This window comes from Chiloscyllium punctatum, chromosome 11, assembly GCF_047496795.1.
Source record: "Chiloscyllium punctatum isolate Juve2018m chromosome 11, sChiPun1.3, whole genome shotgun sequence".
NCBI lineage: Eukaryota > Metazoa > Chordata > Chondrichthyes > Orectolobiformes > Hemiscylliidae > Chiloscyllium > Chiloscyllium punctatum.
The window spans coordinates 8,603,623-8,675,711 of NC_092749.1; the positions used below are offsets into that span (position 1 = coordinate 8,603,623).

Here is a 72,089-nt window from a genome sequence, read left to right on the forward strand (position 1 = left end):
AGCTTGTGGATCTGTTACATTCTGTATCAATGAGGAAAAGTGTGGGAAAGTCTCACTGAAATGAACAGCAATTTTTTTTTATTTCAAAAATATACTTTATTCATAAAATATTTTGATGATCTGTACAATTGGTGGTGCCATACATACTCACTCCTGAAGAAGGGCTCATGCCCGAAATGTCGATTCTCCTGCTCCTTGGATGCTGCCTGACCTGCTGCGCTTTTCCAGCAACACATTTTCAGCTCTGATCTCCAGCATCTGCAGTCCTCACTTTCTCCTCGGTGCCATACATACGTAAACATTCCATTTCTTTGCATACAGAGATCAGAGTTTATCATTTGTATATACAGGTCTGTACATTTACTATCTATATGTTCAGCTGAGGCGTCAGTGGATCCCACTTACTGCGTGGGCCCTCTGTTCTTTGGCAGGCAGATGTTACACGGTGGTCTTTCCCCACCACGCCTTGGCAGCCGCTGCCCCAAGCTTCAGCGCGTCCCTCAACACGTAGTCCTGGACCTTGGAATGTGCCAGTCCACAACACTCATTTGGGGTCAGCTCCTTCAGCTGGAAGATCATCAGGTTTCGGACAGACCAAAGAGCATCTTTGACCGAGTTGATGATCCTCCAGGCACAGTTGATGTTCGTCTCGGTGTGTGTCCCAAGGAACAGACCGTAGAGCACAGAGTCCTGCGTCATGGAGCTCTCGGAATGAACCTCAACAAACAGCATCTCCAAACTTCCTTTGTGTAGGCAAAATCCAGAAGGAGGTGTGTGACAGTCTTGTCCCCTCCACAGCCGCAGCAGAGTCCAGGTGTGCAGGAAGGATCTCACAGAGCCATTCTCACCACTAGCCAAGCCATGTCTTGGTGCTTGTTGGAAAGTTCTGGCGATGAGGCGTTCTGCCAAATGACTTTGACAGTCTGTTCAGGGAACCGCTGGATGGGATCCACCCTCTCCTTTTCCCGAAGGGTCTCAAGGACACTACGTGCTGACCACTTCCTGATGGACTTGTGGTCAAAGGTGTTTTTCTTCATAAACTTCTCCACAAAGGACAGGTGATACGGAATGGTCCAACTACTTGGAGCGTTCCGTGGCAGCGAGGCCAGGCCCATCCTGTGCAACACCGGGGACAGGTAGAACCTCAGTATGTAGTGACACTTGGTGTTTGTGTACCAGGGATCCACACACAGCTTGATGCAGCCACACACAAAGGTGGCTATCAGGGTGAGGGTGGCATTTGGTGTGTTTTTCCACCGTTGCCCAGAGCTTTGTACATCGAGTCACTTCAGACCGTGGCCATCTTTGACCTCCATACAAAATGGAAGATGGCCCGAGTGACTGCAGCGGCACAGGTTCTGGGAATAGGCCAGACCTGTGCCACGTATAATAGCAATGACAGTGCCTCACACCTGATGACCAGGTTTTTTCCCGTGATGGAGAGCGACCGTAGCTTCCATTTGCCCAGTTTCTGCCTCACTTTCTTGATACACTCCTCCCAAGAACCGGCGCATGCCCCAGCCCCCCCGAACCAAATACCCAGCACCTTCAGGTGGTTGGTCCTGACAGTGAAGGGGATCAGGATTGGTCAGCCCAGTTCCCGAAGAGCATGGCCTCGCTCTTGCCTCAGTTGTCCTTGGCCCCCGAGGCCTGTTCGAACTGGTCACAGATGCACATGATTCTGTGCATGGACAGCGGATCTGAGCAGAAAACAGCAACATCATCCATGTACAGGGAGAACTTAACCTGCAGGCCCCGCTGCCAGGAATAGTCACCCCTCTCAGGCTCGCATCCTTCCTGATGGACTCAGCAAATGGTTCTATGCAGCACACAAACAAGGCAGGAGAGAGAGGGCAGCCCTGTCTGACTTCGGATCTGACTGGGAAGCTGTCTGATTCCCACCCATTGATGGAGACTGCTCTGACAATGTTGGTGTAGAGCAGTTTGATCCAATTGCAGATTCCCTTCCCACAGCCCATTTTGGAGAGAACATCTCTCATATACCTGTGTGATATCCTGTCAAAGGTTTTCTCCTGGTCCAGGCTGATGAGGCAGGTGTCCAGCCCCCTGTCCTACACGTAGGCGATTGTATCCCTGAGGAGTGCGAGACTCTCAGCAATCTTCCTGCACAGGTTTGGTCAGGATGAATCACCGACCCCAGAGCAGACCTGACCCGGGTGGCGATGACCTTTGTCAAGATTTTGTCATCCGCATTTAATAGTGAGATTGGTCGCCAATTTCTGATATCCTCCCTCTCCCCCTTCCGCTTGTAAATGAGGGTGATGATGCCTTTCCTCATGGATTCACTCATGGTACTTGCCCGAAGCATACTGACATACACCTCCAGCAGGTCCTGGCCAATCAACTCCCACAGAGTGGAATAGAGCTCGACCGGTAAGCCGTCGCTTCTGGGAGTTTTATTCTTTTTGAAGGACTCGAGGGCCTTGGTCAGCTCGCCCAGAGATCGTGACTGATCTAGCCTCTCGCGTGTTAAAGCAGCAGAGAGCAGTCTTTGATCTCCATGTGGTGGAAGGGCATCATTCAAGCTGTGTGTCACTGTGTAGGAATGCACCTTTAAGATATCATTAACACACTCATCAACATAAGCATCAAACATTTGCACCCTCTGTGGGTGCAGCAATCACACATAGAAATCCTGGTGACTGTCCTACAGGTTGAGGTATATTCTCAATCGCGGTGTAAAACTGTCAGAGCTCCAATCTGTGTGAGCTGTGTGACTGGGCAACAGGAACCATTCAGTGGGACCTCCCCTTGACTATTTGCCCCTGGGGCAGCTTGGAGTCAGTCTCATCTCTCACCCTCATCTCTCAACGTTTACAAGAATATGTCGAGGAGTTCCAGTGCGTAGGTCAGCCCAATAGAGAGAAACTGTTTTCTCCTGGCACAGTGGTTAGCACTGCTGCCTCACAGCGCCAGAGACCCGGGTTCAATTCCAGCCTCAGGCGACTGACTGTGTGGAGTTTGCACGTTCTCCCCGTGTCTGCGTGGGTTTCCTCCGGGTGCTCCGGTTTCCTCCCACAGTCCAAAGATGTGCAGGTCAGGTGAATTGGCCATGCTAAATTGCCCGTAGTGTTAGGTAAGGGGTAGATGTAGGGGTATGGGTGGGTTGCGCTTCGGCGGGGCGGTGTGGACTTGTTGGGCCGAAGGGCCTGTTTCCACACTGTAAGTAATCTAATCTAATCTAAAAAAAGAAGCAAGAATGATGTGAATCACTTTCAAATGAGAGTGAGACCATTCTGGATTGATGGCTCCAAGACCAGTCCCTGTGATCAGGAGTGACCACACTAACCAGTCCCTGTGACTGGGAGTGACCGTACTGACCAATCCATGTGACTGGGAGTGACCACACTGACAAATCCCTGTGACTGGGAATAACCACACTGACCAGTCCCTATGACTGGGGAGTGACTGTACTGACCAATCCGTGTGACCGGGAGTGACCACAGTGACCAGTCCCTGAGATTGGAAGTGACTGCACTGACCTGTCTCTGCAACTAGGGGTGACCATAATGACCAGCCCCTGTAACTAGGAGTGGCCGCACTGACCAGTCCCTATGACCAGGAGTGACTGTACTGACCAGTCCCTGAGATTGGAAGTGACTGCACTGACCTGTCTCTGCAACTAGGGGTGACCATAATGACCAGACCCTGTGACCAGGAGTGGCCGCACTGACCAGTCCCTATGACCAGGAGTGACTGTACTGACCAGTCCCTGAGATTGGGAGTGACTGCACTGACCAATCCCTGTGACTGGAAGTGACCACAATGACCAGTCTCAGCAACTGGGAATGACCGTACTGACCAGCCTCTGTGACCGGGAGTATCTGCACTGACCATCCCTGTGACTGGGATTGACCACACTGACCAATCCCTGTGACTGGCAGTGACCATACTGACCAGTCCCTGCGACCAGGAGTGGCCACACTGACCAGTCCCTGTGACTAGGAATGACCGTACTGACCAGTCCCTGCGACCAGGAGTGGCCACACTGACCATCCCTGTGACCTAGGACTGACCACACTGACCAATCCCTGTGACTGGCAGTGACTGTACTGACCAGTCCCTGCGACCAGGAGTGGCCACACTGACCATCCCTGTGACCAGGACTGACCACACTGACCAATCCCTGTGACTGGCAGTGACCGTACTGACCATCCCTGTGACCAGGACTGACCACACTGACCAATCCCTGTGACTGGCAGTGACCGTACTGACCATCCCTGTGACCAGGACTGACCACAGTGACCAATCCCTGTGACTGGCAGTGACTGTACTGACCATCCCTGTGACCAGGACTGACCACACTGACCAATCCCTGTGACTGGCAGTGACTGTACTGACCAGTCCCTGCAACCAGGAGTGACCGCACTGACCAATCCCTGTGACTGGGAGTGACCGTACTGACCATCCCTGTGTCCAGGACTGACCACACTGACCAATCCCTGTGACTGGCAGTGACCGTACTGACCAGTCCCTGCAACCAGGAGTGGCCGCACTGACCAATCCCTGTGACTGGGAATGACCGTACTGAACAGTCCCTGCGACCAGGAGTGGCCGCACTGACCAGTCCCGGTGACCAGGAGTGACCACACTGACCAGTTTCTGTGACCGGAATTATCCGCACTGACCATCCCTGTGACCAGGACTGACCACACTGACCAATCCCTGTGACTGGCAGTGATCGTACTGACCAGTCCCTGCGACCAGGAGTGGCCGCACTGACCAGTCTCTGTGACCGGGAGTATCTGCACTGGCCATCCCTGTGACCGGGATTGACCCTCTGACCAGTTTCAGTGACCAGGACTGACCACACTGACCAATCCCTGTGACTGGCAATGACCATACTGACCAGAACCTGTGACCAGGATTGGCTGCACTGATCAGTCCCAGCGACCAGGAGTGACCGTACTGACCAGTCTCTGACCGGGAGTATCCGCACTGACCATCCCTGTGACCAGGAGTGTCCGCACTGACCAATCCCTGTGACTGGGAATAACCACACTGACCAATCCCTGTGACTGGGAGTGATTGCACTGACCAGTCCCTGTGAGCGGGAGTGACCAAAATGACTAGTCCCTGCACCTGTGAGTGACCGTACTGACCAGTCCCTATGACCAGATGTGACCACACTAACCAGTCCCTGTGACCAAGAGTGACCGTATTGACCAGTCTCTATGACTGGGTGTGGCCACACTAACCAATCCCTGTAACTGGGAGTGACCACACTGACCAATCCCTGTGACTGGGAGTAACCTCACTGACCATCCCTGTGACCGGGAGTATCCGCACTGACCAGTCCCTGTGACCTGGAGTGATTGCACTGACCAGTCCCTGTGACCTGGAGTGACCAAAATGACTAGTCCCTGTGACAGGGTGTGACCACATTAACCAGTCCCTATGACCAGGAGTGATCGTACTGACCAGTCTCTGTGGTTGGGAGTGACTGCACTGACCAATCCCTGCAACGGGAGTGACTGTACCGTCTAGTCCATGTGATCAGAAGTGACTCTATTAATTAGTCCCTGCAACCAGGAGTTTCCATACTGACAGGTCTCTGCGATTGGGAGTGAGCAAACTGACCAGCCCCTGTGACCAGGAATGACTGCACTGACCACTCCCTGTGATCGGGAGTGACTGCACTGACCACTCCCTGTGATCGGGTGTGACTGCACTGACCACTCCCTGTGAGTGGGAGTGACCATACTCACCAGTCCTTGTGACTGGGAGTGACCATACTGACCACTCCCTGTGATTGGGAGTGACTACACTGACCACCCCCAGTGACCGTAGGAACACATTAAAGCTCACGACAACTAATGATGCTGAACTCTCGGCGCAGCTCACTCAATCCTGAGACCTCAGACATTCACTGAAAATGTTATTTATTGTCACATTTCACAACCTTAATGTTTAATTTTACAGAAACAGACAAGAAATAAACAGCTGACAGACGAACCGCTGAACAAATCCTTCCTGAGGGATGAAGACACCAAATGGATATTTTGATCAAGAAAGATCATTGGACCAAACAAGTCTGTTCTCCATCTTCTTTCCCAATCCCCTCTCCTGTTCCAAAAGCTGATCTGATTCGCTGCTGCCCACAGTTTCTCTGTTCACATCAGCATCTCTCAGTGGTTACACGTTCCACAACTGGATCCACCTTTGAGTCGTTGTCATTGATTCTTTCCTGAAATGTGGGTCTCATCGGCAAGGCCAGCATTTCTTTCCAATCCCTAACTGCCCTTGAGCTGATTGCTACTTCGGGCCATTTGGGGGGGAAGTTAAGAGTCAGGTATATTACTGTGGGTCTGGAGTCACATGTAGGCCAGGTTAAGGATGGCACATTTCCATCCCAAAACGGTGTTATGGACCGAGGTGGGATTTTACAATCCTCAGTGATAGTTTCATGGTCACCATCACTGAGACCAGCTTTCTACTTAACTTAATGAACTGAATTTGATTGCCATCAGCTGCTGGAACAGTTTCCACATAATGTTATGGATTATTCATCCAGTGACAATTCTGCCTGACCAAAATCTCAGAATGAACATTACCCAGTGGGGTTCAGGCTGACTTTAATCGTTCCCACCTTCACCATCTTCTGTTCCTCTTCGTTTTTCATCAGTTTCCTGTGAGACCCACCTTCCTCATCGTAAGAAGTTTAATTTGATCAAACTGAATTCTTGTGCCTTCCTTCCTTCCTGCCCCTCCTCTGATTCCCTGCCTCCTCCCTCATTCACTAACCCTACCCCAATTACTGACCCCTCCCTCACTCACCTACCTTCCCTCACTCACAGCCCCTTCACACTCACTGCCCCCTCTCTCACTTGCCCACACCTCTCAACTCACTGCCCCCTCCCTCCCTCACCTACCCTCTCTCTCTCATAGCCCCTTCCCACTCACTGCCCCCTCCCTCATTCACTGCACCCTCTCTCACTTGCCCACACCTCTCCACTCACTGACCCCTCCCTCATTCATCTACGCTCCCTTACTCACAGCCCCTTCCCGCTCACTGCCCCCCTCTCACTCACAGACCCTTCCATCACTCACTGCCCCCTCCCTCACTCACAGCCCCTTCCCGCTCACTGCTCCCTCCCTCACTCACAGTCTCTTCCCGCTCACTGCTCCCTCCCTCACTCACAGCCCCTTCCCACTCACTGCCCCCTCCCTCACTCACAGTCCCTTCCCACTCACTGCCCCCTCCCTCACTCACAGCCCCTTCCCGCTCACTGCTCCCTCCCTCACTCGCAGCCCCTTCCCGCTCACTGCTCCCTCCCTCACTCGCAGTCCCTTCCCACTCACTGCTCCCTCCCTTCCTCACAGCCCCTTCCTGCTCACTGCCCCCTCTCTCACTCACAGCCCCTTCCCTCACTCACTGCCCCCTCCCTCACTCACAGCCCCTTCCCCCTCACTGACCCCTCCCTCACTCACAGCCCCTTCCCGCTCACTACCCTCTCTCATTCACACCCCCTCCCTCACTTGCCCACACATCTCCACTCAGTGCCCCCTCCCTCACTCACCTACCCTCCCTCGCTCACAGCCCCTTCCTGCTCACTGCCCCTCCCTCACTTGCCCACACATCTCCACTCAGTGCCCCCTTCCTCACTCACCTACCCTCCCTCATTCACAGTCCCTTCCTGCTCAGTGCCCCCCTCTCACTCACAGCCCCTTCCCGCTCACTGCCCTCTCTCTCATTCACACCCCCTCCCTCACTTGCCCACACCTCTCCACTCAGTGCCCCTTCCCTCACTCACTTACCCTCTCTCACTCACACCCCCTTCCCGCTCACTGCCCCTCCCTCACTCACCTACCTTCCCTCACTCACAGCCCCTTCCCACTCACTGCCCCCTCCCTCACTCACCTACCCTCACTCACACCCCCTTCCCGCTCACTGCCCCTCCCTCACTCACCTACCTTCCCTCACTCACACCCCCTTCCCACTCACTGCCCCTCCCTCACTCACCTACCTTCCCTCACTCACAGCCCCTTCCCGCTCACTGCCCCCTCCCTCACTCACCTACCCTCACTCACAGCCGATTCCCGCTCACATCCCCTCCCTCACTTACCTCCCCTCCCTCACTCACAGTCCCTACCTGCTCAGTGTCTTCTCCTTCATTCATGTGCCCCTCACTTGCACACACCTCTCCACTCACTGCCCCCTCCGTCACTCACTCCCACAGTTCCCTCATTCACTGCCCTCTCGCTCACTCGGTCCCTGCCCTCATTCACTGTCTTACACCTCCTTCCTTACTCACTCATATCCCTCCCCACTCAGTGCACCTTCACCCATTCTCTGACCCCTCTCTCACTCCCTCACCGACTTCCTGATGCCCACTCACTGCACCTCCTCCTCCCTCATTAACTCTTCTCCTCTTCCCTCGATGATCTGAGGGATACCTCACTCTCAGGCAATGAAGTTGCTTCAATGCCGTCTGTTATTTTCTCACAGACCAGGGCCATCAGTCAGCTCCTTGTCTCTTTGACTTGAAGCTTGGTTTCTAATGCAGAGTGACACCAACAGCATGGGCTCAATCCCCACCCTGGCTGATGTTATCATATAGGACTCTCCTTCTCAACCTCACTGTCACCTGAGGCGCGATGACCCTCACTAGTCGTCTCTCTCTCTCTCTGTGATGAAAGAGCTGCCCTCTGGAACTTTGATGATGTTACCTTTTACCCTGACTGTATAAAGCACAGCTTTCCCCAGTGTAAACTCACAAATTGCAGTTTTGGATTGCGCTGTATTGGGCTGAAGGACACTAACTGTAATATTGAAACCAATTTTCTGTTGTGTTATTTGATGAGTCAGCACAAGGTTGGATGTATAGCGGGGAAAACACTGTGACTACATCACACTCACTGGGATTGAGTTATTTGCTGATGAACTATTTTCACTGTGACTTATTGTAAGTAGTTTGGCCACAGTTACATGATATCTTAGGTCAATTGGCCATGCTAAATTGCCTGGAGTGTTAGGTGCAGGGGTAAATGTAGGGGAATGGGTCTGGGTGGGTGCGTTTCGGCAGGTCGGTGTGGACTTGTTGGACCGAAGGGTCTGTTTCCACACTGTAAGTAATCTAATCTAATCTAATTTAATCAAGATACAGTTGGAGGCGCTGGATGCTGCAATAGCTATGGGCCCTGACACCATAGTGTCCAGCTATAGTACTGAACCCTTGTGCACCAGAACTTGCCGCACCTATAGCCAAGCTGTTCCAGTACAGTAACCCTGGCGTTGACAGTGATCCCATCTCGATTCCACCAGTTTCCTCAAATCCCCTCCCCCAACCTTATCCCAGATCCAACCCCCCAACTCGGCACCGTCCTCTTGAACTGTCCTACCTGTTCATCTTCCTTCCCATCTTTCCGCTCCAACCTACCATCATCACCCCCGACCTGCATCCAACCTTCACCTTCCCAGCTACCTTCCCCCAGCCTCATACTCCTCCCATTTATCTCTCAACCCCCCTTGGGCTCCCCATCACCATCCCCCACACCACCCCCATTCCTGATGAAGAGCTTATACTCGACATGTTAACTCTCCTGCTCCTCAGATGCTGCCTGACTAGCTGTGCTTTTCGAGCACCACACTTTTTGACCCAGACCTCCAGCATCTGCAGTCCTCACTTTCTCCTAAAACTTGTCCACTATCTCCAAGCCACACAACAGGAAAGCGATAGAATACTTCCCACTTGCTTGAATGGGTACAACAATACTCTAGATGTTTGATACCATCCAGGAGAAAGCAGCCGACTTACAGTCATAGAGTTATACAGAATGGAAACAGACACTTCAGTCCAACCAGTCCATCCCGACGATAATTCCAATCTAAATTAGTCTCATCCCTCAGCACTTCAGCCATATCCCTCAAAACATTTCTTATCCATGTACTTATCCAAATGTCTTTTAAACATTGCAATTGTACCTGCATCTACCACTTCCACTGGAAGTTCATTCCACACATGAACCACTCTCTGTGTAAAAAACAAGTTGGCCCTCATGTTGTTTTTAAGTCTTTCACTCCTCACCTTAATGATAAGCCTGATAGTCTTGAAACACCCCACTCTACAGAAAAGAGACCTCTCATTCACCTTACCTATAACTCTTACTGTTTATAAATCTCTACAAGGTCACCCATCAATCTCTCTCAATTATCACCACATCCAGAAGCATCCACTCCCTCAGCCACCGACACTCAGTAGCAGCAGTGTGTATTATCTACAAGATGCACTGCAGAACCTCAACAAAGGTCCTCAAACAGCACCTTCCAACCTCACGGCCACTTCCACCTAGAAGGTCAAGGACAGCAGATACATGGGAGCACCAACCCATGCGACAAATCACCATCCTGAATTGGAAGTGCATTATGTACGCTCAGTGTGACTGAGTCAAAATCCTGGAAATTCCCTCCCTAAGGGTATTATGGGTCCAACTTCACCACATGGACTGCGGTAGTTCAAGAAGGCAGCTCACCCCCAATTTCTCAATGGGGCAAGGGACAAACAATAAATGTTAGCTCAGCCAGTGACACCCACGTCCCAGAAAAGAATGAACAGATGATAGGATAATTATTTGAATATTCATTTCATCTGTGGTTGGTTTTGAAGATTCTGGGAAGCTTAAAGGAGAATTATCTACAACTACCTTCAGGTAGAGCTGTGGAGTGGAGATTTCTTGTTCAATGGGGATTTTATTGATTAATTACTGCAAAGTAGATTCGATATTACCAAAGGGATTTAGCTGTCCCCAAATACCCTCTTGCTTTAAATGATTGTAATGCTGAATTCATTGTTTGAATAAAGATGTTTAAGCAATTATTAGGAAGTTGTAGTCTCACATTTTGATCCTCAGACACCCAACAATGAAATCAGAATGTGTGTAGCAACACTTCCACCAATCAGAATCCACGTTCAACCCAATTAGCAGTCTCCTCTCATACAGCATTAATGTTGCTTTCCCCTGCTATTTCTGTGAAGGGTCCTGATGGGAGAATCTGTGACAAAACTCAGTCTTCATGGTTCCTGTTGGAGGCAAGGTTAACTTGCAGGATGGTTCCTATCAGAGAGACAGCTCATGTCAGGGATATGAATGGACACAATGTGGACACCACTTTGCTGCCAATACTTGTGCTTGGAATACTGAAACTATTCACTGTGGAGCTCAACATCACACCTCAGCAGCTCACTTGCATTGAGAAAGATGGAGAGAAACAGGAAGCATGGCCTCACTGCTGATCTGGAATATGTTAAGACATTTGCAGTAAGTTCTTTCATTGTTGTCCAGCCCACTTCCTCCTTCCTCTTTCTGTGCTGTACTTTCAGCAAAAACCTCAAGACATTCCACGTTACGGAGACCCTGAAACAGCAACGTTACAACACAGTCTGGGATAGGACAGCAATTGAAAAAATACATTTATTTGAAATGTTTTTACAGAAATTCTTTGTCTTATCTCTAATGCTCTCTGTCGCAGTGGGTAAGTAAGTGCTTGGAATTGTTTCCATAGAGTTCTATGTTGAGTTTCAATTTTGGATTGTGTGCTGGTATTTGAGCCGGTATTTTGTAATTCATGATTTCCTATTTAAGGTGAAATTGGGCTTTCTCACAGTGCAATGGGAACATACAGTGTGAGATGTGACACTGAACAATGCTGTCCAGTTGTCCCACTCCTGGACTCCAGTGTCTGTCATTTGAGAATCCCATGCCAGTTCTGGAGCACTGAACTTTTAAAAATCACCAAATTATGGCAAGGTAAATGAACCTTCAGTATCTGTCCATCAAATAGATTCCTCAATACGCGATGTGACTCTGTGATACTTTTCTGTGTTTCCTACTTTCACTGATACAGTGGGGTAATGCCTTGGGGGAATGGATAAGAACTGGGAAAATGCCTTAATAATCCAAAAAGATGATTGAGAAGGAACGAGGATGTTCAACCAGTCAGTGTGCCCCTCTGAGAGTCGACAAACCAATAGGATGCAAACTTAATTGCTCTAACCAACAGTGCCCAGAAATCTGACATTATCCTGCCTGGCTCATGATCCAGTGAGTTTACTGCAAGTCCCTCAAATGACAACATATCTTTCCTGAGATAGAGGTCTGAAACTGTTCATAATGTTCCAAATGCAGTCTGACCAGAGCCTTATACAGCCTCAACACTACACCCCTGCTCTTGAAATGAACGCCAACACTGCATTTGCCTTCCTAACCATAAACTGAACTTGCATGTTAACCTTGAGAGAATCCTGAACTAGGATTATAAATTCCCTTTCAGCTTTAGATTTCTGAAGCCTTTCCCTGCTTAAAACATAGTCTATGCATCTATTCTTCCTACCAAAGTGCAGAACCTCACACTTTCCAACACTGTATTCGAAGCACCACTTCTTTGCTCATCCCTTTAGCCTGTCCACATCAATCTGCAGCCTCCTCACTTCTTCAACACTACCTGTCCCACCATATAGCTTTGTGTCATCTGCAACCTTAGCAGCAATGCCCTCAGTTGCAATGACCATATCAATAATGTATAACACAAACAACTCTAGACCCCACACTGACACTAATGGGACTCCATTAGTCACTGGTTAACATCCTTTCACCTTACTCTCTGCCTTCTGCCAGCCAGCCAATCCCTCTCCATGCCAGTACCTTGCTCCTAACACTATGGGCTATCACATTATTTGGCAGCCTCTGGTGTTGCACCTTCTCAAAGACCTTGTCGAAATTAAAGCAGATCATGCGGAGGTATGTGGGTGTCTGGTCGAGTATGGTGGGAGAGGGATAGATCTCATTGGTGGGTCTGTACATTCCACTGTGTGGTCATTGGGTTAGACTGAGGGTACTGGATACTGGATATTTGTGATAGGAGGTAGTGAAATGTGGATGAATTCAATTTTAGGGCTGTGGTAGCAAATGGTTTCAAGGGGTGGGGAGTTACTGAATGTTCCAGAAACAGGAGCTTGGACACTGGGTGGAGGGGGCTATGTGGATCAGGGCCAGGATGGTATGGGGATGGGAACGAGTGTAGGCTCAAGGGGAAAGAGCAGAATCAGAGAATTGTTACAGCACAGAAGGAGGACATCCTGCCCATTGTGTCTGTACCAGCTCTTTAAATGATCATCGTTACCTCGTGCCAATCTCCTCTGTTTTCCCTGTATCCCTGCAGACCGTTTCAGTCCAAATCAGCAACAAATCTCCTCTTGAAAGGCTCAGGTGAATCATTCTTGTAAATCACTTCCTGCACACTCCGAGGACCTGCCTGCTTTATTAACCTCACTCTCTGTCCGTCTGTACAAGAGCAGGGAGCTGCTGTGGAAAATATACAAGACCCTTGTTCATTCCCAGCTGAGGTATTGTGTGCAATTATAGGTCCCACACCACAGGAAGGTTGTGACTGCTTTGGAGAGTGAGTGTAAAAGTGATTTATGAAAATGGTTTGAGGGATGAGGAAATTCAGCGATGAGGACAGATTGAAGACGTTGGGGCTGTTCTCTCTGGAGAGAAGGTGGATGAGAGGAAATCTGATAAAAACCAAAGTTACTGTGGATGCTGGAAATCAGGAACAGAATTTGCTGGAAAAGCTCCACAGGTCTGGCAGCATCAGTAGAGGTGAATCAAAGTTAATGTTTCAGCTCCAGTGACCTTTCCCCAGAAATTCTCATTTACAACTTTGAGCTCAATACTGAGTTCAACTCCTACAGATTGTGAACCCACTGCTTCCCTTCCCTTTGCTTGTCACATTCTCAGTCAGCATGTCCTCTCCCCCCTCCCCCATCTCCATGGAGTTATGTTCTTCCTAAATGTCCCCTTCCAGAAGAAAGTGTATCTGTCACTGTGTTCCTGGAGCTGACCTTCTCCTGCCCAGTGTCTCTCTCAGGGCAGGGACCTCGGTGTCAGAGTGTACACACTGTTGTGTTTGTGCGTCGGTAATGGAGTGGACATTTGTGAATGTGTTACGAATCAAAGGCTGCTTCATTCTGTATGGTGTCAAGCTTCTTGGGTGTTGTTGGAACTGCACCCATCCAGGCAAGTCATCCACCACACTCATGACATGGGGCCTGCAGTTGGTGATCAGTCTTTGAGGAGTCAGGTCAGTTACTTACTGCAGGATACCTAGGCTCTGACCTGCTCTCGTAGCCCCTGTGTTTATATGATGAGTGCAGATATGTTTCTGGTCATCGATAACTTCTCGATATTGATAGTGGGGGATTGTGTAATGGTGATACCACTGAATGTTAAGGAACAACAATGAGATTGCCTCCTATTCGAGATGGGGCTCACTGCCTGGCAGTTTTACTTATTACACGTCAGCCCAAACCTGGATATTGTCCAGACCTTCCTGCATTTCAACATGGACTGCTTCAGTGTCTGAGGAGTCGCAAATGGTGCTGAACATTGTACAATCATTGGTGAACCTTCCCATTTCTGACCTATTGATGGAGGAAAGGTCATTGATGTTTGCACCTTAGGGCTAGAGAGAGCTGCAGTGCTCCCGACAGAGCTCACCCTTCTCTTTGTTTGGAGATTCAGCCCATCCTCAACAGGAAACCATTTATTATACCCCATCCTCAACTCCACCCTGGCCCCGAAGTGGATCCTCCTAATTGTTGCAGCCCTTAAGCCCTCATCCCTGTGTCTCTCAGACGGTGCAGTACAAATATAATGAGGCAGACTTGATTCAGGAGTTCAAGGTCAAGGAATCCCGAGGAACCAGTGACCATGATACGACAGAATTCACGTGGCAGTTCGAGAAGGAGATGATTGAATCATGTGTAACAGGATTACAACTGAGCAAAGGTTAATACAAAGATGTGAGGGAGGAGCTGGCCAGAGTTGATTGGAAGGGAGTTCAGAAGGGAAGATGGTGGAGTAGCAATGGCAGGAGTTTCTGGGGGAATTTGGGAGACGCAGCAGGAATTCATCCCAAGGAAGAAGAAACATACTCAGCAGAGGATGAGGCAACCATAACTGACAGTAGCCACATTATGCCGTGGTCAAATGACCTTTGTTGTCTCGCTCTTACCTTTCAAATCTCTAAAAAATCTATTGCAATCCTCTCTTTACTGCTAGATAGAGTGCTCTCATCTTTCATCTTCTCCGCCTCGTCGCTTTTTCTTCGTTATCCTCTGCTGATGTTTAAAGCTTTCCCAGCCCTCTCGTTTCCCACTCAGCTTCACCACATCATCTGCTTTTTACTTTGCTTTTGTTCATCCCTGACTCCAGCCAGAACTTCAAGAAGATCCAGGGGCAGAGGTGAGTGTAGGAAATCGGGCTGGGGAAACTGAACGGTCTGAAAGTGAATAAATCACCCAGACCAGATGGAGTGCAAAGTTCTGAAAGAGATTTCAAAAAGATTTTACAAAGACATGGGGGCAAAGCTTTAACACAGAGAGTGGTTCTGGCATGGAATGCACTTCCAGAGGAAGTGGTGCATTTGGGGACCGTTACAACATTTACAAGATATTTATATAGGTGCATGAATGAGAAAGGTTTGGAGGAATCTGAGTCAGGCACAGGCAGGTGGAACTGGTTCATTTTGGGATTTTGATTGGAGCTGAAAATGTGTTGCTGGAAAAGCGCAGCAGGTCAGGCAGCATCCAAGGAGCAGGAGAATCGATGTTTCGGGCATGAGCCCTTCTTCAGGAATTGGTTGGACTTCATGGATTGGTTGGACCAAAGGGTGTGTTTCCTGCCTGTTTCACTCCATGAGATAGCTGAGGAGATTGTAGAGGAGATGGTGGTGATCTTTCAGGAATCACCTGAGTCAGGGAAGGTCCCAGAGAACTGGAAAATGGCTAATGGAACACCCTGCAATAAAGATGGACAGGGTCCTGATTAGGAAAGGGAGCAAGGGTTAGAGGGAAAAGGCAGAAGAATGGGATTGAGAAAAATGTCAGTTGTGATCAAATAGTGGTGCAGATACGATGGACAGAATGGCCTAATTCTGCTCCTGTATTTTATGGTCTCATTGTCCGAGTCCCACTGCACATTCTTGATAACAAAATACTCTGTGAAGCTGTTGGTCAGTACAATGTAACACGAAAGAGCAAAGCTCAGGTGTTGTCCAAAACAATTTGGTTTCTAATTAGTGGCTGGAATCCACAACAACTGTTGATTATATCCAGGAGATTTTATCATGGCTTCATTTCCAGGTGATTATTTTAAGGTTTCTCATCTGTTCTGATCTCAGTTATTTTCTATTCACAGGTCAGGATACACGGACAGTTCTTATCCAATCCCCTGAAGCAGTGACAGTGCCCGAGGGTGGGACAGTAACATTTCGCTGTGATTTGCGGAGCAGTAATGTCGATTACACTGTGGACAAATACACTGTAAACTGGCACCATTCCCGACACGGGCCGATCATACTGAGTCATTTTAACGACGGCGGTGTTTACCGATCGGATCGGCGGTACTCTGAGCGGTTTCAACTTTCCAGAAATGTGTCCAGTAACAGCTTCATTCTGACCATCAGAGAGCTGCAGCTCAGAGACACCAATACCTACATCTGTGAGATTTGGGGGACAGTCTTTGGGAAAGGGACCCGGCTGAATGTGACCAGTAAGTATTCTCTAATACAATATTGATTTGATTGCCAGTGATTTCACCATGGAAGCATCCTGTTTAATGTATTTTTTTATAAACTATGTAACAGGCCCCGAACTCTCAAACCCCCTCCACAACCTCTTGGCCCCTCCCCCGGGTTCTCAGCCCATTCCCACCGAAACCCTGACCCCAGCAGAAGCAGCACAGTCAGCTCACTGCCCTGGATCACAGACCATTCCCCTGGCTTCTGCCAGTCAGTCAGGGAGTAACAGGGAGGGAGTGACAGAGAGGGAGTGAGAAAGAGGGAGAGACAGGGAGGGTGCAAGTGATAGAGAAGGAGCAAGTGAGAGAGAGGGAGTGAGTGACAGAGAGTGAGTGACAGAGAGTGAGTGACAGGGAGTGAGTGACAGAGAGTGAGCAAGTGATATAGAGGGAGTGACAGAGAGGGAGCGACTGAGAGAGATGGAGTGAGTGACAGAGAGGGAGTGACGGAGTGGGAGTGATCGAGAGGGAGTGACAGAGAGTGAGTGACAGGGAGTGAGTGACAGAGAGTGAGCAAGTGATATAGAGGGAGTGACAGAGAGGGAGCGACTGAGAGAGATGGAGTGAGTGACAGAGAGGGAGTGACGGAGTGGGAGTGATCGAGAGGGAGTGACAGAAAGGGAGTGACGGAGTGGGAGTGATCGAGAGGGAGTGACAGAGAGGGGAGACAGAGAGGGAGAGACAGGGAGGGAGCAAGTGATAGAGAGTGAGTGACAGAGAGGGAACGAGTGACAAAGAGGGAGTGACAAGGAGAGAGCGAGTGTCAGAGAAGGAGCAAGTGACAGAGAGGGAGTGAGTGAGAGGGAGTGACAGAGAGGGAGTGAGTGAGAGGGAGTGACAGAGAGGGACTGACAGAGATGGAGTGATAGAGAGGGAGTGACAGAGAGGGAGCGAGTGGCAGAGAGGGAGTGACAGAGATGGAGGGAGTGATAGAGAGGGAGTGATAGAGAGGGAGTGATAGAGAAGGAGTGACAGGGAGGGAGGGAGTGATAGAGAGGGAGTGATAGAGAGGGAGTGCCAGGGAGGTCGTGAATGACAGAAAGGGAGTGACAGGGAGGGAGCAAGTGAGGCTGAGTGACAGTGAAAGAGTAAGGGTGGGTGTACAGTGAGTGTGTGTGAGTGAGTGAGGATGAGTGTGTAAGGGTGAGTAATCATAACTGAGGAGTGATGTGAGTGTGGAGTGAGAGTGAGTAAGTATGAGTGAGTGAGGGTGGGTGATGAGCAAGTGATGGCGAATGAGGGTCAGGAAGAAACAATGAGAGTGAATGAGGAGAGTAAGTGATTCTGGGAAATGAGTGACTCAGCTGTGAGTGAGGCACGAGTGATGTATGAGTCAGGGAGACTGAGGGTTCGGTGAGGAGTGTCAGAGGAATGAGTGAGGGTCACTGAGAGTGTGATGGTGAGTGAGGGTTAGAGATTAGAATACTCGTAGATTGATTTCAATGAGAAAAAAAACATTAATTATAGGATTTTAAACCAGTTTTGGAGGAGAACTGACTGGGGTCTGAAGTCAATACGATTTCTGTCCTTGATGGAAGAATGGGGCAGTTCAGAGAAAACTTTGTTATCCCCATGTAAAAGCTTAGTTAGTGACATTTCCACAGGAGGGTCTGCTTCAGAAGCTGAGTTTATTAAAAAACTGAGAAATTCCAATCTCACCTGGTTGGATTTTCCAGTGAGGGGCAATCTCTCTCCAATTATCATTACAACACTTCATTTTTCTACAATAGAAGGGAACTGCACATAACTGAGAGGAGATTTCACTCAGGACTCCTTCAGAAATGCAGAACCGTATTTCTCTTGTGGATAAGACAATGTCACAGGAAGGCAAACAGCAGTCCCCAATGTTACAGCTTCAGCTGCCACCTTCTGCAATTCTAAAGGAAACCTTCAACGTAATTTGAGGTTGAAATGTAAAGAATCACAGGCAGCCACTTTAGCATCTGCTGTTAAAATGTAAGGATGTCAGCTAAGGGTGAGGGTTCAGTGCTAGGAGGGTGAGGGAGCCAGACTGGTAAAGGGATGGAGTAAATAGGATGCCAGGGTGAGATTGCCAGCTTAGTAGGATACCAACTAGGACGGGGTTAGAGTGACAGGTGCAAGTGTGCCAGGTGGGAAAGGGTTCAGATGTGGAGTGGGGGGAAGAGGGGAGCAAATCAGGGAGTGGGGAGGGGACTTTTATTTAATTCATTCATTGGATGAGAGCACTGGGCTGGCTCAGCGAGCATTAAAACCCCGCCAAACGAGGACAGATGGTAGATGGGAGTCATTGACATTGATGTGTGTCTGGAGTCACATGTATGCCAGAGCAGGTAAAGGTGGCAGTTTCTTTCCCAAAAGGATATTAAAGAATCAAAATTGGCTTTGCTCTGGGTTTTAGATCTTTTGTGAAGTCTTTTAACTTTAGATAAAAATTGGATTGATTTATTTTAATTTTTCTTTTGTATCGCGAAATAAATTCCTGTTTTATTGTTGAAAAGAAAATTAATTGGCTTGTGTGTCTTGATTCAGTGGATTACCAACAGTTCAGCTAAAAGAAACACAACCTATTGGGCCCAATTTCATTTTGAGTTCTGTATTATCCAGAGTTCTCACCTGCTGGGATCATAATGGCATGGTGATGTGAGAATTCCCTGAACTTCTTCTTCTTTCTCTGTTACAAGTAACGTCATGGATCTGTTTTCATGCTGGCAAGAGCTATTTTGCATCATCTTCAATGGGTCTCTGTCCTTTTTATAACATGATGGTTGCAACTGCCACAGAACTCTGATTGGATGGGAACAAAGGGCTGATACAAGTTCAGCCTAAATACATACAGAGTCCTTACCTCTGAATCAGACACCCTAGGATCAAGTCCCACTCCAGGACCAATGGCCAAGGAAGATAAATTCATAATGAGGCCAAATGAGTTTAGATTTTAGATTCCCTACAGTGTGGAAACAGGCCCTTCGGCCCAACAAGTCCACACCGAGCCTCCAAAGAGCAACCAACCGAGACTCATTCCCCTATATTTACCCCTTCACCTAACACTACAGGCAATTTAGCATGGCCAATTCACCTAACCTGCACATTTTTGGACACATTTTTGTCACTCGCTCCCTCTCTCTCACTCCCTCTCTGTCACTCCCTCGCTGTCACTCTCTCTGTGGAAGTTGATGATCACTAAGCTGTAAATGGGAAATGTTAACTCGCTTTCTCTAAAAACAGATGCTGCCAGTCCTGTAGAGTTTCTCCAGTACCATACGCTTTCATTTCACATCTCTCCTTAGACTCAAGCTGGTATAAAATGAACTCAATATTACTGGATTCCAATGTTTCTCTCCCCAGATCACTTCCTTTCCAGTTTATTTCCTCTAAAACCAAGTGCCATGACAGTTCCTCAAATGCCTGCACCTTCTCAGCTCTGTCAGGTAAAGCGACCTTCGGTTTATTCACCAACTCAATCAACGTGGGTTTGGAAAGTTCCTTGAAGACCATCAATAAAAACACTGTCAGCTGTAGGAAAGCTTTTGCCAGTTCCAGAGCCAAGTCTTCAATGCAGAAGCAAACCTTATGCTTTCCTTCACTTACTTTGTTCACTAATAACACATCCAAATCCTCATTGCTTCTCTTTCAAATCAATCCTGGCCATGCCTCCTAACCTTATTCCTCTTCCTCGGTAGAGCTCTAGAAATCATGACCCACTAATCCAGGAGGCATCACAAATGGTCACGATTTTAAGAAGCACGTAAATCCCACTTTTAACTTTTTTTTGGTACCAGGTTCACAGAGAGCACTAACCAGGTGCCAGAACATCACAAGAATCACTACTCATTGCAGATGAATGGACTGCACCAACTCATTAACACCTACAAACCTTCACCATATCCCTCTACAGTTTAATATTCTAACTCTGTTATAAACTCCTCTTGCATACATCTACAGACAGATAAAGACAAAAAAAACATGGGAGGGAAAGACTGGGAAAGCGGTTGACTGGTCCCATTTCCCAGAGTTCTCTGAAATAGTCCCAGTGGCTGGTTGGGGACTTGCTGTTCCCTGATGCTCCCTCTCTAATGACTTTCACTGGTTTGAAACAGATTCAGGGAGTCTGGCTCACATTCTGGATCCACTCACTGTGGGATCAGTGTGATGGATCTCCACTTGAGAGTCACCATAAAGACTCAATGATTTCTCTTCAATTCAATCGCCTGAAACACATCACAGGTGGAGGCAACAACAACCTACATTGAAATAGTTCCACTGTTCCGACAGAGATCTCCCAAATTCCACGATTTAAAGAAAATAATATCAATTTATTCTTTAACTCTAAAGATCAATATTATACAACAATTATTCACAACGCTAAGCCCCCTCCTTTCTCTTAAGTGCTTATTATTTGCCCCCATCTCTAAAACAATACACTGTTCCAATAAGACATGCATTAAAATTACATCAGCTTTATTTCAAAACCCCACACTGGCTGTTGTCTTCAGCGTCTGTCTTCTGTACCGTGGGCGGCATGGTGGCACAGTGGTTAGCACTGTTGCCTCACGGCGCCAGAGACCTGGGTTCAATTCCTGCCTCAGGTGACTTTCTGTGTGGAGTTTGCACATTCTCCCCGTGTCTGTGTGGGTTTCCTCCCACAATCCAAAAATGTGCAGGTTGAGTGAATTGGCCATGCTAAATTGTCCATAGTGAAATGTAAAGGAGTAAATGTACGGGAATGGGTCTCAGTGGGTTGCGCTTCAGCGGGTTGGTGTGGACTTGTTGGTCCAAAGGACCTGTTTCCATGCTGTAAGTAATCTTCCGACTGAAGGTCTCCCTGGGCCGTCTTCTTCCTTTTTCTCTGAATATTTCATATAAAAAGGCATCTTCAATAGAGAGGTTTTCCTAATTTCTTGGATCTGTGTTGATGACAGATGCTCTGTCCAATTTTCAAAATGCCTGCCTTTTTATATTCCCAATAGTGGATTGAATCATTGGTTTGATGTTGGCAAGCCAAGAAATTCAAGCGCAATTGGTTTTTAGTATCCTGGGGCATAATTTAAACCGATTGGTTAAATTCGAATTTTTTTTTAGATTACTTACAGTGTGGAAACAGGCCCTTCGGCCCAACAAGTCCACACCAAACCGCCGAAGGCAACCCACCCAGACCCACTCCCCTACATTTACCCCTTCACCTAACACTACTGGCAATTTAACATGGCCAATTCACCTAACCTGCACATTTTTTGGACTGTGGGAGGAAACCGGAGCTCTCGGAGGAAACCCACGCAGGCACGGGGAGAATGTGCAAACTCCACACAGTCAGTCGCCTGAGGCAGGAATTGTTGTCAAAAGAGCAACCAACTCAGGAATCTATTTCACAGCCAAATGTTCCATATTTTCAATTTTCCAGTACACCCTGAGACTGCCATATGACAGGTGCTTTTAGGTCTCAGTGCAGAACAGCATTCACTCTCTCTTAAAGGTACAGTACTCACCTTCAACTTCACAACATCTCACCACTTAAGAAGAAAAAACCATCACAATGAAAATGATTGCCTTTTTAAAAACATTTTTAATCCCTTGACACTGAAATACATGGGTCATTAATCTAAGTTCATATTAATGTCTGCACACATACATATAACATTGGAATCTGTCCAATTTTATCAATACTTTGTCCTTTAAATCCGTGATAAGGCATCTGCTAATGCATTTTTCCATCCTGCAACATGTACAATTTGTAAATCAAACGTCTGTAACAAACAACTCCAAAGAAACAGTCTCAATTTTTTTGTCTTTACATCATTCCAAGAGGATTGTGATCCATGCACACAACTGGCTCCGACACATTGTTCATCACATAAACATTAAAATGTTGTAAGGCCAGTACCAAACTCAATAATTCTGTTTCAATGGCAGAATTTTTTCTCTGGTAAGTGTTCAGTTTCTTTGAAAAGGATCCAACTGGCCATTCAATTCCATCATCATCTTCCTGTAGCAGTACAGCTCCAACTGTTATATCGTTAGCATCAATTGCAACCTTGAATGGTTTCACAACATTTGGTGTAGCTGAAACTGGTGCAGTGGTTCATATTGCTTTCAAATTGTCAACTGCCTCCTGGCATTGCTCTGTCCACTGAAATTTTGTGTTCATTCGTAAATCTGTTAGCGGTGCTACCACGCTGCTGTAGATCGGAACACACATCTGGTAGAATCCACCTTGCCCCAAAAATTGAAGCACCTCTTTCTTTGAGGATGGTCGTGGATATTCCTCGATGGCTTTCATCTTCACATTCCTTGGGGTCAGCTTTCCATGACCCATGTTATGCCCAAGAATGTTGCCTCTGCCTTTGTGAATTCTGATTTCTTTAAGTTTATTACCAGTTTTGCTTCTTGCAATCGTTCAAAGAGCTCTGCTAACTTTACCAGGTGATCTTTTCATGACTCACGAAAGATCACTACATCATCCAGATAAACTGCACAGTTTGCTTTAATCTAGCCACAACTCTGTTCATGAGTCTTTGGAAAGCAGTCGGTGCGTTCTTCATTCCAAAAGGAATCACTTTGCATTGATATAGCCCATCTGGGATTACAAATGCAGTAACTTCTTTTGCTGTGTCTGATAAAGGTACTTATGTAGTAAGTCCAACTTTGTGATGTAACTGGCTTGTCCAACTTTCTCTATAAAATCCTCCAATCTTGATATTGGGTATGAATCCAATTTTGTTATGGCATTGACCTTCCGGTGGTTCACACAAAATTGTTCAGTCCTGTCAGATTTGGGAACTAGCACGATCGGTGAACTTCACTACCTCCGATTGGATTCAATGATAACTTTATTGAGCATCACATCCACTTCCTTCTGGACCTGTGTGGCTTTGAAAGGATTAAGTCTGTAGGGGTGTTGTTTTATTAGATCCCCATTCCCTACTTCCACGTCATGCACAACAGTTTGAGTCCTCCCTATCTAATTTCTGCGTGTGTCCTCATACTGCTGCAACAAACGTTTCAATTGAGCTCTTTGCTCCTGAGACAGATAGTTCACTAATCTATCCCACTTCTCAACGGCTTGCTCATTATTTAATGTGTTTTGAGGCACATCAAACTCCAAGATATCCGGATTTGATTCCTCACTCTGCGGGACAGTAACTAACATCTGTTTCTCCAGTTTCCTGTCTCCATTATAATAAGGTTTCAACAAATACACATGACATACCTGATACAGATTTTTTTTCCATCCGGCATCTTTACCAGATAGATTACCTGAGTTATTTTTTCCTCAGTTTGATAGGGATCACTAGACCTGGTTGTGAAGGGATCTCCTACCACTGTCAACAATATTAATGGATCATCCCCACGGGAAAATGTCCAATTGTTAGAGATTTTATCTGCCACCTGCTTCAAGGAACAAAGAACAAAAAAACTTACAGGCCAGGAACAGGCCCTTCGGCCCTCCAAGCCTGAGCCGATCCAAATCCACTGTCTAAACCCATCGCCCAATTTCTAAGCATCAGTATCCCTCTGCTCCCCACCTGCTCATTCATCTGTCCAGACACACTTTAAATGAATCTACCGTGCCTGTCTCTGCTACCTCTGCTGGCAACGCGTTCTGGGCACCTACCACCCTCGATGTAAAGTACTAGCCACATATATCCCCCTCAAACCTTTCACCTCTCACCTTGAATGTGTGATCTCTCAGTATTGAATCCCTCACCCTAGAAAAAGCTTATCTCTTTCCACCCTGTCAATATCCTTCATAATTTTGTAAGATCTCAATCAGGTCCCCCCTCAAGTACCTTTTTCCTAATGCGTCATTGGAACTAACAATAGCTTCATTTTATGCTGTGCCCTCTTCAGCTGCTGTTTAGCTAACTCATCTACCTGATTTAATCTCTCCCTCATCTTAGATACATAATCCAAATTTGAGAGCTCTGACTTCGGTCCTGTTGATTTTTCTTTAACTAATTTCAATGGCCCTCGCACTTCATCTCCAAATATTAACTCAAAGGGAGCAAACTGAGTCGATTCATTTGGGGCATCTCTACTGGCAAACAATACGAATGGGATACCTTTATCCCATTCATTTGAGTAATCCTGACCGTACACTCTTAACATAGTCTTCAGACTCTGATGCCACCTTTCTAAAGCTCCCTGGGATTCAGGATGGTATGCACTTGATTAAAAGTGCTGTGTGCTTAAGCTATCGATGACTTCCTTAAATAGCCTAGCAGTAAGATTTGACTCTTGGTCCAGCTGAATCTCTCTGGATAGGCCATACCATGAGAAGAAAGATACTAACTCCTCTCCCACACTTTTTATATTTATACTCTGTAATGGAATTGCCCTCCGGCAATCTGGTAGACACATCCATTATGGTTAGCAAGTACTGATTCCCAATTTTAGTTTTCCGGAGGGGACCAACGCAATCGATCATAACCCACATGAAAGGTTCTTCAATGGTGGCACAGTGGCGTAGTGGTTAGCTCTGCTGCCTCACAGCGCCAGAGACTCAGGTTCAATTCCCGCCTCAGGCAACTGTCTGTGTGGAGTTTGCACATTCTCCCCGTGTCTGGGTGGGTTTCCTCCGGGTTCTCCGGTTTCCTCCCACTGTCCAAAAATGTGCAGGTTAGGTGAATTGGCCATGCTAAATTGCCTGTAGTGCTCGGTGAAGGGGTGAGTGCAGGGAAATGGGTCTGGGTGAGTTGCTCTTCGGAGGGTCCGTGTGGATTTATTGGGCCGAAGGGCCTGTTTCCACACTGTAAGTAATCTAATCTAATCTAATCTAAAATGCAGGAATTGGCAACAAAGGTGCTGGTTTTATTACTGCATGTGACTTGCTTAGCATTTGGCACAGATGACATGTTCAGCAAAATTCAACCACATCCTTGTGCATTCCAGGCCAATAGAAATGCTTTTGTATCTTCGCCTGAGTCTTCCTCACACCTCAGTGACCTCCTTCTGGTAATTTGTGTACTTCCCGAATCACTTCCTGTCTGGATGCTATCAGCAACACAATCTGGTGAATTTCTGCCCATCTCCCCTCTGCACTAACCTGCTGTGATCTCCATTTTCATATTAAGATTTTATCTTTAATATAATAACCCTCAAGAATACATTCTGACTCCTTTTCTGAGTGTGCATCAACATATATATCTTTTATCGTCTCGTCTTTCTGTTGCAAGTCGATTAGCCTTTCAGGATTAGTACTTCTGCCTGACCCTCTGCCTGTCTAGGTTTTTCCTGCACCATTACATCAAACAGAGCGTGCACTAACTGAACCTCAACTACTTCATCTTTCTCTTTAGTTTTTTTGCTTCTTACTGTGGCTTATGATAGTGGGATCTTGTTACCACAGAGTCTGAAAAAAATTCCACACAGGTACCAATGACAAAGGTAGGAAGAGGGATAGGAGTGTAAGGCAGGACTTCAGGGAGCTAGGGTGGAAGTTGAATGCTAAAACAAATAGAGTTATTATCTCTGGTTTGTTACCCGTGCCACGTGATAGCGAGGTAAGGAATAGTGAGAGATATCAGATGAAAACATGGCTGCAGGCATGGTGCAGGAGGGAGGGTTTCTGGTACATGGATAATTGGGGCTGATACTGGGGAAGGTGGGACGGTCTTCACTTGAACCAAAGGGATACTAATATCCTGGGTGGGAAATCTGCTGATGCTATTCAGGTGGATTTAAGCTAGCTCAGCAAGGGGATGGGAACTGAGGTGTAGTTCCAGTGCACAGGAGGATGAGAGTACGGAAGACACGGACAGGATTTCATGGTCTCAGGAATGTGCTGGCAAACAGCAAGCTGGTTTGAAGTGTGCCTACTTCAATGCCAGAAGTATCTGAAATACGCTAGGTAAGCTTGCAGCATGGATAGGTACCTGGGACTTCGATGTTGTGGACATTTCGAAGACATGGATAGAGCAGGGTCAGGAAAGAACGTTGCAGCTTCCAGGGATTAGAGCTTTCATTAAGAACAGGCAAAGTGGAAAAAGAGGGGAAGGTTTGGCCTTGTTAGTCAAGGACAGTATAATGGTCGCTTAAATAACGTTTGACAAGGACTCGTCTCCTGAGGTCATATGGGCTGACGTTAGAAACAGGAGAGGAGAGGTCACACTGCTGAGAGTTTTTTATACAGCTCTGCAGAATTCCAGGAATGTGCAGGAGACGATCAGCAAAACGATTCTGAGTAGGAGTGAAAGGAACAGGGTGGTCATTATGGGGAACTTTAACATCTCCAACATTGACTAGAAATGCTACAACTCTCATACATCAGATGGATCAGTTTTTGTCCAGTGTGTACAGGAGGGTTTCCTGACACAGTACATGGAAGGGCCAACAAGAGGGGAGGTCACACTGCTTCTGGTGCTTGGTAATGAACCAGGCCAGGTGTTTAATTTAGTGGCAGGTGAGCACTTTGGAGACAGTGACCATAGTTCAGTTATGTTTCATTTAGCAATGGAAAGGGATAGGTACATGTCACAGGGCAAGAATTATCAATGAGGCACGGGCAATTATAATGTGATTGGGATTGAGAGTGATTTAGCAGTTTGGATTGGAGAGAAGAAGGCTAAGAGGGGATTTGATACAGACATACAGGATGATCAGAGGATTAGATAGGGTAGGCAGTGAAAATCTTTTTCCTAGGATGTTGGTGTCAGCTTGTAGGAGGGGGCATAGTTAGAAATTGAGGGGTGATAGATTTAAGACAGGTGTCAGAGGCAGGTCCTTTACTCAGAGAGTGGTAAGGGCATGGAATGCCCTGCCTGCCAGTGTGGTTAATTCAGCCACATTACGGAGGTTTAAACAATCCTTGGATAAGCACATAGATGATGATGGGATGGTGATGTGGGATGAGCTTAGATTAGTTCACAGGTCAGCACAACATCGAAGGCCAAAGGGCCTATTCTGCGCTGTACTGTTCTATGGTCTATGTATTTTTCTTTTAACTCCTCACTTCCCTGGTCTTCCTTTGGCTTATCCACAACAATTCCTGTTAAGTCGTTTCAAGAACAAACTGTATTCCTGGAACTGACACTCTGTTAATCACTTTCACTGTTACTTCCCCAGTCTTGAGTTGGCTCTCCAACCTGATCTTTCACAGGGGAACACTAACTTTCTGTCCATCTATTCCACAGATTACCACTCTCTCAGATAACATGCCAGAAAGAGTACAACTACATTCAGCTCTTATGATAAAAGAATGAATAGAGACTGATTAGATCCCCTATCTCTCAAAACTATAACTTCTTGCTCTTCTCCCCCATTCTTCCTGAGTGAACTCTACCCACAGAGACAAAGTCTTTATTGAGATCGGGTGCTAACTCAATACCCAGCCCCTGCCAGGTCTGCGCACACTCCTGCAGCTCCTCGGCTCTTCTTCAGGTTTCCTTTACTATTTCCACAAATGCCACTGGCTTATCCTCTTTTACTAAATCTTTTCCCACAGTGCCTTCCTTTATCGACCAGCACTGTGACTTTATGAATCCCACTTTACCACAGTCGAAACACTTGAAGCCTTTCACCTCCTTATCACCCTCTTACGGTTCATTTTTCACCTGTGGTAAACTATTACCAGTGTGCTCTAATCTCCGTTTTGTAGTGTAGGATCTCCCCTTCTCCCAACTTCTATCCCTCACAGGATGAAATTCTTGCCAGAAGCTTGCCTTAGGCACCAATGCCATCTGCCATCTCCACCACTCTTCTCACTTCCCGAGATTTCTGTTGACCCACATGAATTCTTATCATTTCTAGAAGTGAGATTTTTAATTCCTCCAGCAGAATAATCTCTTTTAGAGCCTCATAGGTCTTATCTATTTTTAAGACCCGCACCCATCTATCAAAATGACAATGTTTAATTCTTTCGAACTTAACAAAAGTCTGACCTGGTTCCTTCTTTATGTTTCTGAGCCCCTGTCTATACACCTCTGGTAACAATTCATACCTTGTTTGGCATCGCAAAATCTCTTAACCCCTCAGCTGACAGCGCTGAAGAAACATCACGAGCACTGCCGACCAGCTTAGTCTGAACTAGCATTACACACATTCTCTGACCACTCCATCTGCCTAGCAAAATTTTCAAATGAAATAAAGAAGGCTTTGATTACTTTCTCATCAAAATGTGGCAATATTTTAACATATTTTATGTATCACTACATCTCTCTTCATCTCCATCCTGTTAACTTGACTTTCCTGCCAAATTCACAACTTCTGAAGTTCAAATTCTCTCTCCCTTTCTTTCTCTCTTTCTTTTCTTCTCTCTCTCTCCCTCTCTCTCTTTTCCTTCTCTCTCTTACTTTGTTCAGCTAAGAACCTTCTCTCTCTTTTTCTTCACTTTTTATCTTTTCCTCTCTCTCTTTCTTTTACTTCTGTCTCCTTTTCTCTCTTTCTTTCTTCTCTTATGGTTCTTCTTTCCCTTTCTTTATCTTCTAACTCCATTTCTCTCAATTTGAATTTACATTTTTCTAACTTTACTGCACTTGTCTGTTTCACTGATACAGCTAAGTGCTTGACTAACTCCATTACAATTTCAGCTCTCCTTTTGTCCCTAGTTAAACCTAATTCTAACCTATTTGCTGATTCTAAACATATGCCCTTCCCCTGATTTTCTAAACTTTCTTGACAAATTTGGCAAGCATCTTAAACTCCAAAACTTCTTTAACAATCTTAAGAGCCATTTAACCAACTTCAAGTAACTGAAATTAAATGTATTGTCTCACCTAAGTTTTATTTAAAGATCTAGGACACTAATCAGCAAGTGTTTAAATCTGCTGGGATCTTTCATAACACAAATCTGGTCAAATCTGTCCAAATCTCAGACTGGATCTGTCTAAACCTGTTCAAATCTCAGAGCCGTGCCCAGAAACTGTTACAACACAGCATTGAGCCTGTCTGTTAATTAAACAAAACACTCAGAAAAGCTCAACTTGTCACGTAATCTGTTAAAATATGAGTGACAGAGAAATCCCAAATTCTGCTATTTAATGAAAATAATATCATTTTATTCTTTAACTCTAAAAGTGAGCATTAAACAATAATATTCACAATTCTAAGCTCCCTTTCTCTTAACTGCTTATTATCTGCCTCCAATTCTATAATAATATGCTGTTCCAATAAAACACTTATTAAAATTACATCAACTTAATTTCAATACCACACAGCAGCTGTTGTCTTCGGAGTCTGTCACCTTCTGGCTGAATGTCACCCTGGGCCGTCTTCTTTCTTTTTACTCCAAATATGTTTCATCTAAAAAGGTACTTTCAATGGAGAGGTTTTCCAAATTTCTTGGATCTGTGTTGATGGTAGGTGCTCTGTCTGATTTTCAAAATACCTGCCTTTTTTATATCGCCGCTCTCACATCATCTCATTGGTTTGAGGTTGTCAAAACAATAAATTCAAACTCAGATGTGTTTTAGTATCCTGGTGCATAATTTTAACTGATTCTTTAAATTCAAATTGTTGTCAAAACAGCAACCAACTCAGATATCCATTTCACAGCCAAATGTTCCATAGTTTCAATTTTCCAGTACACTTTGAGACTATCTTCTAGTCAGACCATAGGTGCTTGTAAGACTCTCAGGGCAGAACAGCATTCGTTCTCTCTTAAAGGTACAGTACACACCTTGAACCTCATAACACCACTAAAAATAAAATTGCTATCAAAGTATTTCACAAAAATATATATTGAGCAAAATCCAAAAGAGGCAACAAGAGAAATGTCAGGAGAATGATACACATATTGGTCAAAATGCTGGGTTTCGAAAGATTTGGAAGTTGGAGAGCAATCTGATGAAGGGAACAGGTTTGAGAGAAGAGCCTCAGGCAGCTGAAGATGGTTGGAGTTAGGAAGTGGATGAGAATCAAACTTTGGAGCAGCAAAGAACTGTGGGGTTTTAGATCTGGGCAAGGTTTTAGATATTGGGTGGGACAAAGCTCTGCTGAAATTGGAAGCTGAGAATGGAAGATGGATTCAGTGATTTGGGAGCCAGTGAGACAGTGTCTGACTCCAGCAATGGATCAGCAGGAATCAAGCTCAATGCTGTGAGCTGGGAGCTGGACTGGATGGATTTGAAAAGTTCATTTTGACAGCATTAGGATTGGATATGAGATGGAGAATCAGTAGCAGGAGCAGGGAATACAAATAGAACTGGGGGAGTTTTTTGAGGAGGGTTTTGATGACATTGAGTTTGAAGAGACCTCTAGTTCTGTGAGCTGCATTGTAAAGGATGAAGAAAGCTCATGGAGAATGTTGAAGAAGAAATAAACAGGGACTGAGTCATTAGGAAATAAGAAGGCAGTGTGGGGAGAAGATTGGGAGGATTCTGCAGTGACTGGGGGTCGGGACAGAGAAGCAACAAGTTTATGAATGAGGAGGAAGTGGCAAAATTTTCCAGATCGGGAACTTGATAATAAATTGAGAAAATACCCAAATGAACATGGACTCATATGTTTTTATTAGATATTTGAGATACTTACCAGACTTCAGGCTAATTTTAATTTATTCACACGTTTTCTCTTAAAGGTGCAAATGTCCCAGTCCTTCTCCAGTCTCCGAGCCTGGAACGTGTTACCGAGGGTCACACTGCTCGGTTACAGTGCACCATGAAGAACGCTGCAGTGACACACACCGATGTTCATTGGTATTGGGAACAACCAGGGAAGACCATGCAGTGGGGTTTAACACATGACACGAGGAACATCACACGACAGAGCATAGGATTCCCTGAGCGATTCCAATCTTCCAGAGACTCCTCCAATGAAACCTTCATTCTGACCATCACAAACGCGCAGCCCAATGACACTGGAGTCTATTACTGTAAAGTCTGGGGAGATATCAGTGGGAATGGATCCCAGCTGACTGTAACAGGTAAGTATATGAAAATTTGTTTTATAAAAAATAGCATCAAAACAGTGAACTCAGTAACAGTATTCCCACTAGAGCGGAGACAGGATTGGAGACCTCAGGTTGTGATGTTGTCAGCATATCTCTGACCCATATTCCATGGAGCTGTGAATCCTCCCTATGCATGACATTGAGGAATTCATCTTCTTTCACAATTTCTCCTTGGATCAGAATCAACCAGCTTCTCAAACTCAATGGAAATACTTCTTTAAAATTTTAATTAACTTGTAGGATATGGGTCCCACTGGCTGGATCAGCATTTATTGCCTGTCCCTAGTTGCCCATGAAAATGTGGTGCTGAGCTGCCATCTTGAACTGCTGCAGTCCCTGTGCTGTGGGGAGACCCACAATGACCTTAGGGAGGTAATTGTAGGATTTTGACCCAGTGACACTGAAGGAACTGCAATATATTTCCACGTCAGGACTGTGTGTAGCTTGGAGGAGACCTTGGAGCTGGTGGTGTTCCGATGTATCTGTTGCCCTTGTCTTACTAGATAGAAGTGGTCATGGGTTAGGAAGGTCCTATGTTAGCATATTTGTGAATTTTTGCAGTACATCTTGTAAATAGTACTCACCACTGCTGCTGAGCATTGGTGATGGAGGGACTGGATGCTTGTGGAAGTGGCATCAAAAAAGCAGCTGCTTTGCCCTATATGGTCAGTTACTAATCTATCATTTATGAAATTACTGAGTAATCTGCAAATTTAGAAATTATCGCTTGTATTTCCAAATCTATGATAAATAGAATCACAGAATTCTCTCCACGGCATTAACATCCTTCCATAAACAAATTGCCCAGAACTGAACAAAGCACTCTAAATGTGGCCTGACCAATGATTTGTAGAGCAGTTATATCACTTCCTTGCTTTTATATCCTGTGCTTCTCTCTATAAACCCAGAGATCCTGTCAGCCTTCTGAACAACTGCTTGAACTTGCTTGGCCACCTTCAGAGGACCATGCATTGAATGCCAAGGTCCCTCTGTTCCTGTACTCCCCTCAACATTGTACCATTGAGCCTGTGTTATCTCTCTGTACTTCCCAGACAGACATACATTACCTCCCATTTCTCTCCACTTAGCTTCATCTTGCAGGGTGTCTGCCCATTGGACCAATTTATCAATGGCCCTATGAATTTGCTCAGCACCATCCTTACAATTCACTATTTTCTCTACCTCAGTATCTGGGACACCACAGAGTCACAGCTGTCCACACAGACACACACCTTGCATCATAACAGTGAGACTCCATTGCAAATTCTTCTCAGCATTGTCCCAGTCTTTCAACAGTAATTTAAGAAGAAGAGCACGGATAAACTAAAATATTTTTAAACAGCACCTTTCAGAACCTCAAGAGGTCCCAACATAATTTACAATCAATGACATGCATTAGTTTCACGGAAAAACACACAGGAAGATCCCAAAAACATTGTCTAATAAAGCAGAGTCAACAAGGGCTTTCTGGAAAGGGAAATCATGTCCTAATTTATCAGAGATTTTTGAGCAAGTCACAATGAGGATGGATAGAGGGTAACCGGTAGATGTGTTGTATTTGGACTTCCAGAAAGCATTTGACAAAGTACCTCCCAATGGGTTAAGTCATCAGAGAACAGTCCATGGTGGTGGACATTGGCAAGGATAGAGAATTGGCACATGAGCAGAAAACAGTGAGTGGGGAAAAGGGCTTTTTTGTCAAATTGATGACCCATGACCAGTGGGGGTTTCACAGGCATCATTACAGGGAACACAACTTTTTACAATGTATATGAATGACTGGGCAGATGGAAGTGCATGTACTTTAACCAAATTTCCAAATGACAGAAATAATGTGTGGAAAGGCAGTTTGACAGAGGGATATAAACAGTTTATACAGAGATATTGTTTGGTAAAATAAGTGGGGAAAAGTTGACAAAAGGAGTGACATGCAAGGAAATGGGAAGCTGTTCATTTTGGAAGGGACAACAAAAGAACAGATTTTTACTTATAGAGAAATTGCAGAAAGCTACAACACAAAGGGAATGGGGGGAATCTAGTGTGTGAAATACAGAAAGCTTGTACACAGGGGCAGCAGGTAATCAGGAAAGCTAATGCAGTGTTGGCCCTCAATTCAGCGGGGTTGGAGTATGAGAGTCAGGAAGTCTTACTGCAATTTTTAGATGCTGTGGAGACCACATGAACAGTAGTATCAACAGTTCTGGTTCATTTATTCCTGAGAAGATATCATTTCATTAGAGACAGTTCAGTGCAATTACACTGAGATGATCATTTGTATGGACGGATTGTCGTTTGAGCAAAGGCTAAACAGGTTGGGCTTCCCCTCATTGGAGGTTAGAAGAATGAGAGGCGATCTCATTGAAACATACAGGATTCATGAGGTGCCTGATGGGGTCAATGCTGTGAGGATGTTTCCCCTCAGGGGAGAGTCTAGGACCAGAGGGCATCATCTCAGAATAAAGCGACATAGAACATGTTGCGCTGACCTGTGAACAATTCTCAGCTCGCGCCCCTACACTATCCCAAAATTGTCCATGTGGTTATCTAGGGATTGTTTAGATCTCCCTAATGTGGTTGAGTTGACTGCCTTAGCAGGTAGGGCATTCCACACCCTTACCACTCTCTGCGTAAAGAACCTGCCTCTGATATCTGTCTTAAATCTATCACCCCTCAATTTGTAGTAATGCCCCCTCATACAAGCTGATGTCATCATCCTAGGAAAAAGACGTTCACTGTCTACCCTATGTAATCCTCTGATCATCTTGTATGCCTCTGTCAAATCCCCTCTTAGCCTTATTCTTTCCAATGAAAACAGACCGAAGAATCTCAGTCTATCCTTATAAGACCTTCCACCCAGAGCAGGCAACGTCCTGGTAAATCTCCTCTGCACCTTTTCCAATGCTTCCACATCCTTCCCGAAATATGGGGACCAGAAATGTACACAATATTCTAAGTATGGCTGCACCAGCGTTTTGTATCGTTGCAGCATGATATTGCACCTCCGGAACTCAATCCCTCTACCAATGAAACTTAACATATCGTATGCCTTCTTTGCAGCACTATCCACTTGGGTGGCAACTTTCAGGGACCTAATACATGAAAACCAAGATCCCTCTGCACATCCACACAACCAAGAATCTTTCCATTGACCTAGTACTCCGCCTTCCTGTCATTCTTCCCAAATTGCATCACCTCACTTTTAGCTGCTTTGAACTCCATGTGCCACCCCTCAGCCCAATTCTGTAGTTTATCCAAGTCCCCCTGCAACCTGTAGCATTCTTCCAAACTGCCCACTACTCCACCAACTTTAGTATCATCTGCAAATTTACTAATCCATCCACCTATGTCTGCGTCTAAGTCATTTGTAAAAATGACAAACAGCAGTAGTCCCAAAACAGATCCTTTTGGCACACCACTAGTAACCGGATTCCAGGCTGAATATTTTCCATCAACACCACTAGCTGTCTTCTGTCAGAAAGCCAGTTTCTAATCCAAACTGCTAAATCACCCTCAATTCAATCTCCATCAGCCTACCATGTGAAACCTTATCAAAGGCTTTACTGAAGTCCATGTATACCACGTCAACTGCCGTACCCTCATCTACGTGCTTGGTCACCTTCTCAAAAAACTCAATGAGGTTTGTGAGACATGACCTGCCCTTGACAAAACCATGTTGACTATCTGAAATCAAAATGTTGCTTACTCGATGATTATAAATCTTATCTCTTATACTCCTTTCCAAAACATTTCCTACAACAGAAGTAAGGCTCACTGGTCTATAATTACCTGGGTCATCTCTGCTGCCCTTCTTGAACAAGGGCACAACATTTGCAATCCTCCAGTCCTCTGGTACTACTCCTGTAGACAATGACGACCCAAAGGCTCTGCTATCTCGCCCCTGGCTTCCCAGAGAATCCTCGGATACATCCCATCCGACCCAGGGACTTGTCTACTTTCACTCCTTCTAGAATTGATAACACCTGTTTGTAACTAACCTTAATCCTTTCTAGTCTAATATCTTGTACCTCATTCTTCTCCTTCACAATATTCTCCTTTTCCTGAGTGAAAACCAATGAGAAATGTTCGTTAAGCATCTCTACAATCTCCACAGGGCCCACACTGAACTTCCCACTTCTGTCTTTGACTGGCCCTATTCCTACCCTAATCATCCTTTTATCCCTCACATACCTATAGAAAGCTTTAGGGTTCTCCTTTATTCTATTTGCGAAAGACTGCTTGTGTCTTCTCTTTGCTCTTCTTAACTCTCTCTTTAAATCCTTCCTAGCTGATCTATAACTCTCCATCGCCTTATCTGAACCATCTTGCCTCATCAACACATAAGCCTCCTTCTTCTTAACAAGAGATGCAATTTCTGTAGTAAACTCAGGCTCTCTTACCTTACCACTTCCTCCCTGCCTGACAGGGACATACCTATCAAGGACACGCAATATCTGTTCCTTAAACCAGCTTCACATTTCCATTGTCTGCATCCCCTGCATTTTGCTACCCCATTCTATGCATCCTAATTCTTGCCTAATCGCATTATAATTGCCCTTGCCCCATCGATAACTCTTGACCTGTGGCATGTACTTATCCCTTTCCATTGCTAAACTAAACGTAACCGGATTATGGTCACTCTCTCCAAAGTGCTCACCTACAACTAAATCAAATACCTGGCCTGGTTCATTAACAAGCACCAGATCCAGTGTGGCCTCCCCTCTTGTCGGCACTTCGACATACTGTGTCAGGAAACCCTCCTGTACACATTGGACAAAACCTGATCCATCCGATGTCCTAGAGTTATAGCATTTCCAGTCAATGTTGGGGAAGTTAAAGTCCCCCATAATGACCACCCTGTTCCTTTCACTCCTACCCAGAAGAATTTTGCTAATCCTCTCTTCCACGTCCCTGGAACGCTGCGGGGGCCTATAAAAACTCCAAGCAGTGTGACCTCTTCTCTCCTGTTTCTAACCTCAGCCCACACTACCTCAGCAGACAAGTCCTCATCAAAAATTCTCTCAGCCACCGTTATGCTGTCCTTGACTAACAAAGCCATGCCTCCCCCTCTTTTACCACCTTGCCTATTCTTCATGAAGACACCAACTTAAGACTGAGATAAGGAGGAATTTCTTCTCTCTGAGGGTTATGAATCTCTAGATCATCTTGTCACAGGGGGCTGTGGGGGCAGAGACCTTGCATAAAGTTCAAGCTGAGAGAGTTAGGTTCTTGTTCAGTTGGGAAAATACAGGGACAACATAGGAGATTCCTGAAGAAGGCCTTATGCCCGAAACATCGATTCTCCTGCTCCTTGGATGCTGCCTGACCTGCTGTGCTTTTCCAGCAACACATTTTCCAGCTCTGATCTCCAGCATCTGCAGTCCTCACTTTCTCCTAGACAACATTGGACAGTACATGTGAGGAATGTCTCATCAGCTGTGATTCTAATGATGGTGGAAGAGACTTAAGGGGCTGAATGGCCTACATCTATTCCTATTTCTAACAAACAGCATTGAAAGAAATACTCCTGTCATCTGCTTCAGAGATGCATATTTCCTGAACACTGGGGGAACTCCTGTGTTGACACTTGAATGATACCCCGGGATGTTTCACATCCTCCTGTAAGGACAGACTTGGTTTAACACCTCAGGTCAGTGCTGCCTGTTCCAAGCACACTGCCTTAGTGCTGCTCTGGATGGCCCCAATGTCTGCTCAAACCTCTGGAGGGGGAGGCAATCCCATCACCTTCTGCCTCAGAGACAGAGCTCCCAATAAACCACAGCTGACAGACTGCACCCTGTTGAGTTGTACTGTATCTAGCCCCATACCTTAAATGTGTAGTGCATTAAACACCAGGTGATTGTCAATATTTTTGATATATTCCCAAAATTTGAAAGATGAAGTAATATATTTCTCTCTGCTAATCTCCATCTGTTTCCCACACACAGACCCATTGGCTGATCCAGTCCTCATTCAGGATCCAGTGGTCAGCAAGGTAGCAGAGGGCGAAACCGTCGAGTTTCAGTGTGCCATGATCATTGCCAGTGTGATTGACACTGATGTCCACTGGCACTACCAGCGACCTGGCAGCAACAGGGAGTGGGTGATAAGCCACTTTGTGAATGGCACCCTCACCAAGGCCTACGGTTTCCATGATCGTGTTCAGCTTTCCAGGAATATCCACAGGAACAGTTACATTCTGAGCCTTGTAAATGTGACTCGGAATGATACTGCTGTGTACAGCTGCAGTGTGTGGGGCTACATCTTTGGAGCAGGGAGCCAGCTCAATGTAGCTGGTAAGTCAATGGGAGGCAACAATGTAACTGGTAAGTCAATGGGAGCTGCACCGAACCAACTGGGAACTGTTCTGCCTTCACACTGTAGAGCAGACAAGTGGAATCTTATAATTTCATCCTACATGTTTCATGTAGGGGCACAGAATGGGCAGTGGGAAGGTTAGTTCCAGAGGCAAAATGCAAAGGTTGAATTGTGGAAATATGAGAATGGATTGATACTTTTTCTATCATGCCATTGATATGGGTGTGACTGGGCTGGACCAGCATTCCCTGCTCCTCACTCATTGCCCTTCAGAACATAGCAGTGAACTGCCTCCATGAACATCTGCAGCTTTGATCCCATTGAGAATGTTGCTCAGCTAATTCAGCGGGCAGATTGGAGCTGGCCACATTTCTGGATTCAGATACGGGCCAGACCAAAGGTTACACGTTGCTGCCCCTCAAGGTTATCAGTGAACCGGATGGCTGTTTTCATTCACTCGCTGGGCCTGTCCCTAGTTGCCCCTTAAGAAGGTCATGGTGAGCGGCCCTCTTGAACCACTGCAGTCCATCTGCTATTGGTGAAGCCTCAATACCTACAGGGAGGGAAGTCCAGGATTTTGACCGAGCCACAATGAAAGAAAGGTAATAATATATCCAAGTTGGGATGGCGAGTGGCTTGGAGGGATGCCAGCAGGAGTTGGTGTACCCATCCATATATATGCTGCCCTTGTTCATCTAAATGGAAGTGGTGGCTTTGGAAGATGCTGTCTGGGAATCTTTGGTGAGTTTCTGCAGGGCATCTTGTACATAGTACACACTGCTGCTCCTGAGGGTGGTGGTGGAGTGAGTGGACATTTCTCTGGTGGATGCGACTATGAAGAAGCAAGCTGCTTTGTTGAGAATAGTGAAAACTTCTTGCATAATATTTGAGCCCTAAGTATCCAAATTGCTTGACAGATTTCCATCACAAATGTGACTTTTGCTTTGTAAATGGTGGACAGACTTTGGGGAGTCAGGAGGTGAGTTACTTGCTGCAGGATGCACATTTCTGACCTGATCATGCAGCTATTGTATTGATGTCTCATTATTCTTCTTCAGCACCATTAAGAGAAGTAATTTCAGACTCAAAACGTAACTTAAGGCTGGGAAAGTTAAAATGTTCAATTCCTCAACTCCAGGACAATGTACAATCAATCCTCCAGATGGGGACTAACACAATAGCTGACATGGTTTGATGATTTGGGTGCAATTTTTTTTTGAAGTGTGGCATCTATCAACATCTGGCTGGGAGCAGCCATGTTGGATGGACAGCCCAGAAGGCAGCTGTGAGGACAGCACCAGGCATTGAGCTGAGTGGGCAGTGAAGACGAACTCTGTTTCTCTCTCATCAGGCACTGCCAGACCTGATAAGTTTCTCCAACATTCCCTGTTTACGTCTCTCATTCTTTGAGGTTTTTGATGATACAGATGAGATAGTCACACCTTTTGGGAAGATACTGCCAATGAGTTTCTCTTTTTCCTGCGGAATGTTCACTGACTTTCAAAAAGCTTCTCGTGGCTCTTCAAATCAATACGGAGAGATTCCAATTGCGGGTTAAACTGCAAAGGACATCATGAGACTGAGGAGAGGCATTTTCTAAGATTCTGGCAGCATGGTGTTTCAGTGGTTAGCACTGCTGCCTCACAGCACTAACGACCTGGGTTCAACTTCACCCTCAAGTGACCCTATGTGTGGAGTTTCTACGTTGTCCCTGTGTCTGCACGAATTTCCTCCAGTTGCTGCAGTTTCCTCCAACTGTCCATAGATGTGTAGGTTAGATGGATTCTCCATGCTATATTGCCCTGAGTCTGTAGGTATGTGCTGGCTAGGTGAAATGGCCGGAGTAAATGACGGGTTTTGGCAAGAGAGTGGCTGAGGTGAGTCTGACTGGGATATCATTTAGAAGGTCAGTGCAGGCTTAATGACCAACTGCCCTCTACCTGCACGGTAGGGATTCGATGAATCTATGATCCAAATTGTGTGTATTCCTCCCAAAAGATGCAAATCCCCCAGTCCTTTACCAGTCCCCAATCCTGGAACATTGTCACCAAGGGTCACACTGCCCGGTTACAGTGCACCATGAGGAACACTGCAGTGACACACACCAATGTTTACTGGTACCAGGGCAGACTGGGAATAACATAGAGTGGGTTTTAACACACACCATGAGGAACATCACACAATGGAGCCCAGGATTCACGGTGCAATTCCATTCTTCTAGAGACCCCTCCAATAACAGCTTCATTCTGACCATCACAAATGTGTAGCCCAGAGACACTGGGGTCTATCACTGTGAAGTATGGGGAGATATCAGTGGGACAGGAATCCAGGTGACTGTAACAGGTACGCCCTGTTGACACAATACTAACCAATCTCTTATGGACAGGCTGGGTTAGGGGGATCATTTTAGTCTTCATCTGACAGTTTTAATGTTGGCTAAAGTTGTTTTTTTTTAAATGACAAACTTCACATTGTTTACAATAGATCAAATCAGCAATTGTAAACTTCACTTAGTCCTCATCAGGAAGATATTTTCCTATTGGCTAATTGTTGGTGGAACATTTTAACTTATAACTTTGCAATTGAAAGTCTCTGGAGCCCAGCGATCTCCTCCTCATTTGATGGGGGTGTTTGTGGTGATGGGTCCATTTCTCTGTCGAGGGGACACTCCTCAGTAAGGTGCAGGGAAGTCTGTGTCTCTCCATATGTGTGTGACAGAGGGCTTTGGGCTGAAGCTCCCTGAGGGAGGGAGCTCGCTGCTTCAGGGACTCTGGCTGGTTCTCATCCTGTTCAGCAAGGCCTCTCTCAGTGTGGGAGCTCCAGGGCAGCCTTTTGACAGATGGCCTTTGACACAAGGGGAGAATGGGTCAGTGATATCCCACTGTCTCCACCTCCTTAATCTGAAGGATGTCTTGTTGGTGGACCTTGCTCAGGAATGTTGCGCCGTATGGAGCACTCTGATGGAGAGGGAACACCAAGTGGATCATTGTGGAGAGGGAGCACAGCTCACTTCATCCAGCTTGTGGGTTTTCATCAGTCACCAGAGGTGTCAGGGAGGGGGAGAGAAGTTTGTGAGGATAGGAGGCTGGGGGAGATCTGTTAACAAAAAGGTTCCAGTAACGAAACACATTGTTACCTTCAACGCACTGTCAGTGAGACGTGGGAGATGATGCAGAGGGTCAGACAGATACCCAGTAGCCTGTTGTGTGGAGGCTCATATCCTCCATCAGTGCTGTGCTTCCACTCACTCTCATTTTAATTCTCACTCCCACTCTGACCTTGACCTCAAACACTGTCTCAATGAAACTCAAAATCAGCTCCAGGGAAACCATTTCATCATTTGACCCGGGATCTTACAATGCTGCAAACTCAAACTTGACCAGAACTAAATACATTTGTCCTCTAACCTCAGATGGAATCATTGATAGCCTTTTCTGGAAATCCTGATGAAAACCTTGGCTGTGAACAGCAGATGGTTGTCATAGTGACTTTGGCACAACCATTCCATTATTTTAAATCAACACATGTCCCACTCCTGGTCAAATGCTGTTTCTGTTTGGGGCACCTTTCCATAACTTGGCTTGTTCAACTATATGTTATGATCACTCTTGCAGACAGTGTTGTCTGATGTATTGACATTTCTTGCTGTGGAGAATACCTTGATTTCTTTTACAAGAAAGGAATCTTTTTGCTTGATCCACCACAACTGTTTTGGGAGTGTACTTTCCATTGTTTGTACCTCATCTGGAACACAGGCTATACTACTGTCATACCTGATCAGTGTAATCTTGAAACTCTGCCTGCACAGTAGTATCTTTGACATGCCTTTCAAACCCAATAACTCATGGTCAATCTTGACCTGAAATTTCACTCCCACAATGTAATCTGCGAAATGTTCACATCACTATGGACCTGCCAATGTCCCTGCCTCAATGATTGTGGAACAGTGTTCAGTGCCCAACAAAGCTGTTGACACAAGATAATCTGGTTTTTATGTTGTCAGTTAGCATTTGGAGAAGGAATAACTTTTAATCCTGTGAATGATGCATCCACAGCTACCAAAATGAAAAAGCGCAGATTGGAATGCACTAAAACATCAGGACAGAGTAGCTTTACATGAATACTTCAAAAGCTGCAGTCTGTTCGTTACTTCAGTCATAAAGAGTCGAACAGTCAGACCGCAATGATACAGACCCTTCACTCCAACTTGTCCATGCTGACCAGGTATCTAAAACTGAACTACTGACAGATGCCTGCGTTTCACCAATGCCCCTTTAAACCTTTCCTATCCAAGTAGCTATCCAAATGCCTTTTCAAAGTAACTGTACTCACCTCTACTACTTCCTCTGGCTCTCACTGCGTATACGCACCTCCCTCTGTAGCAAAGCGTTGCTCCTCAGTTCCCAACCAATGCATCCTCTCCTTAGAATTCAAACCCTCCAGTCTGGCAACATCCTTGTAAATGGTTTCTGCACAACATCCTTCCCATAGCAGAGTCACAAGAATCATATTCGAACATTCTTGTACTAGAAAAGCACAGCAAGTCAGGCAGCGTCCTAGGAGCAGGATAATCGACGTTTCAGGCATAATCCCTTCATCAGGGTGATTTCATCATTCTTGGTGAAGAGCTTATGTGAGAAAGGTTGATTTTCCTGCTCCTCAGATGCTGCCTGATCAGCTGTGCTTTTCCAGCATCACACTCTCGACTCTGAACTCCAGCACCTGCAGTCCTCACTTTTTCCTCCGACAAGAATCAAATGCAGTATTCTAAACAGTATTCCATACTGTGTGGGCGGCACGGTGGCACAGTGGTTAGCACTGCTGCCTCACAGCACCAGAGACCCGGGTGCAATTCCCGCCTCAGGCGACTGACTGTGTGGAGTTTGCACATTTTCCCCGTGTCTGTGTGGGTTTCCTCTGGGTGCTCCGGTTTCCTCCCACAGTCCAAAGATGTGCAGGTAAGGTGAATTGGCCATGCTAAATTGCCCATAGTGTTAGGTAAGGGGCAAATTTAGGGGTATAGGTGGGTTGCGGGTGGGTGTGGACTTGTTGGGCAGAAGGGCCTGTTTCCATACTGTAATGTAATCTAATCTAAAAACCTCACAAAAGTCTTTAGAGCCGCAACATGTCATTGCAAGCTCTTTTACAGTTTCAGTAAGACAAGCTGAGTTATAGATTAATTTTCTCACTGATTCACCATGCCTCAAAAGCATTCTATCTTACAGACATCAGTGCTGGAAATTCACTGATAGACCTTGTCTTCCTTTGATACACCATGAATCCTAGTTCCTGGAAAATGCTAGCTTAGAATGTCATCACCTGCCATTTCCTCATTTCAAGCACAGTGACCAGTGGTGTACCACAAGGATCAGTGCTGGGCCCACTGCTTTTCGTCATTTGTGTAAATGATTTGGATGTGAAGAGAGGAGGTATGGTTCGTAAGTTTGAAGATGACACCAAAATTGGAATGTCGTGGATAACAAGGAAGGTTACCTCAGAGTACAACAGGATCTCGATCAGATGGGCCAATGGGCCCAGGAGTGGCAGATGCAGTTTAATTTACGGAAATGTGAGGTGCTGCATTTTGGAAAGGCAAATCAGGGCAGGACTTCTCCACGTCATGGGAATGTCCTGGGAGTGTAGCTGAACAAAGAGACCTTGGAATACAGTTTCATAGTCTCTTAAAAGTGGAATCACTTATAGATAGGATAGTCAAGAAGGTGTTTGTTATGCTTGCCTTCATTGGTCAGTGCATTGCGTTTTGTAGTTGGGAGGTCACATTGCAGCTGTACAGGACATTGGTTGGGCCACTTTTGGAATACTGCATGCAGAGACAACATTTTCATGCAGAGCATGGTGCGTGTATGGAATTGATCTGCCAGAGGAAGTGGTGGAGGCTGGTACAATTACAATATTTAAAAGGCAGCTGGATGGGTGTATGAAGAGGAAGTGTTTTGAAGGATATGGGCCAAATGCTGGGAAATGGGACTAGATTTATCTAGACTACCTGGTCAGCATTAATGAGTTGGACTAAAGGGTCTGTTTCTGTGCTATACAGTTCCATCAGGCTATGACCCAGTGAGTAGGGCATGCATTCCATTGTGTGTTGACACGTTCCTCAGCCTTTGGTTATGTTCCCCCTTCATGTTGCCACACATGAGGATGTCCTCATAACACTGTTGTTCTCCTGAATGAGATCCACACAAAATCTCAGTCCTCCATTTGTCTTTACAACAGTTATTAATGCTGAGAACCATTGTGTCTGCATTTTGACCGGTGTATGACCCCACCATCAATCATGGTGTCCAACGGAGGGATTACTTTTCCCTTCAGAGGGTGAGGAGTTTTCCAGGTCGTGCATAAGCCGATTGGTTTCGTGTCTTCTGACTGAATAATGTGATACCCCTGCCTTAGTTTACCTAAATCTTTAACTACCTTTTGAAATGCTTGCTGACATTCTCCTATCTTCATTCTGATATATCATGCCCACTCTCTCTCAGAGACCTGGGCACAAAGTTACATTTCTGCTCAGCAATGAGACAGGCTGATTGTCCAGGAGACATAATGCTTCAGTGCAATGTCACTCACTGTGAGCGATCTTCACTGTGATCAGTCCTCACTCCCGAGGATCTCTGCCTCCTAGTCCTTGGAGATGTTTCTGACTCTCACTGACTTCAACTGAGGCAAGCTGTCAGCCCGGAATTGAAACAGCTGCTCCTGTGTCATGTTTCCATCCTGATCCAAAGCCTTGCACCTTCAGGTTAATGGTTCAGACTCTCTTTGACTTACTCCACGGATGCAGGCTTCACCTTTTGTTCTTTCTCTTTAGTTTCTTTGAACTCTCTCCTTGTTGAATGACTTCCATTTCTACGGACATTCTCCTCTTGCAGAAACTAGTCTTGGTTTTCGAGTGAAGGTGCTGTTTCCACACAGTATTTTCTCAAGCAGCCAAACTGACCACACACTGAGAGCACTCCATCGCACTCTGCTGGACTGTCATTGCACTGTCATTGTGTTTGGCTCGATACAATGTCTAATTGAATTCACCAATGATGCTGGTGACTGCCCTTCTGAAGTGTGGGCTTTTGGGTGAGTGTCAACACCAGCTTGGAGCCTGGCCCTCTGATCATATCAGAAAATTCTCAACAATTCCTCACAGAACTGACTGATTGTGGAGCCTGATGTCTGTCTGTGCATCAGAGCAAATTATCTATTCCAACAGGACATTGTTGAGGTCAAACACCTCTTCCTAAGAGCTGCTTCATCTTTCCTCAGGGTTCAGGCATGTATTTTGTGGACTGTGGACCAAATATGGGAGGAGATATTGCTTTAAGCCAAAGAAACAGTGTGAGAAGTTGTTTGTAGTTTTAATAAACGTTACTGCAACACATGAAACATTGCCTGAAGCAGCGGACAGAAAATGATCATCTCATCAGCATGTCATAAAGCAAGCAATGTTTGTGATTCTGATGGGAGCTAGAATTTGGCTGCTCAGAGTTTTTCTTTTTTCACCAAATTACAAAGATTCTGGGAATAGTGGGGCTCAAGTTTGAGCTCCCTTCCCCATCGAGGTACAACACTATCATGGCCCTTCCATGGGGAAGTATAAATGGTGATGTCTTGTGTATACGTGTGTAAAGAGTGATCACACAACCACCAATCACAGGTGGCCACCATTTCCCACCCCTGGCCAAGTAGATGCTCCATTTAACAGCTTAAACATGTCAATTCCTTTCACAGAGATAACTCACCTCGGGAAGACAAAACTTGTTTGGTTTATTCTGGGAGCTCTGTTTGGAATTACAGGAGTAGTTTTATTCATTGGATACACATGTCTGAGAAAAAAGCAGTCTTCCACATGTGAGTCAATCGTTCACTTTGTCTTGATTATTGTGGATGGTCATGTTTAATTCATTCATGGAATGTTGGCTGTTTCCTTCCCGAATGTACCAGATGGGCATTTACAACAATCAAAGACAGTTTCATGGTCACCGTCACTGAGACCAGGATTCAATTCCAGAATTTGTTTTAATGATAAGTTGAACTGAAATTTCACCAAGTGCTCTGTTGGGTTTGGAAGTAATTGCACATTAGATTTATAAGATCCAGGTAAAGTCGCCATAATCCCACTGAACTATCGTACTGTTCCCTCATTAAACAGAAACAACTCAGGGTTGTCTGACCTTAGGGTCACCTTGCCTCAGACGACAGGTTAAGAAGGACAGTCTGACATCATGTCCTCAGCTGCTGGTGTCAATGTGCTTCAAAAATCAGCTGTCCAGCCAGCTGAGCTAACCAACCGCCAGAAATGAGCACGTGTTGGAGACGATTAGATAATGTTAACAGGAGCAATCAGGTGACAGATTCTGGAGAATGAAGATGTACTCTATCCCAGACAGAAATGTCCTATCTCCCAGTCCATTCAGTGCTACTGTGTAAATATAGAAAACTTTATAGAAACCTCCCAGAGTCCAATGACAGTCACTCTGAGAGGAAGGAAACCAGGCCACAAATTACCTGAAGAGACATCCAACTCAGATCCAGAATTGGAACTAAATCTGAAACTAACTCCCAGAACATTAGCCTGGGCCTCTGGATCCCTGTAGAACAGTAACATTACCGCTCTGTCCCCATCTGCCCAACTAGAACAGGAACGACCAGAACTAAATGTTAAAAAAAACTGGGAATGGAGAAATTCTTGGCAGCAGATCAATGTGGTGAAAATGACTGGAACTGATATTTGATCATTGCTTTCACAGCACAATCCGGAGCAGCTGATGATCCGGACACAACTGCAGATTATGAAAATGTGAGAACACTGCAGGTGAGTTCAGGTGGTTTTTGAGGATGTTGGATTCTGTCATGGGAAGGCTCGATCTGATGGGACTTGTCTGACCGTGTGTTTGAGCCTTTTGTCACTGAGCGTCGGATTTCAGTGTTAGAGTGGGAGGAATGACATAAATCACTTCCCAACTTAAAAACCCGAGCCTCTCACCTGTGCCCAAACCCACAGGATGTGGTAAGGCAATCCACACCAACTGAAACCGCCAAAGGGCCTGACACGATTGTGAGTAACTATAGACCAGAAGATAAAAGAGTAGAATTATGCCATTCAGCCCAACCAGTCTGCTCCACAATTCGGTCATAGCTGATACCTTTCTCCATTCTCCTCATGCCTTTTCCCCATAACTCTTGAACCCATTAGTAATTAGTAATCTCTTAGATGTCTTTCAGCTTATTTTAAATACACTCAATAACCCAGCCTCTTCATCACTCTGTGGTAATGAGTTCCCTAGATTCACCACCCTCTGGATGAAAACATTCCTCCTCATCTCAGTTCAAAAGTGTCGACCCTTCACCCTGAGGCTGTGTCCTTGGCTCCTGGTCTCCCCTATTAGGGGAAACATTTTCTCCACATCCACTCTATCCAGGCCACTCAATATTCTGTAATTTCAATCAGATCCCCCCCATTCCTCTCATGTCCAGCGAGTACAGACCCAGAGTCTTCATCCCCTCCTAAGATGACAAGCCCGTCATTCCCTGGGTCATTCTTCTAAACCTTTTCTGTACACCATCCAATACCAGCTCATTTCTCAGAGATGGAGCCCAAAATTGCTCACAATATCCCAAATGCAATCTGACCTAGAGCATTTTACAGTCTCAGCATTACACCTCTATCTGCTGTTCTGTTCCAGCCCAATTGAAATAAATATTAACATTGCATTTAGCTTCCTAACTGTCAACAGAACCTGCATGTTAACCTGAGGATGACTCCAAAATCCTTTTGTGCTTCAGATTTCCGAACACTTTCACCATTTAGAAAATAGTCTATGCTCCCAAGAGGACAGGATGGAGGTTTTACAGAAACCATATGGAACAAGAACAGGAGAAGACCATTTGGCCCCTCGAGCCTGCTCTACCATTCAATAGCATCATGGCTGATCACTGCGTCTTTGGTGAAGGGGCAGGTGTTATTTGAGGACACTCTCATTTCCGAGGAATGGTGCCCCCTCTGGGTGGGACAAGGAGCAATGGAGACTTCCATGTCACCGGAGGCCTCCTGCCCCTCCACATCATCCTTTTTATCCCCATGGATGGCTGGGAATGGATATCCAGGACTCCATAAGCCAAGGGCCACAGTGGGCACTGTGTACACCTTTCCGATCTAATCTTTCACATCCTTAGCTCATGAAAGGTGACCTTATACCTTCATGGTTTGAGCCTGTGGCTGAGACCATGGAATCTGCTCTGAGACAATTCCTCGTCCCCTCAGCTGATTGAGATTTGATGCACATCCCAGAATTTTATTTTTATAGCTGTATGATTCCTTCTACCAGATTCCATGTGATTGGGTCAGATTATTATCAATTTGGGGAATATCCTTCACTTTCAGTTTCTCTGCATGTACAGTTATAAATCTGCTTGGCTCTGACTTTATTGCTGTTCCTGGTATAAGTACGGTGTGTAGCTGACTGAAGAAACAATTAAAGATGGTGCATCATCCCAGGGAACTCAGGAACCAACAGTAACAATGTGTTAAACATTACGTTTCATTCCAGAACTCACAAGATTTTCCAGAAGATTCCAATGCTACGTACACGGTGAGAATTTTAAATTTCAAAATATGGGAAAATTACAAATATCCTTACATTGTGCATCTGTTACTCGGCCCAGTTTGTAACATTTCTCTATTTTCTGTTAGACACTACAGCCAACGGATCAGTCTGTTTACAGCGACCTTAAAGGTATGTTGCTGAAACACTAACAAAAGCTCAGGAGAAGCTCGTGGATCGGTTACATTCTGTATAAATGAGGGAAGGTGTGGGAAAGTTTCACTGAAATGAACAGCAATATTGGTTAAAGCAGCAGAGAGCAGTCAGTCCCATGTGGTGGCAGGACCTCATTCGAGTCGTGTGTCACTGTATGGAAATGCACCTTTCAGATATCATTGACACACACACAGACACAGACACATGCACACACTCACAGTGACCAGTCCCTGCAATCGAGAGTGACCATGCTAACTGGTCCCAGTGACTGGGAATGACCATACTGACCAGTCCCTGAGACCGTGAGTGAACACACTGACCAGTCCCTGTGATTGGGAGTGACTGCACTGACCAGTCCCTGTGATTGGGAGTGACTGCACTGACCAGTCCCTGTGACCAGGAGTGGCCACACTGATCAGTCCCTGTGACCATAGGGACCTGCAATAAAGCTCACTGCTGCTAATGATGCTGAACTCTTGGAGCAGTTTACTCAATCCTGAGACCTCAGATATTCACTGAAAATGTCTTTTATTGTCACATTTCACAACATCGATGTTTGATTTTACTGAAACAGGCAAGAAGTAAACAGCTGACAGATGAACTGCTGAACAAATCCTTCCTGAGGGATGAAGACACCCAATGGATATTTTGATCAAGAAAGATCATTGGACCAAACAAGTCTGTTCTCCATCTTCTTTCCCAATCGCCTCTCCTGTTCCAGAAACTGATCTGATTCGCTGCTGCCCCCAGTTTCTCTGTTCAAATCAGCAACACTTATTAGTTACACATTCCACAACTGGATCCATCTTTGAGTAGGTTTCATTAATTCTTTCCTGGAATGTAGGCCAATATTTGTTCCCAATACCTAAATGCCCTTGAGCTGATTGCTACTTGGGGCCATTTCAGGGGGCAGCTGAGAGTCAGATATATTACTGTGGGTCTGGAGTCACATGTAGGCCAGATTAAGGATGGCACATTTCCATCCCAAAAGGGTGTTAGGGACCTAGATGGGATTTTATAATCCTCAGTGATAGTTTCATGGTCACCATCACTGAGACCAGCTTTCTACTTAACATTACGAATTCAATTTGATTTCCATCAGCTACTGGAGCAGATTTTAACCATGCTCCCAGATCATTAGCCGGTGTTTCTCAATTATTCAAGCAGTGACAATTCTGCCTGACCACAATCTCCGAATGAACATTAACCAGTGGGGTTCAGGCTTACTTTAATCATTGCCACCTTCACCATCTTCTGTTCCTCGCAGTTTTTCATCAATTTCCTTTGAAACCCGCCTAACCCTAACCCTAACCCTAAACAAAAGAAGTTTAATTTGATCAAACTGAATTCTTCTGCCTTGCTTCCACACTGCCCCTCCTCTCAATCCCCAGCTGCTCCCTCACTCACTGGCCCGAGTCACTGCATCCTCTCTCATTCACATCCCCTCCCTCACTTACCCGTACCTCTCCACTCACTGCCCCCTCCCTCACTCACAGCCCCTTCCCGCTCAATGCCTCCTCCCTCACTCACCTACCCTCCCTCACTCACAGCCCCTTCCCGCTCAATGCCTCTTCCCTCATTCACGTGCCCTTCACTTGCCCACACCTCTCCACTCAATGCCCCCCCGTCACTCACCCCCACAGTTCCATCATTCACTACTCTCTCCCTCACTCGATCCCTGCCCCTCATTCACTGTCTTATCCCTTCTTCCTTACTCACTCATATCCCTCCCCACTCAATGCACATTCACCCATTCCCTGACCCCTCCCTCACTCCCTCACCTACTCCCTGATGCCCCCTCACTGCCCCTCCTCCTCCCTCATTAACTCTTCTATCCTTGCCTCGATGATCTGAGGGATACCTCACTCTCAGGCAATGAAGTTGCTTCAATGCCCTCTGTTATTTTCTCTCAGACCAGGGCCACATGTCTCTTTGACTGGAAGCTTGGTTTCTGATGCAGAGTGACTCCAACAGCATGGGTTCAATTCCCGCACCAGCTGATGTATCATAAAGGACTCTCCTACTCAACCTCACTGTCACCTGAGGCGTGATGACCCTCACTATTCGTCTCTCTCTCTCTCTGTGATGAAAGCGCTGCCCTCTGGGACTTTGATGATGTTACCTTTTACCCTGACTGTATAAAGCACAACTTTCCCCAGTGTAAACTCACAAATTGCAGTTTTGGATTGCGCTGTATTGGGCTGAAGGGCACTAACTGTAATATTGAAAACAATTTCTGGTTATGTTTTTTGATGAGTCAGCACAAGGTTGGATGTATAGCGGGGAAAACACTGTGACTGCATCACACTCACTGGGATTGAGTTATTTGCTGATGAACTATTTTCACTGTGACTTATTGTAAATGGTTTGACAACAAATGGTTTGATATCAAGATACAGTTGGAGGCGCTGGATGCTGTAATAGCTATGGGCCCTGACACCATAGTGTCCAGCTATAGTACTGAACCTTTGTGCACCAGAACTTGCCGCACCCATAGCCAAGCTGTTCCAGTACAGTTACAAGCCTGGCATTGACATTGAAATCATCTCAATTTCACCAGTTTCCTCAAATCCCCCCCCCCAACCTTATCCCAGATCCAACCCCCCAACTCGGCACCGCCCTCTTGAACCGTCCTACCTGTTCATCTTCCTTCCCACCTTTCCGCTCCACCCTCCATTCCAACCTATCACCATCACCCTCCCAACTACATCTAACTTTTGCCTTCCCAGCTACCTTCCCCCAGCCCCATACCCCTCCCATTTATCTCTCACTCCCCCTTGGAACCCCCACATTCCTGATGATGAGCTTATACTCGAAATGTTGACTCTCCTGCTCCTCAGATGCTGCCTGACTGGCTGTGCTTTTCCAGCACCACACTTTTTGACCCTGATCTCCAGCATCTGCAGTCCTCACTTTCTCCCGAAGTTTCTGCAAGCCACACAACAGGAAAGTGATAGAATACTTCCCACTTGCCTGGATGGGTACAACAATACTCCAGATGTTTAATACCACCCAGGCGAAAGCAGCCCATTTACAGTTATAGAGTTATACAGCATGGAAACAGACACCTCAGTCCAACCAGTCCATCCCAACAATAATTCCAATCTAAATTATTCCCATCCCTCTGCACTTCACCCATATCCCTCAAAACATTTCTTATTCATGTACTTATCCAAATGTCTTTTAAACATTGCAACTGTACCTACAACTACCACTGTCACTGGAAGTTCATTCCACACACAAAGCACTCTCTCTGTAAAAAATAAGTTGTCTCTCATGTTGTTTTTAAGGATTTCACTCCTCACCTTAATGATAAGCCTGATAGTCTTGAAATCCCCCACTCTACAGAAAAGAGACCTCTCATTCACCTTACCTATAACTCTCATTGTTTATAAACCTCTACAAGGTCACCCATCGATCTCTCTCAATTATCACCACATCCAGAAGCATCCACTCCCTCAGCCACCGACACTCAGTAGCTGCAGTGTGTATTATCTACAAGATGCACTGCAGAACCTCAACAAAGGTCCTCAGACATCATCTTCCAACCTCACAGCCACTTCCACTGAGAAGGTCAAGGACAGCAGATACATGGGAGCACCAACCCATGCGCCAATCACCATCCTGACTTGGAATTGCATTGTGTACGCTCAGTGTGACTGAGTCAAAATCCTGGAAATTCCCTCCCTAAAGGTATTGTGGGTCCTCCTTCACCACATGGACTGCGGTGGTTCAAGAAGGCAGCTCACCCCCAATTTCTCAATGGGGCAAGGGACAAACAATAAATGTTGGCTCAGCCAGTGACACCCACGTCCCAGAAAAGAATGAACAGGTTTCAGGAGATTTATTTGAATATTCATTTCACCTGTTGTTGGATTTGAAGATTCTGTTAAGTTTAAAGGAGAATTATCTACAACTATCTTCAAATATAGCTGTGGCCAACATTTCTTGTTCAGTGGAGATTTTATTGATGAATGACTGCAATGTAGATTTGATGTTACCAAAGGGAAGTAGCTGTCTCCAATTACCCTGCTCCCTATTGCTTTAAATGATTGTAATGCTGAATTCATTGTTTGAATAAAGATGTTTAAGCAATTATTAGGAAGTTGTAGTCTCACATTTCACTCCTCAGACACCCAACAATGAAATCAGAATGTGTGTGGCAACACTTCCACCAATCAGAATCCATGTTCAACCCAATTAGCAGTCTCCTCTCATACAGCATTAATGTTGTTTTCCCCTTGGGCTGCTATTTCTGTGAAGGGTCCTGATGGGAGAATCTGTGACAAAACTCAGTCTTCATGGTTCCTGTTGGAGGCAAGGTTAACTTGCCGGATGGTTCCTATCAGAGACACATTTCATGTTAGGGATATGAATGGACACAGTGTGGACACCACTTTGCTGCTAGTACTGTGCCTATAATGCTTAAACTACTCACTATGGAGCTAAACCTCACACCTCAGCAGCTCACTTGCATTCGGAGAGATGCAGAGAAACAGGAAGCATGGCCTCACTGCTGATCTGGAATATGTTAAGACATTTGCAGCAAATTCTTTCATTGTTGTCCAGCCCACTTCCTCCTTCCTCTTTCTGTGCTGTACTTTCAGCAAAAACCTCAAGACATTCCACGTTACAGAGACCCTGAAACAGCAACGTTACAACACAGTCTGGGATAGGACAGCAATTGAAAAAATACATTTATTTGAAATGTTTTTACAGAAATTCTTTGTCTTATTTCTAATGCTCTCTGTCGCAGTGGGTAAGTAAGTGCTTGGAATTGTTTCCATAGAGTTCTATGTTGAGTTTCAATTTTGGATTGTGTGCTGGTGTTTGAGCCAGTTTTTTGTAATTCACGATTTCCTATTTAAGGTGAAATTGGGCTTTCTCACAGTGCAATGGGAACATACAGTGTGAGATGTGACACTGAACAATGCTGTCCAGTTGTCCCACTCTTGGAGTCCAGTGTCTGACATTTGAGAATCCCATGCCAGCTCTGCACAAAGTTTCTGACTGAAGCACTAAACCTTTAAAAATGACCACATTAGGCAAAGTAAATGAATCTTCAGTATCTGTCCATCAAATAGACCCCTCAATATGCGATGTGTCTCTGTGATACTTTTGTGTGTTTCCGACTTTCACTGATACAATGTGGTAATGCCTTGGGGGAATGGATAGGAACTGGGGAATTGTTTTAATAATCCAACAGAGATGATTGAGAAGGAGTTAGGACAGTTACCCAGTCAGTGTGCCCCTCTGCGAGACTCTGAGTCGACAAACTAACAAGAGGCTAACTTGAATTGCTCTGACCAAGAATGCCTCAAAAGTCTGACATCATCCTGGCTGGCTCATGATCCAGTGAGTTTACTGCAAGTCCCTCAAATGACAACATAGCTTTCCTGAGACAGAAGGCTGAAACTGTTCATAATGTTCCAAATGCAGTCTGACCAGAGCCTTATACAGCCTCAACACTACACCCCTGCTCTTGAAATGAACGCCAACACTGCATTTGCCTTCCTAACCATAAACTGAACTTGCATGTTAATCTTAAGGGAATCCGGAACTAGGATTATAAAATCACTTTAAGTTACAGATTTCTGAAGCCTTTCCCTGCTTAAAACATAGTCTATGCATCTATTCTTCCTACCAAAGTGCAGAACCTCACACTTTCCAACACTGTATTCGAAGCACCACTTCTTTGCTCATCCCTTTAGCCTGTCCACATCAATCTGCAGCCTCCTCACTTCTTCAACACTACCTGTCCCACCATATAGCTTTGTGTCATCTGCAACCTTAGCAGCAATGCCCTCAGTTGCAATGACCATATCAATAATGTATAACATGAACAACTCTAGACCCCACACTGACACTAATGGGACTCCATTAGTCACTGGTTAACATCCTTTCACCTTACTCTCTGCCTTCTGCCAGCCAGCCAATCCCTCTCCATGCCAGTACCTTGCTCCTAACACTATGGGCTATCACATTATTTGGCAGCCTCTGGTGTTGCACCTTCTCAAAGATCTTGTCGAAATTAAAGCAGATCATGCGGAGGTATGTGGGTGTCTGGTCGAGTATGGTGGGAGAGGGATAGGTCTCATTGGTGGGTCTGTACATTCCACTGTGTAGTCATTGGGTTAGACTGAGGGTACTGGATACTGGATATTTGTGATAGGAGGTAGTGAAATGTGGATGAATTTAATTTTAGGGCTGTGGTAGCAAATGGTTTCAAGGGGTGGGGAGTTACTGAATGTTCCAGAAACAGGAGCTTGGACACTGGGTGGAGGGGGCTATGTGGATCAGGGCCAGGATGATATGGGGATGGGAACGAGTGTAGGCTCAAGGGGAAAGAGCAGAATCAGAGAATTGTTACAGCACAGAAGGAGGACATCCTGCCCATTGTGTCTGTACCAGCTCTTTAAATGATCATTGTTACCTCGTGCCAATCTCCTCTGTTTTCCCTGTATCCCTGCAGACCATTTCAGTCCAAATCAGCAACAAATCTCCTGTTGAAAGGCGCAGGTGAACCTGCCTCCACCACAGTTCCAAGCCAGATCACATTTCCTTTGTTTGCAGATCACTTTAAATCTATGCCCCTCTTGTTCTTGTTCCTTTTACAGGCAGAAACCCCTTCTCCCTATCTACTCTGTCCAGCGTGATCATGATTTTGAAAATCTCAATCAGATTTCCTCCCATCCTGCCTTTTCTCCAGAGAAAAAGTTCCCAACATCTTCAATCTCTCCGCATCCCTGAAATTCCTCATTCCTCGAATCATTCTTGTAAATCACTTCCTGCACACTACGAGGACCTGCCTGCTTTATTAACCTCACTCTCCGTCCATCTGTACAAGAGCAGGGAGCTGCTGTGGAACTTATACAAGACCCTTGTTCATTTCCAGCTGAAGTATTGTGTGCAATTATAGGTCCCACACCACAGGAAGGATGTGACTGCTTTGGAGAGTGAGTGCAAAAGTGATTTCTGAAAATGGTTCGAAGGATGAGGAAATTCAGCGATGAGGACAGATTGAAGACGTTGGGGCTGTTCTCTCTGGAGAGAAGGTGGATGAGAGGAAATCTGATAAAAACCAAAGTTACTGTGGATGCTGGAAATCAGAAACAGAATTTGCTGGAAAAGCTCCACAGGTCTGGCAGCATCAGTAGAGGTGAATCAAAGTTAATGTTTCAGCTCCAGTGACCTTTCCCCAGAAATTCTCATTTACAACTTTGAGCTCAATACTGAGTTCAACTCCAACAGATTGTGAACCCAGTCCTTCCCTTTCCTTTGCTTGTCACATTCTCAGTCAGCATGTCCTCTCCCCCCTCCCCCATCTCCATGGAGTTATGTTCTTCCTAAATGCCCCCTTCCAGAAGAAAGTGTGTCTGTCGCTGTGTTCCTGGAGCTGACCTTCTCCTGCCCAGTGTCTCTCTCAGGGCAGGGAGCTCTGTGTCAGAGTGTACACACTGTTGTCTTTGTGCGTCGGTGGTGGAGTGGACAGTTGTGGATGTGATACCAATCAAGGGACTGCTTCATCCTGGGTGGTGTCAAGCTTCTTGGGTGTTGTTGGAACTGCAACCATCCAGGCAAGTCATCCACCACACTCCTGACAGGGGGCCTGCAGGTGGTGGGCAATCTTTGAGGAGTCAGGAGGTCAGTTACTTACTGCAGGATACCTAGGCTCTGACTGGCTCTTGTAGCACCTTTGTTTACCTGATGAGTGCAGATGGGTTTCTGGTCATCAATAAACCCTAGATATTGGTAGTGGTCGATTATGTCATGGCAATACCATTAAATGTTAAGGAACAGCAGTTAGATTGCCTCTTAATCGAGATGGGGGTCACTGCTTGACACATGTGTGATGCAGGTTTTACTTATCACACGTCAACCCAAACTTGGATATTGTCCAGACCATGCTATATTTCAACATGGACTGCTTCAGTGTCTGAGGAGTCACAAATCGTGCTGAACATTGTACAATCATTGATAAACATCCTCATTTCTGACCTATTGATGGAGGAAAGATCATTGATGGTTGCACCTTAGGACTAGAGGGAGCTGCAGTGCTCCTGGCTGAGTTTATCCTGCTCTTCATTTGGAGATTCAGTCCATCCACAACAGGAAAACATTTACTATTCCCCATCCTCAACTCCACCCTGGCCCCAAAGTGGATCCTCCCAATTGTTGCAGCCCTCAAGCCCTCATCCCTGTCTCCCTCAGACGGTGCAGGACAAATGTAATGAGACAGACTTGATTCAGGAGTTCAAGGTCAAGGAATCCCGAGGAACCAGTGACCCTGAGATGATAGTATTCACATGGCAGTTTGAGAAGGAGATGATTGAATCACATGTAACAGGATTACAACTGAGCAAAGATCATTACAAAGACATGAGGGAGGAGCTGGCCAGAGTTGATTGGAAGGGAGTTCAGAAGGGAAGGTGGTGCAGCAGTAATGGCAGGGGTTTCTGGGGGAATTTGGGAGGCACAGCAGGAATTCATCCCAAGGAAGAAGGAACATACTCAGCAGAGGATGAGGCAAACATGACTGACAGTAGCCTAATTATGCCCTGGTCTAATGACCTCAGTTATCTCTCTCTTACATTTCAAATCGCTAAAAAAAATCTGTTGCAATCCTCTTTTCACTATGAGATCGTGTGCTCACATATTTCATCTTCTCCACCTCGTTGCTTTTTCAGTTATGCTCTGCTGGTCCTTAAAGTTTTCCTCGTCCTCTGGCTTCCACTCATCTTCAATATGTATTCGATTTTTTTATTTTGCTTTTCTGACTCCAGCCAGAACTTCAAGACAATCCAGGGGCAGAGGTGAGTGTAGCAGAAGAGGCTGGGGAAGCTGAAAAGTCTGAAGATATAAATAAGTGCATGAATGAGAAAGGTTTGGAAGGATATGAGCCAGGCACAAGCAGGTGGGACTGGTTCATTCTGGGGTTTTGATCTGGATGGACTGGTTCCTGATGAAGGGCTTTTACCCGAAACGTCGATTTCGAAGCTCTTTGGATGCTGCCTGAACTGCTGTGCTCTTCCAGCACCACTAATCCAGAATCTGGTTTCCAGCATCTGCAGTCATTGTTTTTACCTGGTTGGAGTGAAAGGTGTGTTTCTGGGCTGTTTATCCCTAAAGCTCAGCTGAGGAGATTAGAGGGAGATGGTGGTGATCATTCAGGAATCATCCGCGTCAGGGAGAGTCCCAGAGAAAATGGTTAATGGAACACCCCTGTGATAAAGATGGATAGGGTCCTTATTAGTAAGGGGATCAAGGGTTACAGGGAAAACACAGGAGCATGGGATTGAGAACCATATCAGTCGTGATCAAACTGTGGAACAGATATGATGGACAGAATGGCCTCATTCTGTTCCTCTACTTTATGGTCTCATTGTCCAAGTCCCACTCCACAGCCTTGAGCACAAAATACTCTCTGAAGCTGTTGGTCAGTACAATGTGACATGAAAGAGCAAAGCTCAGAAGTTGTCGAAAACAGTTTGGTTTCTAATTAGTGACTAGAATCCACAACTACTGTTGATTATATCCAGGAGATTTTATCATGACTTAATTTCCAGGTTTTTCAGGTTTCTCATCTGTTCTGGTCTCAGTTATTTTCTATTCACAGGTCGGGATACATGGGCAGTTCTTATCCAATCCCCTGAAGCAGTGACAGGGACTGAGGGTGGGACAGTGACATTTTACAGTGACAGTGATCTGTGGAGCAGTAATGTCGATTATACTGTAGACAAATATAATGTACACTGGCACCATTCCCGAGACGGGCCGATCATATTGGCACATTATCCAAACAGCGGTGTTTCCCGATCGAGAGAATTCTCTGAGCGGTTTCAGCTTTCCAGAAATGTGACCAGTAACAGCTACATTCTGACCATCAGAGAGCTGCAGCTCACGGGCCTCGGGGACCAAGGTCAACCGAGGCAAGAGAGAGGCCATGCTCTTCGGGAACTGGGCCGATCAATCCTTCATCCCATTCACCGTCAGGAATGACCACCTGAAGGTGCAGGGTTTTTGGTTCAGAGGGGCTGGGGCATGTGCCAAGTCTTGGGAGGAGCGTATCAAGAAAGTGAGGCAGAAACTGGGCAGATGGAAGCTACGGTTGCTCTGCATCATGGGTAAAAACCTGGTCATCAGGTGTGAGGCACTGTCAGTGTTGTTATACGTGGCACAGGTCTGGCCTATTCCCAGAACCTGTGCCGTTGCAGTCACTCGGGCCATCTTCCATTTTGTATGGAGATCAAAGATGGCCACAGTCTGAAGGGACTCGATGTACAAAGATCTGGGCAACGGGGGAAAAAACACACCCAATGCCACCCTCACCCTGATGGCCACCTTTGTGTGTGGCTGCATCAAGCTGTGAGTGGATCCCCGGTACGCAAACACCAAGTGTCACTACATACTGAGGTTCTACCTGTCCCCGGTGTTGCGAAGGATGGGCCTGGCCTCGCTGCCGCGGAACGCTCCAAGTAGTTGGTCCATTCCGTATCACCTGTCCTTCATGGAGAAGTTTATGAAGAAAAAAACCTTTGTCCACAGGAAGTGGTCAGCACGTAGTGTCCTTGAGACCCTTTGGGTAAAGGAGAGGGCGGATCCAGTCGAGCGGTTCCCTGAGCAGACTGTCAAAGCCATTTGGCAGAATGCCTCATCGCCAGAACTTTCCAACAAGCACCAAGACATGGCTTGGCTGGTAGTGAGAAGGGCTCTGCCTGTGAGATCCTTTAATAACACCCGGACTCTCAGCCGCACCGCACGCTGCCCTTGAAGTGGCTACGGTGGGGACGAGACTGTCACACACCTCCTTCTGGAATGTGCCTACACAAAACAAGTCTGGAGATGAAGTTCGTCCTGAGCAGCACCATGACGCGGGACTCCACGCTCTACGGTCTGTTCCCCGGAATGCACACCGAGACGAACATCAACTGTGCCTGGAGGATCATCAACTCGGTGAAAGACGCTCTTCAGTCTGTCCGAAACCTGATGATCCTCTCGCTGAAGGAGCTGACCCCGAATGAGAGTTGCGGATTGGCACATTCCAAGGTCCAGGACTACGCGTTGAGGGACCTGCTGAAGCTTGGGGCAGCTGCCGCCAAGGCGCGGTGGGGAAAGACCACCATGTAACGTCTGCCTGCCAAAGAACAGGGGGCCCACGCAGTAAGTGGGCTCTGCTGACGCCTCAGCTAAATATATGGATATATGATTGGTAAACACACAGACCTGTAAATACAAATGATTAATTCCAATTTCTGTATGCAAAGAAATGGAATGTGTACATATGTATGGCATCACCAAACGTACAGATCGTCAAAATATTTTATGAATAAAGTATATTTTTGAAATAAAACAAAATCAGAGAGCTGCAGCTCAGTGACACCAATCTGTCAAATTTGGGGGAAAGTCTTTGGGAAAGGGACCAGGCTGAATGTGACCAGTAAGTATTCTCTAATACAATATTGATTTGATTGCCAGTGATTTCACCATGGAAGCATCTTGTTTAAATTAACATTTTATAAACCTTAAAACAGACCCAGTCCCAAACTCTCAAACCCCCTCCACAGCCTCTTGGCCCCTCCCACGGGTTCTCAGCCCATTCCCTCCCAAACCCTGATCCCAGCAGAAGCAGCACAGTCAGCTCACTGCCCTGGATCACAGACCATTCCCTGGCTCCTGCCAGTCAGTCAGGGAGTAACAGGGAGTGACAGAGAGGGAGCGAGTGATAGAGAGGGAGTGACAGAGAGGGATTGACGGGGAGAGAGTGACAGGGAGAGAGCGACTGACAGAGAGGGAGCGAGTGACAGAGAAGGATTGACGGGGAGGGAGTGAGAGGGAGGGAGTCAGTGACAGAGAGGGAGTGACAGAGAGGGAGGGAGTGACAGGGAGGGAGTGAGAGAGATGGAGTGAGTGACACAGAGGGAGTGACAGAGAAGGAGCGATTGACCAAGAGGGAGTGAGTGACAGTGAGGGAAAGATTTACAGAGAGGGAGTGACAGGGATAGAGCAAGTGACAGAGAGGGATTGACACAGAGGGATTGACAGAGAGGGATTGAGTGACAAAGAGGAAGAGAGAGAGACAGGGAGGGAGCGAGTGACAGACAGGGAACGAGAGACAGAGAGGGAGCAAGTGACCGAGAGGGACTGAATGACAGTGAGGGTGTGATAGAGAGCGAGTGACAGAGAGGGAGAGAGTTACAGAGAGGGAGTGACAGGGATGGAGCAAGTGACAGAGAGGGATTGACAGAGAGGGAATGAGTGACAATGAGGGAGTGACAGGGAGGAAGCGAGTGACAGAGAGTGAGAGAGTTACAGACAGGGAACGAGAGACAGAGAGGGAGCGACAGAGAAGGAGCGAGTGAGGCTGAGTGACAGTGAAAGAGTAAGGATGGGTGAACAGTGAGAGTGAACATGTAATGTTTAGTGAAGGTCAATGAAGGTGAGTGAGTGTATGAGAGTGAGTAATCATGACTGAGGAGTGATGTGAGTGTGGAGTGAGAGTGAGTAAGTATGAGTGAGTCAGGGTGGGCGATGAGCAAGTGATGGCGAATGAGGGTCAGTAAGGATCAATGAGAGTGAATGAGGGAGAGTAAGTGATTCTGGGAAATGAGTGACTCAGCTGTGAGTGAGGCACGGGTGATTTATGAGTCAGGGTGACTGAGGATTCAGTGAGGAGTGTCAGAGGAATGAGTGAGTGTGAATGTGTCGGGTGGATGTGACGGTGAGTGAGGGTCAGAGGTTAGAATAATTGCAGATTGATTTTCAATGAAAAAAAGCCATTAATTATAGGATTTTCAACTTGGTTTGGAGGAGAACTGGCTGGGGTCCGAAGTCAATATGATTTCCCTCCTTGATGGAAGAATGGGGCAGTTCAGAGAAAGCTTTGTTATCCCCATGTAAAAGCTTAGTTAGTGACACTTCCACAGGAGGGTCTGCTTCAGAAGCTGAGGTTATTAAAAGACTGAGAAAGTCTAATCTCACCTGGTTGGATTTTCCAGTGAGGGGCAATCTCTCTCCCATTACCATTCCAACACTTCCTTTTTCTACAAAAGGAGGGACTTCTGCGCAACTGTGAGGAGATTTCAATCAGGACTCCTTCAGAAATGCAGAACCATATTTCTATTCTGACAGTTCTTGTGGAGCACAGAATGTCACTGTCAGCTGTAGGAAAGCTTTTGCCAGTTCCAGAGCCAAGGCTTCAATGCAGAAGCAAACCTTATGCTTTCCTTCACTTGTTTTCTTCATTAATAACACACCCAAATCCTCATTGCTTCTCTTTCAAATCAACCCTGGCCAAGCCCCATAACCTTATTCTTCTTCCCTGGGATAGCTATGGGAATCAAGACCCACTAAATCAGGAGACATCACAAATGGTCACAATTTTAAGAAGCACCTCTTTTTTGGAACCAGGTTCACAGAGAGCACTGACCAAGTGCCAGAACATCACAAGAATCACTACTCATTGCAGATGAATGGACTGCACCAACTCATTAACACCTACAAACCTTCACCATACCCCTCTAATATTCTAACTCTGTTATAAACTCTTCTTGCATACATCTACAGACAAAGACAAAATAACCATGGGTGTGATGGGTGGAGGGTAAGACTGGGAAAGCAGTTGACTTGCCCCACTTCCCAGGGTTCACTGAGACAGTTCCTGTGGCTGGTTGGGGACTTGCTGTTCCCTGATGCTCCCTCTCCAATGCCTTTCACTGGTTTGAAACAGATTCAGGGAGTCTGGCTCACATTCTGGATCCACTCACTGTGGGATCAGTGTGATGGATCTCCGCTTGAGAGTCACCATAAAGACTCAATGATTTCTCTTCAATTCAATTGCCTGAAACATACCACAGTTGGAGGCAACAACAACCTACATTGAAATAGCTCCACTGTTACGACAGAGATCTCCCAAATTCCATGATTTAAAGAAAATAATATCACGAGTTTATTATTTAACTCAAAAGGTCAATATTAAACAACAATTATTCACAACATTAAGCCACCCCCACTTTCTCTTAAATGCTTATTATGTGTCCCTACATCTAAAACAATATACTGTTCCAATAAGGCACGCATTAAAATTACATCAACTTTATTTCAAAACCACACGTGGTTGTCGTCTTCAGTGCCTGTCTTCTTCCGACTGAAGATCTCCCTGGGCTGTCTTCTTTCTTTTTACTCCGAAAATGTGTCATATAAAAAGGTATCTTCAATAGAGAGGTTTTCCTAATTGCTTGGATCTGTGTTGATGACAGTTGCTCTGTCCAATTTCCAAAATGCCTGCCTTTTTATTTCTGAAAATGTGTTGCTGGAAAAGCGCAGCACGTCAGGCAACATCCAAGTAGCAGGAGAATCAACGTTTTGGGCATGAGCCCTTCTTCAGGAATGAGAAAAGTGTGCCCAGCAGGACAAGATAAAAGGTAGGGAGGAGGGACTTGGGGGAGGGGTTTTGGAAATATGATAGGTGAAAGGAGGTTAAGGTGAGGGTGACAGGCCGGAGTGGGGGTGGAGACGGAGGGGTCAGGAAGAAGATTGCAGGTTAGGAAGGTGGTGCTGAGTCTGAAGGTTGGGACTGAGACAAGGTGGGGGGGGGGGGGGGGGGGAAATGAGGAAACTGGAGAAATCTGAGTTCATCGCTTGTGGTTGGAGGGTTCCTAGGCGGAAGATGAGGTGCTCTTCCTCCAGCCATCATGTTGCCATGGTCTGGCGATGGAGGAGTCCGAGGATCTGCATGTCCTTGGTGGAGTGGGAGGGGGAGTTGAAGTGTTGGGCTACGCGGTCGTTGGGTTGGTTGGTCCGGGTGTCCAAGAAGTGTTCTCTGAAACGTTCCGCAAGTAGGCGGCCTGTCTCCCCAATATAGAGGAGGCCACATCGGCTGCAGCAGATGCAGTAAATGATGTGTGTGAAGGTGCAGGTGAATTTGTGACGGATATGGAAGGATCCCTTGGGGCCTTGGAAAGAAGTAAGGGAGGAGATATGGGCGCAAGTTTTGCATTTCTTGCGGTTGCAGGGGAAGGTGCCGGGAGTGGATGTTGGGTTGGTGGGGGGTGTGGTCCTGACGAGGGAGTCACGGAGGAAGTGGTCTTTTTGGAATGCTGATAGGGGAGGGGAGGGAAATATATCCCTGGTAGTGGGGTCTGTTTGGAGGTGGCGGAAATGACGACGGATGATACGATGTATATGGTGATTGGTGAGGTGGTTGGTGAGGACCAGTGGGGTCCTGTCCTGGTGGCGATTGGAGGGGCGGGGCTCAAGGGCGGAGAAGCGGGAAGCGGAGGAAATGCAGTGGAGGGCATTGTCGACTACGTCTGGGGGGAAATTGCGGTCTTTGAAGAAGGAGGCCATCTGGGTTGTACGGTTTTGGAACTGGTCCTCCTGGGAGCAGATTCGGCAGAGATGAAGGAATTGGGAATATGGAATGGCGTTTTTACAGGGGGCAGGGTGGAAGGAGGTGTAGTCTAGGTAGCTGTGGGACTCGGTCGGTTTATAGTAAATGTCCGTATTGATTCGGTCGCCCGAGATAGAAATGGAAAGGTCTAGGAAGTGGAGGGAGGAGTCTGAGACAGTCCAGGTAAATTTGAGGTCGGGGTGCAAGATGTTGGTAAAGTGGATGAACTGTTAAACCTCCTCGTGGGAGCACGAGGCAGCGCCGATACAGTCATCAATGTAGTGGAGGAAAAGGTGGGTGTGGTGCCAGTGTAGCTGTGGAAGATGGACTGTTCCACATATCCTACGAAGAGGCAGGCATAGCTGGGGCCCATGCGGGTGCCCATGGCTATTCCTTTGGTTTGGAGGAAGTGGGAGGATTGGAAAGAGAAGTTGTTCAGGGTGAGGACATGTTCAGTCAGTCGAAGGAGGGTGTCAGTGGAAGGGTACTGTTGATACGGTGGGAAAGCGGAGGGCTTTGAGATGGGGGATGGAGGTGTACAGGGACTGGATGTCCATGGTGAAGATAAGGCGTTGGGACCGGGGAAGCGAAAATCATGGAGGAGGTGAAGGGCGTGGGTGGTACCATCGTACCAACCAGTACCCTTCCACTGACACCCACATTTGACTGACTGAACTTCCTTTCTCGCCGTACCAACCAGTACCCTTCCACTGACACCCTCCTTCGACTGACTGAACTGGTTTCCTTTCCTGCCGTAGGATATGTGGAACAGTCCATCTTCCACAGCTGCACTGGCACCACACCCCCCACCTTTTCCTCCACTACATCGATGATTGTATTGGCGCTGCCTCGTGCTCCCACGAGGAGGTTGAACAGTTCATCCACTTTACTAACACCTTACACCCCGACCTCAAATTTACCCGGACTGTCTCAGACTCCTCCCTCCCCTTCCTAGACCTCTCCATTTCTATCTCGGGCGACCGAATCAACATGGACATTTACTATAAACTGACCGACTCCCACAGCTACCTAGACTACACCTCCTCCCACCCTACCCCCTGTAAAAACGCCATCCCATATTCCCAATTCCTTCGTCTCTACCGCATCTGCTCCCAGGAGGACCAGTTCCAATACCGTACAACCCAGATGGCCTCCATCTTCAAAGACTGCAATTTCATCCCAGACGTGATCGACGATGATCTCCACCGCATCTCCTCCACTTCCCGCTCCTCCACCCTTGAGCCCCGCCCCTCCAATCGCCACCAGAACAGAACCCCACTGGTCCTCACCTACCACCCCACCAACCTCCATATACATCGTATCATCCGTCATCATTTCCGCCACCTCCAAACGGAACCCACTACCAGGAATATATTTCCCTCCCCTCCCCTATCAGCGATCCAAAGAGACCACTCCCTCCGTGACTCCCTCGCCATGTCCACATACCCCCACCAACCCAACCTCACTCCTGGCACCTTCCCCTGCAACTGCAAGAAATGCAAAACTTGCGCCCATATCTCCTCCCTTACTTCCCTTCAAGGCCCCAAAGGATCCTTCCATATCCGCCACAAATTCACCTGCACCTCCACACACATCATTTACTGCATCCGCTGCAGCCGATGTGGCCTCCTCTTTCTTGGGGAGACAGGCCGCCTACTTGCGGAGTGTTTCAGAGAACACCTCTGGGACATCCGGACTAACCAACCCAACCACCCCGTGGTTCAACATTTCAGCTCCCCCTCCCACTCCACCAAGGACATGCAGGTCCTTGGACTCCTCCATCACCAGACCATAGCAACACAACGGCTGGAGGATGAGTGCCTCATCTTCTGCCTAAGAACCCTCCAACCACAAGGGATGAACTCAGATTTCTCCAGTTTCCTCATTTCCCCTCCCCCCACCTTGTCTCAGTCCCAATCCTCGAACTCAACACCACCTTCCTAACCAGCAATCTTCTTCCTGACCTCTCTGCCCCCACCCCCACTCCAGCCTATCACCCTCACCTTAACCTCCTTCCACCTATCGCATTTCCAACACCCCTCCCCCAAGTCCCTCCTCCCTACCTTTTATCTCAGCCTGCTGGACACACTTTCCTCATTCCTGAAGAAGGGCTCATGCCCAAAACATCGATTCTCCTGCTCCTTGGATGCTGCCTGACCTGCTGCGCTTTTCCAGCAACACATTTTCAGCTCTGATCTCCAGCATCTGCAGTCCTCACTTTCTCCTGCCTTTTTATATCCCCAACTTTGGATTCAATCATTGGTTTGATGTTGGCAAAACAAGAAATTCATACGCAATTGCTTTTTAATATCCTGGGGCATCATTTAAACAGATTGTTAAATTCGAATTGTTGTCAAAAGAACAACCAACTCTATTTCACAGCCAAATGTTCCATAGTTTCAATTTTCCAGTACACTCTGAGACTGCCATCTAGCCATGTGACAGGTGCTTGTTAGCTCTCAGTGCAGAACAGCATTCACTCTCTCTTAAAGGTACACACTTTCAAATTCACATCACCTCACCAATTAAGAAAACAAAATGAATCATAATGAAAATGATTGCCTTTTTAAAATTTTTAATCCCATTACACTGAAATACATGGATCATTAATCAAAGTTCACATTAATTTCTGCACAAATACATGCAACATTGGAATCTGTCCAATTTTATTGATACTTTGTTCTTTAAATCCGTGACAACACATCTGCTATCACATTTTTACAACCTGCAACATGTATAATTTGTAAATCAAAGGTCTGTAGCCTAAGACACCCAAGAAATAGTCTCAATTTATTGTCTTTAAATCATTTCAAGAATGTAAGAAGATTGTGATCTCTGTACACAACTGGCTACGACACATTGTTCATCACATAGACTTAATAATTCTCTTTCCAAGGCAGAATATTTTCTCTGGTAAGTGTTCAGTTTCTTTGAAAAGGATCCAACTGGCCATTCAATTCCATCATCATCTTCCTGTAGCAGTACAGCTCCAACTGTTATATCGTTAGCATCAATTGCAACTTTGAAGGGTTTCAAAAACTTTGGTGCAGCTAAAACTGGTGCAGTGGTTAATACTGCTTTTAAATTGTCAAATGCCTCCTGGCATTGTTTTGTCCACTGAAATTTTGTGTTCATTCATAAATCTGTTAGCAGTGCAACCACGCTGCTGAAGATTCGAACAAACATTTCGTAGAATCCACCTTGCCCCAAAAATCGAAGCACCTCTTTCTTTGAGGATGGTCGTGGAAATTCCTCGATGGCTTTCATCTTCACATTCCTTGGGGTCAGCCTTCCATGACCCATATTATGCCCCAAGAGCATCACCTCTACCTTCGCGAATCCTGTTTTCTTTAAGTTTATTACCGGATTTGCTTCTCGTAACCGTTCAAAGAGCTCTGCCAACTGTACCATGACTCACGAAAGATCACCACATCATTTAGATAAACTGCACAGTTTGCGTTAATCCAGCCACAACTCTGTTCATGAGTCTTTGGAATGTGTCTGGTGCATTCTTCATTCCAAAAGGCATCACTTTAAATTGATATAGCCCATTTGGGATTACAAATGCAGTAATTTATTTTGCTTTGTCTGATAAAGGTACCTGCTAATAACCACATAGTAAGTCTAACTTTATGATGTAACTGGCTTATCCAACTTTCTCGATACAGTCACCTAATCTTGGTATTGGGTATGAATCCAATTTTGTTATGGCATTGATCTTCCAGTAGTCCACACAAAATAGTTGCGTCCTATCAGGTTTGGGAACTTACACGATTGGTGAACTTCACTCCCTCTGACTAGGATTCAATGATAACTTATTTGAGCATTGCATTCACTTCCTTCTGGACCTGTGTGTCTTTGAAAGGATTAAGTCTGTAGGGGTGTTGTTCCATTAGATCAGCATTTCCTACTTCCACATCATGCACAACAGTATGAGTGTTCCCCATCTAACTCCTGAGGCACATCAAACTCCATTACATCTGGATTTGATTCCTCACTCTGCGGGGCAGTAACTAACACCTGTTTCTCCAGTTTCCTGTCTCTATTATAATGAGTTTTCAACAAATACACATGACATATCTGTAACAGATTTTTATTCTATCGGGCATCTTTACCAGATAGATTAGCTGAGTTATTTTTCTCTCAGTTTGCTAGGGATCACTATACCTGACTTTGAAGGGATCTCCTACCACTGTTAACAATACTAATGCATCATCCCCACGGGAAAATGTCCAATTGTGAGAGATTTTATCTGCCACCTGCTTCAAAGAACAAAGAACAAAAAAATTTATAGTTCAGGAACAGGCCCTTCAGCCCTCAAATCCTGAACCGATCCAAATCCACTGTCTAAACCTATCGCCCAATTCCCAAGCATCTGTATTTCTCTGCTCCCCACCTAGTCATGCATCTGTCCAGACGCACCTTAAATGAATCTACTGTGCCTGGCACTACTACATCTGCTGGCAATGTGTTCCAGGCACGCATCACCCTCTGTGTAAACTACTTGCCACGTATATCCCCCTGAAACTTTTCATCTCTCACCTTGAACGCATGATCTCTCATTATTGAATTCCTCACCCTGGGAAAAGCTTATCTCTATCTACCCTGTCTATACCCTTCATAATTTTGAAGAACTCAATCAGGTCCCCCCTCAAGCTCCTTTTTCCTAATGCTTTATTAGAACGAAACAAGAGCTTCATTCTACGCTGCGCCCTCTTCAGCTGCAGTTTTGCTAACTCACTTACCGGATTTAATCTCTCCCTCACCTCAGGTACATAATCCAAGTGTGAGACCGAGTGGTCTTTTCGGAACGCTGATAGGGGAGTGGAGGAGAAGTTCTTTCAGCCATCGTTAACACTGAGTTGGTGTACCCATACATATGCTGCCCTTGTCCATCTGGATGGAAGTGGTTGTGGCTTTGGAAAAGGCTGTCTGGGGATCTTTGGTGAGTTTCTGCAGTGCATCTTGTAGGTGGTACACACTGCTGCTACTGAATGTTGGTAGTGGAGGGAGTGGATATTTCAGAGGTGGGTGCAACTATGGAGAACCAAGCTGCTTTGTTGAGAATAGTGAAAACTTCTTGCATGATATTTGAGCCCCAATTATCCAAATAACTTACAGTTTTTCATCACAAATGTGACTTTTGTCTTGTAAGCGATGGACGGAATTTGGGGAGTCAGGAGGTGAGTTACTTGCTGCAGGATGCACATTTCTGACCTGATCTTGCAGCTATTGTATTGATGTCTCATGATTCTTCTTCAGCCCCATTAAGAGAAGTCATTTCAGACTCAAAACGTAACTCTGATTCTCTCTCCATAGATGCTGTCAAACCTGCTGTGTTTCTCCAGAAATTTCAGTTTTATTTCTGATTTCCAGCATCAACACTATTTTGCTTCTCCCTGATAAATGAGAACCCATTGTAAAGGCTGGGAAAGTTAAAATGTTCATTTCCTCAGCTCCAGGACAATGTATAATCAATCCTCCAGGTGGGGACGAACACAATAGCTGACATGGTTTGATGATTTGGGTGCAATTTTTTTTTGAAGTGTGGCATCTATCAACATCTGGCTGGGAGCAGCCATGTTGGATGGACAGCCCAGAAGGCAGCTGTGAGGACAGCACCAGGCATTGAGCTGAGTGGGCAATAAACATGAACTCTGTTTCTCTCTCATCAGGCACTGCCAGAGCTGATAAGTTTCTCCAACACTCCCTGTTTATGTCTCTCATCTTTGAGGTATTTGATGATACAGAAGGAGGTAGTCACACCTTTCAGGAAGACACTGCCAATGAGCTTCGCTTTACCCTGCGGAATGTTCACTGACTTTCAAAAGGCTTCTCGTGGCTCTTCAAATCAATACGGAGAGATCCTAATTGCGGGTTAATCTGTAAAGGACGTCATGTGACCGAGGAGAGGCATTTTCTCAGATTCTGGCAGCACAGTGGTTCAGTGGTTAGCACTGCTGCCTCACAGCACTAGGGACCTGGGTTCAACTTCACCCTCAGGTGACTCTATGTGTGGAGTTTCCATGTTGTCCCTGTGACTGCACCAATGTCCTCTGGCTGCTGCAGTTTCCTCCCACTGTCCAAAGATGTGTCGGTTCGGTGGATTGACCATGCTCAATTGCCCCTGAGTCTGCAGGTATGTGCTGGCTAGGTGAGTTAGCCAGAGTAAATGATGGGTTTTGGCAAGAGAGTGGCTGAGGTGAGTCTGACTGGGATATCATTTAGAAGGTCAGTGCAGGCTTAATGACCAACTGCCCTCTCCCTGCACGGTAGGGATTCGATGAATCTATGATCCAAATTGCGTGTATTCCTCCCAAAAGATGCAAATCCCCCAGTCCTTTACCAGTCTCCGATCCTGGAATGTGTCACCGAGGGTCACAATGCTCAATTACAGGGCACCATGAGGAAAACTGCAGTGACACACACCGATGTTTACCAGGGCAGACCGGGAATAACACAGAGTGTTATTCTGTGTTAACACACACCATGAGGAACATCACACAATGGAGCCCAGGATTCACTGTGCAATTCCAGTCTTCTAGAGACCCCTCCAATAACAGCTTCATTCTGACCATCACAAATTTGCAGCCAAGAGACACTTGAAGTGTGGGGAGATATCAGTGGGACAGGAATCCAGGTGACTGTAACAGGTACGCCCTGTTGACACAATACTAACCAATCTCTGATGGACAGGCTGGAATAGGGGGATCATTTTAGTCTTCATCTTACAGATTTAACTGTTGGCTCAAAATGCTTTTTTTAAAATGTCAACAAGAACTTTTTTTTCACGAGCGTCATATTGTTTACAATAGATCAAATCAGCAATTGTAAACTTCACTTAGTCCTCATCAGGAAGATATTTTCCTATTGGCTAATTGTTGGTGGAACATTTTAACTTATAACTTTGCAATTGAAAGTCTCTGGAGCCCAGTGATCTCCTCCTCATTTGATGGGGGTGTTTGTGGTGATGGGTCCATTTCTCTGTCGAGGGGACACTCCTCAGTAAGGTGCAGGGAAGTCTGTGTCTCTCCATATGTGTGTGACAGAGGGCTTTGGGCTGAATCCCCCTGAGGGAGGGAGCTCGCTGCTTCAGGGACTCTGGCTGGTTCTCATCCTGTTCAGCAAGGCCTCTCTCTCAGTGTGGGAGCTCCACGGCAGCCATTTGACAGATGACCTTTGACACAAGGGGAGAATGGGTCAGTGATATCCCACTGTCTCCATCTCCTTAATCTGAAGGATGTCTTGTTGGTGGACCTTGCTCAGGAATGTTGCGCCGTATGGAGCACTCTGATGGAGAGGGAACACCAAGTGGATCATTGTGGAGTCCAGAAAGGAGAGGGAACACAGATCACTTCATCCAGCTTTTGGGTTTTCATCAGTCACCAGAGGTGTCAGGGAGGAGGAGAGAAGTTTGTGAGGACAGGAGGCTGGGGGAGATCTGTTGATGAAAAGGTTCCAGTAACGAAGCACATTGTTACCTTCAATGCACTGTCAGTGAGACGTGGGAGATGATACAGAGGGTCTGACAGATGCCCAGTAGCCTGTTGTGTGGAGGCTCACATCCTCCATCAGTGCTGTGCTTCCACTCACTCTCATTTTAATTCTCACTCCCACTCTGACCTCAATCTCAAATGTGGTTTCAATGATATTCAATCAGCTCCAGGGAAGCTATTTCATCATTTGACCTGTGATTTTACAATGCTGCAAACTCAAACTTGACCAGAACTAAATACATTTGTCCTCTAACCTCAGATGGAATCATTGATAGCCTTTTCTGGAAATCCTGATGAAAACCTTGGCTGTGAACAGCAGATGGTTGTCATAGTGACTTTGGCACAACCATTCCATTATTTTAAATCAACACATGTCCCACTCCTGGTCAAATGCTGTTTCTGTTTGGGGTATCTTTCCATAACTTGGCTTGTTCAACTATATGTTATGATCACTCTTGCAGACAGTGTTGTCTGATGTATTGACATTTCTTGCTGTAGACAATACCTTGATTTCTTTTACAAGAAAGGAATCTTTTTGCTTGATCTACTACTGTTTTGGGAGTGTACATGCCATTCTTTGTACCTCATCTGGAACACATATCTGAACAGTGTAATCCTGGAACTCTGTCTGCACAGTAGCATCTTTGACCTGCCTT

At 46.0% G+C, this 72,089-nt stretch overlaps 1 protein-coding gene across 2 annotated transcripts; it reads left to right on the top strand.

Moving 5' to 3' along the window:
- Positions 1-11,359: 11,359 nt before the first annotated feature.
- LOC140482708 (immunoglobulin superfamily member 3-like) lies at positions 11,360-52,606 on the top strand. 2 transcript variants are annotated; one of them, XM_072580244.1, is made up of 9 exons: positions 11,360-11,494; positions 16,222-16,575; positions 31,094-31,438; positions 37,411-37,788; positions 45,521-45,640; positions 46,540-46,604; positions 48,340-48,381; positions 48,483-48,525; positions 49,124-52,606. In XM_072580244.1, the coding sequence occupies exons 1-9, from the start codon at positions 11,443-11,445 to the stop codon at positions 49,132-49,134; spliced, it is 1,410 nt and encodes a 469-aa protein (XP_072436345.1). In that variant the 5' UTR covers positions 11,360-11,442; the 3' UTR covers positions 49,135-52,606. The 2 variants fall into 2 exon arrangements, with proteins under 2 accessions (XP_072436345.1, XP_072436346.1); XM_072580245.1 differs by having other exon boundaries at positions 37,411-37,758.
- Positions 52,607-72,089: the final 19,483 nt, after the last annotated feature.

Bases quoted from the DNA above. Each gene is read 5' to 3' on its own strand.
- LOC140482708 (XM_072580244.1), top strand. From the start codon at position 11,443: ATGTTTTTACAGAAATTCTTTGTCTTATCTCTAATGCTCTCTGTCGCA. The intron at 11,495-16,221 runs GTAAGTAAGTGC...TTCTATTCACAG, and splicing joins AATGCTCTCTGTCGCAGTGG to GTCAGGATACACGGACAGTT. The intron at 37,789-45,520 runs GTAAGTCAATGG...TTCCTTTCACAG, and splicing joins GGGAGGCAACAATGTAACTG to AGATAACTCACCTCGGGAAG.